Source organism: Clarias gariepinus, chromosome 23 (assembly GCF_024256425.1).
Source record: "Clarias gariepinus isolate MV-2021 ecotype Netherlands chromosome 23, CGAR_prim_01v2, whole genome shotgun sequence".
Taxonomy (NCBI): Eukaryota; Metazoa; Chordata; class Actinopteri; order Siluriformes; family Clariidae; genus Clarias; species Clarias gariepinus.
In genome coordinates this window covers 16,456,848-16,521,236 of record NC_071122.1, presented here as the reverse complement: position 1 = coordinate 16,521,236, position 64,389 = coordinate 16,456,848, and the positions used below count along the sequence as shown (strand labels likewise).

The following is a 64,389-nucleotide window of genomic DNA, read 5'->3' as shown; positions in this document are numbered from 1 at the left end:
TTGTATTACTGTTCCAATGTGTTGATATGTTTACATTTATTTTTCGTCACTTTTTCATGACAGAAAAAAAAATATTCTTTGGTTTTATTGGTTTTACACAGACACAGTTTTGTGCTCTCTTTCATAACTGTAAATACTGATCACAGATGGGTGGCAAATTAAACTAAAGCCAGTTAGTGCTTTTATGCTTCGAAGGTCATTTTGCTTGCATGGTTGGGTCCACTTGTCCTCTTAAACGGAGTGATTATAGAAAATCAATGCAAAGTTGTTCTGATTGACCACCTTTAGTCAGAGATTAGGGATTTCTTTAATAATGAAAGTGGTCGGTTCCAGAGTACATCTACCCGTTCCATAGTTTGCAATGACTTGAAATAATTTACATTCACTGGATTTTAAAGAGTTTCTAGAGTGATGATTTTACATCTGGGCAGTTGATGGTTAAGGGCCTTGCTCAAGGTCCCAACTTGGTTGGGTCTAGTAGGGTCAGTAGTCTAATGTTTTGACCACTGAGCTACCCCTACCCCTACTGCTCATAAGCACTGTCCACCACTGTCCATAATATTCAACCCTCCAATAGAGTTAAAATCTTTGCCAGTGCCCATTAAAGCCGTGTGGTGGCTTGTGGTACTCAAAGAATAAATGTTGTTGTTTTTTTTTCTTTTACTTTGTCACCCATCTGTAGATTTTTAACATCACACTTGGAAACTGAACATTAACAGTGTTCACAATATGGGGATTAGGCAGTGCTGAGTCTTCCAATGTCCAGCCAAAGGTCCCCTAGTTTCCACCAAAATCAGTGCGAGGACATCCACATTGTTAATGTATTACGTTAAATGTCATAAAGTCATATCATATATATATCATAAACTTAAAGTGTGTCTGTATATTAACTTTCTGACAAAAGTATCAATATATAATGAACTTAAGAGTTGTCAGAAGGCATGTTCACATCTAGCTGAGCTAAAAAAATAAATAAATTGACAGTTGACAGTAAATGCAACATTGTTATTTTTATTAATCAAATTGCTGTTCAGCTTCTGCATATGGGTTCGCTTTGAAACTAGGTTAGGACTGATTCTTTGTTTGTGAATACATTAGGCCTGTAATGGTTTATATCTTGTTTCTGTTAATATAAGCTATTTTGGACTGAACGCTCAGTTCAAACTAATATTTTTGGATTGAATATTTTCTTCGATTCATCTTACCTGATTTCTGGTCTGAAATAATGATGGAGGCCTGGTTATTTTCCCAAATTCTTCCATTCTTTTTGTGCATATTCACCCTGTCTACATCCAGTTGCTTGCACAAACGTATGGAAGGAATCTTGGTAGCTTAATGGCTTTCCTATTGTAGCATATTCCCTATCTACAGGGGACTTTTTTTTTTTTCTTGGTGTCCACATTACACATTACTGTGTGAAGCAAGATTTGTGTCACGTCAATTTTCACACTATCACAATACCTCAATCTCAGACTTGGATTTGCTTCTTCTGTGACATCTATTCATCTACCCTGCGTTCTAATACTGCATTTAACGCACCCTTATCAACTTTCACTCATGCACCCTAAGTGGTCACATGCAGCACTTGCAGTGGGCAGATGATCTTTCTGTGAGCACAATGTAATTAAAATGTTTCTTTGCGAGTTTTAGCTGAGTAAAATCATGTTAGTATCTAGTACTATTATGTAATACAACTCTGTTTGGTTGTAATTTTATTTATTTTATAGCTCTTGTTTCATTTTATGAATTTGTTTGAATGTTATTTTTTTGAATATCTAATTGCTCTTGTTTATTTTTTATGAAAAAATGTCTATATGCTTTATATGCCATTTTTGCAAGGCAACTGTATCATCAGAATTCAATAACTTTTTGGCACGTCCTTTCATTCTATAGTTAAGATATGACTCAAGTCTTTAGTCCTCTAAGGGGTCATCTGTCAGATTTACTGAGAAAATAAAACTGGAATAGACTTTAACATGGCCGTAGGGATTTCTACAAAATGAAAATGGTGAGAAAAAGTAGCCTCAAGTATGTTTAAAGCAGTATTGCTGGGCATCCTTGGTTCAGCTTTCTATAAGAACTAATATACCAAATATTCTCCCTTTCTTTTTTCTTTATATCAATATCACCTGAGTAAAGGTGCAGCCTGTTGACTTGCATGCATTTACCAAAAGAAAGCACATGAATTATTGTGGCAGTGATGTCTCTAAGGCTTTGACCCACAGATAAAACATTTAGATTAATTGCATATTATGTAAGTCAATGAACTCTAAACTTGATAGGAGACTCTACTGTACATGCAAATGAGCATTAAGTGTGTCTATTATTCCCTATTTTGAACTTTGGACTCATATCTTAAAAGACAATTTTACTGCTGTCATAAACTCTTTTGCTTGTCCATATGGAAGAGAGAATGAAACAGTGTACTGGCCAATATATATATTTCATATGATTTTTCCTTTTTTTTTGTATATTTTTGGTTTATCTGTGTACTGATTTTCTGGCAAAATATTCAGCATACTACTAAATTAAAGAAAATTGTGTTTTAAATTTTGAGTGTCAAAGAGCTAAAACTATAGATATGTGTATTTTGAAACCAATCATATGTTTCAACACTTAAAGAAATCTCTTTAAACTTAGATTAATCCAAAACAGCACATTTTCTTTGTATCTTCTTATATTTCTTCTTATTATTTTAAACTTCAGTAATAACTTACAGTTATTCTGATCACATTTGGGGTGAATTCTGGAAATCTTTGTAACATTAAGCATAAGTTTAAATTACATCCTGAATGGGACTCCGGTCTCTTATTATTATTATTATTATTATTATTATACATCACATCTTCTAAGTTATCTGCAAAACCACTCAATGATATATTGCTTCTACATGCAGGGTAATGTTGTCTTATGTAAACGTAGAAAGAAAAAAAAGACATATAACCATAATCACCATGTACTGTATGCGTGTGTGTATGAAGAGTCACTGCAAGTTAATCTGCTAGAAAACAAATCATTTGTTTATAGTAAAGCTGTCATTTTCTCTACTTTTGGTGTCTATCCTAATGTTTAAGTAAACTAATGATGCCATATTTTTGCTTTAGTATTATAAGGTACTGTCTGACATTTTGGTAAAAAATGCCCATAACCATTGGGGGGTTCTATGTTGCATTGTAGTGTTTTATTATTATTGTTATGTAATGTTTAAAAAGTTAACAGTTATATCTGTAAAATCACGAATATCTGGTGTATTATAAGAGGCTAAAAAAAAAACAGTTCTTATTATTAGGGGGTGCCTTAAGGTGCCCCTGCTACTGTTATTGCACATCTTTATTAATATTAATAGGGGAGCCCTTGTGAAGCGGCTCAATCTATCTTTCCCCCTGGGAAAGGTGTGTTATTGCTTTTCAGCTGACGGTTTTCCCAAAATTCCTGTTTTTCCAAATCAGGAATAGGTGGCCGCATTGCCCTTACTTTGGCATGCACCCCTATGAAATTTCTATCAAAATGTTGGGAAAGCAAAGGAATGATCTCACTGTTTTTGACTTATGAGAATCTATTTGGTAACTGAGCCAAATCTTTTTGCTCACCTCATTCCTAGCTTGCTCATTCTGGTCTAAAAGCAAGACGTACTGTATTTCACAAAATTAAAAAAAATAATAATAATTTTTAACTTCACTACTTTGGTAAAAAAAATCATGTGAATCAAAAATAAAGCCCCTCTCGAAAGTCACTGCAAAAATCACTCCATAGACTATAATGGGGTTTCTGTAAGATACATACATTTTGATTCAGCAAAAAACAACCACTGTGTCTCTTGCAGTGAAGCACATGCAATTTTTCGCTCACCCCCCACAAAACCTGGGTCTCCTGCCTTGTTTAAACTTTAACTGGTGAAGATGGGTCAAACCTTTTAGGAACTATCAAATTTAAAAGCTGACAAAAACTGTCTAATTTTCAGGGGAAAAAACACTTTTTCGACTAATTTGGAAAAAGAAATTTTTTAAATACATGTAACTTGACATCCCATAATTGTAAAGCCACGTAAAATTAAATAAATAAAATTAAAACCAAAGCTTGAGCACCTTCAGTATATCTGAGATAAGTAACAGTAGCATGTGAATGGCGTTTCCTAGACGTTAAGGCCTCTTATATTCTCCATGTTCTCTGTCAGTAGGGAGGTGGAGCAGCAGAAAATGGCCCAAGCCATTCATCAACATCTCTCTCTCTCTCTCTTCCTCTTTTTCACACACACGCACACAGTCCTGTGAATCACAATCTCAGCTAGTATACAAACTAGGATCGTTGTAGCCATTTGACTGCAACAAGCTGTCTGCATTTTTTGCATTTTGCCCCGGAACAGCAGTGCACCTGTGCGCTCCGTCTTCACAATTACTCCACGAATCTTCTCTACTTTGTTTTGTGACAGTATGCCACATAGGAAAGATATCAGTGTAGTGAGAAGCAAGGATCAGATATATTACAATACAGTAACTTGAGAGAGACATTACAGACATTAGACTGCTACATATTTTATAATATGATTTTTAAACATGCAATTTGCTGGAATTTCCAGTCTCCAGAATGTTATGTACATTCCTGTTTGAACCAACAGGGAAACGTTCATTAGCTGCTGGTGAGGTAAACATCAGGTTCTACCCTGGACCCCAGAATTAGGAGGTCAATATTTACATTTGAAAATGGAGCCTTCCAGCCTGATTATGCTGTTTCAGCTAACATCCTTGCCTTGGTGAAAAGCTCTGTAAACAGAGGGAGTCTTGACATTTTAGGCAATTGAAATTGGACTTGGAAACCAGATATGGCAACAAGATGACCAAGTCCTCAGAGATGCTTATTAATCAGTCATAGTGAGATGGGACTAACTGGAAAAACACCATGCCCTTATTGATCGTATTGAGGAAACAAATAAAAAAAAATACCACTATGGGACGTATAAATTCCCCCTTTGCCCCAAAGGCACTCAGTGGCTGCCAGCTGTAATGTGTCTGTGTTAATACCCTCAAAGATTCCCGCTGTGTGTGAAACCCTAATCACAGCCTGTTTGTCATCAGCATTGCCTCCTTCTCCTGTACCAAATGACTACTGTCATGTTTTGATGCCACCCCATCATCATGCCAGATAATGATACATGTTATGCAGTCCAATATAAACACAATATATCATCTTTTAAAGTTCAGTCTCTGAAATCGCTGCTTACTTGCTGAGCAACAATACTTATCAAACCTCAACCACAGGTTGCACAGGCATAATCAAACATCATATTTATACAGATGATGCCACACCAAAACAGATAGCTTTTAGAGTAACACAAGAAGAAAGAGTTGAAATACAATCATCTCTCATCATCTATATCCTGCATACAGGGTCACGGGGGGCCTGGAACATATCCATCTGCCAATCCATCGCAGGGCACACACACATATACAAACAATCGCATTGACACATGAGCAACTTGGAAACACCAATTAGCCTAATCTGCATGTCTTTGGACTGTGAGAGGAAACCAGAGTACCTGGAGGAAACCCACCATGCATGGGGAAAACATACAAACTCCACAGATGGGAATCGAACCCAGAACCTGAAGATGCAAGGCAACAGTGCTAAGCACTAAGCCACCATGCCACTGGCTAAAATACAAAAAATGTATAACTTGCTGGAAAAACAACTGTTTATTATTTGGAAAAACTATAGTCCTTGGGCTGTACTCGATGTTTTTTTTGTGCAAGATTTGACTAGTTTACAGTACAATGACAATCAAACACTCCCTTGATGATGCCATGGATGCTCTGTCAGGTTTTGCACAGTTTTCCACAATAGAGCTTTAGTAGGGTTAATGGAAAATTTAAAAATAAAACAGCGTTTAAAACCAACCAAGAGTGACTTTAGCACTTTAAAGTAATGCCAATAGGACTCACAAATGTTCAAGCCACATGTAATGGAAATGATACATGATTCGAGGCGTCCTTTTAAAAACCATTACAGCTCACACAGTTTAACATACATATCAAAGACACCAATTTGAGTCTGACCTCGTCTGTTTGGCATCCAGAACCAGCCCATATCAATCTCTATCTAATGGCATGGTAGATTGATAGTGATTTAAAGAAGCCTTACTGATCAGTTAGCTAAATTACTTTTTCATAAGCCAAGTAAATGGGATGATGAGTCTTAAGCAAGTCGCTTTGGCTTACAGAGCAAGTGCAGTACCATTCTACAGCTTTTATTCCATTCTTTACTGTGCATAGTTGAAATGCCTGATAATTCCCTTTTACCAAGCCACACATCATTCTCATCTAATCTACAGTCAGCCTTTAGATCAGCTACATGAAACAGAGACTTTACCCATAACCAGCAAAAATTATACCAAAAATGTGACAACCATACTTCCTATCCCCATCACACTGAGCATGGTATTGTCTCCACTTAATTTTTCCAAAAACGCCTGGTGAGGACGAAGTTGAAGCAAGATGCACAAAGAGGTTAATAAGAATGTCTTAACAATGGCATTGACCAGTTGTCATCGGGATGTGACTGTGTTATTGCTCCTCACAACCTCTTTAGGTTTGTGCTATGACCATGGTAGTTCCACATGCCACATTGAAGAAGACTGCATTAATTTTATATTACATTCTTCTGGAACTAACCACGTTACTTGCAGGGCTGGACTGGGACAAAAAATCGGCCCGGGCATTTTGACTAGAGACCGGCCCACTAGGTATTATTGGCAAAGCCATAAAGCCTTTGAATGAAAACAAACGCTGTTCTGACAGCGATGTACACTGTCCTGTTGGTATATATGTATCAATCTAATAAACTTAAACCTACACCATCCTCCCTATTCTGGTATTCTAAACAGTACTTAGCGGAAAACAAAAGACTGCTTGGTCGAGTTAACCTCCTGAACTACTGTATCTACAACACATGGTGGAAACCTGAAATTAAGCCAGAGAAGACTAGAGGTGAGACATGATCTATAATGAGTATTAAAATTAATAAATTAGAGATTTAGTGATATTTTCATAAACTATTTATTTACCACATCAACAAACAGCATGGCAGCACAAATTTTTTTTTAAACATGGCAACCTTTATAAAGTGAAAGAAGACAGAGAAAGAAAGTTGAGAAAGAATAACACTTAATTGAATTTTTGATGCCATTTTACACACAGTACATGGCACAAGAACTGACAACACAGCAAAACACAAAGATCACGATCGCTGGAGTGTCATCCAGAGACCTGGGCTGCAACAACCAGCTAAATCGTAACACAAATGCACAGAAATCAATTATTTTTCTACAATAATTAAATAGATTCAACATCTTTCTTAGACATAATTTCAGACTGCACACATGGTAAGCTTACTGGACTTACAGAGACTTAATATTTTTAGACTTAATATTTACTATAAATGATAATGGATTTCTATACATTTAACACCAAATGACCACTTTGGTTGTAAGATTCAGATAATCATTTAAAAGCTAGACATTTAAAATGAGAATAAGAAAGAGAAGTATTTCTTTGTGCCCCCCTTTCCTTGTTAATGCCCTACCTGCCCCCCTGGCAAAACTTTGCTAGACCCCCCCCCCCCCTGCACAGTTACCAGCTGTCAGCTATGTAGAAAAGGATCCTGGTGTTATTTGTCTCTCAGAAACAGTTCATAACTTCCCTTCAACTCATTCATGTCACCTAAAAGGTAAACCTGTTTCTCCATCACCTGTTCATCTCCTGGTTTCACCTTTATGTTTCTCTCTCACATATCCAAACCGATCATGACTAGCAGCTTTTATGGCTGTGGCTCCAGCAAACAGCTGATAAACCGATCAGCTGATCAACAGGAGAAGGAGGGGGAGAGAATGAGAGAAGCCGAGGCAGCTGCGCAGCGTAAAGACACAGGATAACTCCAGCTTTGTGTGTGTTTTTTTTGTTTTTTTGTTTGTTTGTTTGTTTGTTTTTTCATTCCAGCTAAAATACAGGACAAATCACGCTCCTTTTCACCTCAATACGTAACGCGTAATATTACCTTATCAATAATTCACTCTCAGTAACATCATAGCACCAGCATAGAAACTCTGTCATCATGCTAACTAGTACACAGTAGGAGTTATTGTAACTGACTGTAAAAAGTTAGCAAGCACAACGAAAATAAGCTACACCTACTTTTTTTATGGTTTTACTTGGTTTTACTTAGACTACCTCAGGTTCAGTTCTGCCACTTGGGCCGGCAGCCGCCTCGGGTCTCTCCTCCTCCTGCCTCCCCTTTCACTCTTCAACCTGCGGCTGCTGGCCTCCATCACTTGCTAATTCTACTGAAGTGGAAGCTCCACTATAGCCACCAAACAACTGTGATATTTTAGCACATTTGGCATCATCTGCCTGAAGGGCTAGTTTCTTTTTAGCGCTAATTTTTTCGGCTCCTTCTGCTGCTTTGCGTTTTTTGTTCTCCATTTTTGTTCAGCAATGATATGTGATTGCTGAGCCGTTGCAAGGGGGCCCAGAGTCGATGATGACCAATTGGCCAATCCGCCACCTTTAATAGTTTATAACGTTACAAAAAAAAATAAAAAATGGTATGCCCTATGGCCAGTCCAGCCATGGTTACTTGCATGCATGCAGCAGGCTATCAGTACATCTATGTCACGCTCAGTGAATTCAGTATAAATACTGGTCACAATTCCTCATATCACTTCGAGATGAAAAGCACTGCACATGTTGCAGTGTCTAAACCAGACCCAGTGAAAACATAATGCATGTGATAAGCGCCTGGTAAAAAAAAAAACATGGTGCAATCTGATCTGAATAAGTAATGACTTGGTTCGATTTCATTGGACCTGGTGAATGCACAATCACGTGTGTGATAGGAAATTAGTGACAACATGATAGAGAACCTGACAGGGATGCAGCTAGGAGGTAATATGAACTTGATAAACGCACATTTTTCCATTTTGACCCTGTTACTGCTGTGTTATTCAATATAGGACACAATGGGAACTTCATAGTCTTCCTCACAGTGTGACAGAGGCCTACAGTACTTTAGGATCTACAGTAATCATCAATCCTACCTGAATTTTTGATTGCACACACATATATAAACCCACCAATTATACTGTACAAATGAAATCAACACATTCTGTCTGGTTAATAGGTTTAAATTTTTGCATTAAATCTATTTACTGAATTGGTTAATAATGCTCTGAAACCTTAACAATGCTCTTCCACAACTTTTTGCCCCAACATACACAGCCATATTTAATATACACACAATGTAATGAGAATTCACAGGATTGGACTAAACAGCTGTCATAACACTTAAAATTGAATAATGTTTTAGTTTGCCAGGGAGCATAAAGATTGGACTTTGGAGCAATGGAAAAGGTTCGTGTAGTCTGATGAGTTTAAATTGACACTAGTCCAGAGCGAATGGTCAGATTGGAAGCACATGAAAGATACCCATCATGCATAGTGCCAATGTACAAGCTTCTGGAAGCAGTGTTATGATTTTGCATTGCATCAGTTGGTCTAGTCTAAGCTCAGCAAAGTTACTTGGCAACAAAAATGAAGTCAGTTGATGACCTGAATGTACTAAATGACTAGTTCATTAAATCAGTAGAGTTTTTCTTCCCTGATGGTACAGGCATATTCCATGATTCAAATTATGAATGAGTGGTTCTGGGAGCATAAGGAATAATTTTCATGCACGAATTAGCCACCACATTGTATGCTGCAATCAAAGCTATGAGTAATTGAATAAAATCTAGACTGTGCAGCACATTTTACATCATACAGTACTTCTACAGTATAAGGATGTTTTATCCATAAGTTTATAGATGAGACAAGAGATAATCTATGTTTGTTAACTAACCAAATTTCTGTTTTATTAAATACTAAGAAACCCACTCTGGTTCCCAGTGACATTCAGTAACTACCAATTAATATCATTTCTCTCTTTTCTATCTAAAAATTGTCTACAAACTGACAGACAACTGTCTGCTTTATATCAGTCTCTCACAGCACCTTCAAGATCCGACCCTGTACTTCAGAAAAGCACATTCCATATAGACTTTCCTTCTGGCTGTCACTGAGAAGCTACATGCTGTTAGATCATCTGTCCTCATACTCCTCAAAATGTTCAGAAGCGTTTGACACAGGCAACCACAACAATCTCTTGTTCATCCTCATGTGTCTTGAAATCTGTGGCATAGAATGATAATGGCTTGCATCCTTCCTTGATGTTTGGTCATATGAGGTGACATGGATGAGAGACACACACCTGCTCCATGCCACACCACCAGCTAATGCTGACATGGTGGCCTCCCAAGAGACAATTATGTCAAAGAATGATCAAGCAGCCTCCCATGAGACACCCAAGCCAGACATAGCCTTGTAGATCCAGTCTGCCTTGCCCTGTGGCTTTGCAGAGGATTGCCCATTGGCCATCCTCTCTACCAACAAAGAGAACATCTGTTAACATCTGTTGGCACAACACCATATGCATACAGAGTTCCATAATTAAAACTGTAAAACATAACCAGACAGATGTATTTCATCTCTCTTGTACACAAAAAGTTCATGTGTCGCTTAAGGGTTGTAGCACTCTGGTTAATTTTCATTCAAAAAGATTACTGTGGAGTGCCACAATGGATGTGTCACAATTTATGCATGACACATCCGTACACTGCAGTGTCCCAAGGATTAACAGTAATGTATTTTAATATTGCCTCCACACGTCCAAATTGCAGAATGGTTATTTTTACAGAAAAGATCTTGGACATTGAGCAGCACATACTGTACCTTGTCATGCTTATACTGCCAATGCAATTGGCACCCAGTCAAGGGTGTACTCCTGGGATAGGCTCCAGATGACCCTGTATACAAGATAAAGCCCATTTCCCACCATGGCTTGGTAAACATTATAAATAAATATTGTTATGTTACAACATTGTTTTGGTGTCATTTGTTAATCATTATCGCAATGACATGTAGTCAACATTGGTCCAATGTCAATATATCAAAGTAATTCTTACCTTCAAAAACACTCTATTACCAATGATATCCAACATCTGTAACGTTGTCACAATGTTGTGACATTGTATAAATTCTTGCTGGGGACTGTGGCCCATTGCATTAGGGGTTATGAGCGTTTAATCCTAGGTGGGCAGAGGGAGCTCTTCAGACCATTGATACCTTGCCTGGTCGTCCATGACCCCTGCAAAGCTGGAGTGCCAAATACAGCACAGGACTATAATTTCCAATAATCATTTAGCTTGCATGATCATGACACTGATGTCACATGACTATTTGCACCTACTGTATTTGATTTAAATTTTTGTTTAATAATCACTAATGTTTTAGCCATACTTTCGCATCTGTAGTGCATAATGTCATTGCACAGTGTTACTGTATATGCATGCCAATCTCATGTAGTTTGCTTTTGGCATCCTTATTTGCACATCACTTAAAATAAATAAAAGTAAAGTAAATAAAAAGAATTACACACTTGCAACTCTCTTTTACCAACCAAAGTGCAGGTAGCTTGTAAAGTTAAACACTTGGTCATGCTGAAAGTTGAGCTACAGTATTGTTAATTCCAGGAACACTGTGTGTAAGGCAGCCTTATACCCTGGTGTGTGTGTGTGTGTGTGTGTGTGTCTTTTGGTCTAAAAGATTTTTATAGGTTTTTACAAAAAAAAAATGTAAAGCAGATGCTGCTCTTTGTCCCTTTTTATCTCTACGTCTCTTTGTCATGTTCTCTTGCTCCATTGGGTGCAATTAAAATAAACATGGACAGATGTTCCTGACACAAACTCCTGCCAGGTGCTGCATTACAACTTGTCCTGCTCCCCTGTCCTAATCTAACAGAGTGCTCCTGCATCTCCTGATGCATTCTAATCCATTCCTTAATTCATTTCCATTCTCCTTTCCAGCTAAAGGGACAGCATTCAGAGACAAAAGGCCAAAAATTGGCCCTTTGTTCCCCAGTAAATATGATTTATCACATGCATCCTGTCCCATTTCATTTTGTAAATGCAGGACACTGGCAGGTGACCTAAAGGTTTTTAGGAGAATAGAGTGAGCCAAGTGGTCAATGACATTAATAATGATAAAGCCTTTTTAAGGATGTTTGTCTGGTCTAAAAGTCTTTTTCGAGAACAATGTAGGCTTGGTTTGAGCATTTGCATTGTGAAAAACATCAATATTAGCTTTTAAGTATAGAACTATGGAAGAGTTTCCAAGGTTTAATGACATTCCTCCTATCTCTATATTGATTACTATATGGCAAAGGAACATTTTTCATATGCTACGAGTGCATTAATCGCCTCTGCTAACTGCAAATGACATCACTTGGCCATTTTATGACCATAATAAAAAATGTCATAATTTAAAAATGCCAATATGATCATTATCTGAAAGCATGCATGAGATGTAGCACTACTGGACCTGTTACATTAGCCACGTTTCAGTTTAAGATTTATGCTGGTGACTTTTGCTGGTCAATTTTTATCATTTATACAGTATAGATCGCAATATCTTTATTCAAAATCTAATGAAAAAAGTGTACTTTGCAATTCATTACAAGTTATTCATTGAATATGATTGTTGTTAATGCATAAGATTATTTTGCGAATGTAACTACTTACCTAGTAGTTGAAAAATGACATATTCAATGTGATACACTAACACTTTATTGCCTGATTGCTCAGAAATTTGGTTTGTATTTGAGGTATATGTTAGTTCCATACAATACACACACACATGGTCAATGGTGACCATTGTATTTATTCCCATTGGTATGACCGTGGTAGGACCTCCGGTCAACATTCACATGCACGTCAACATTCACATTCCCGACGTGGGAATCTGAGACCTGGAGATGCAAGACGTACACATTATAGATATTATATAACAACTTGTCAAATTATTTTTCAAAAAAAAAAGTTACAATCCTGACAAATTAAGCAATGTAAAATCTGAATTGATAAAGAGATGATAAAAGAAGATATATATTTTCTCTGGATGTGGTTTAGGCTCTTTACACCTTTTCACAGATGGTAAAAGTGACATGTTGTTATCAGTTGCCTTAGCTAATTACAGTCTTTGTTTATTATGCTCCTCTTGAAATGCTTATTCTTATACCAGTTACCAAGCTTTTATATCATAAAGAAAAAAATATTTAAATAAAAGAACCTTAGAATATAGCTAAGATCCACTTGCTTAGACCAAATAATTTCCTCCTGAGAAAATTAATGCTACTACACTTTATTGCATAAATCATCTGCATGTATTGACCATGATAATGTATTTGGATGATTCTATCTGTTTGGTTGTTTCAGAATGAATGTCTACTGTTTAAGAAAGATACTCACTCACTCATTCATTGTCTATACCACTTTATTGGGTATACAGGGTCGGGGGACCTGGAGCCTATTGCAGGATGCTTGTGGCCCCAGGTGTGGTATACCCTGAACAGGATGCCAATCCATCGCACGGCAAACACACATACTCATACTCATTGACAATTGGGAAAAACCAATTAGCCTAATCTGCATGCAGTTGGACTGTGGGAGGACACCAGAGTACCTGCAGGTGAGAACCAAACTCCATGCACACAGACCCAGAGGCGGGGACAGAACCCTGAACCTGGAGGTGCAAGGCGACAATGCTACGTAACTGCCACCGTGCTGCCCATCAAGGAAGACAACTCCTTCATACTGTATTCCAAGTATTTCTACTGTATTTTTGGTATTTTTGCTAAGGTCATTATTATTATACTACCTATTGATTCCAGGTACTGTTCAGCTCCTGTTTCCTGATCCAGGAGGGATACCAGACATACAACATCAGAGTACCTAATACTGAATTGATTTGGGCGAGTAGTGCTCAGTTTTTTTGTTTTCATTTCTTGGGCTGGGTGTTTTATTGCTTCTACCCCATCGATCAGCTTCTTTTGGATGGGTTGACAGAGCTGCATCTTTATTGGCGAGCCGGTTTTAAATCCTTTTAAATTCTCCAAATGAATAAAGTAAAGTGAGGAGCTGCCAACTTAAGAAAAAGCTTTGCAAAACAGTTCTGTTGGCTGCCATCCTTATTTGCAATAGACAGACATAGATATTGCATGATGATATAAGAAGAAAAAGATTATTATTATTATTATTATTATTATTATTATTATTATTATTATTATTATTATTATTTCTAAAATATTTCATTTTATTAACTATATTATGCTAGTAGAAAATCAAAAAACTATTTATATTTAAAATTTGATTAATATTTAATATTTTGATGTTTAAAGAATTGTTTTTAAAAAAGGCTGTTTACTAAATCTGTCAGAGTAAAAAAACTGTAGCCAGCTGAAACATTAATCACCGAAGTAATTATCCGGTCAAAGGCTCTTAAGTTTGTTTAAATCAATCAAAGTCATTACATAAAAGGGGAGAGAGTTTTTCCTTCACTTTGTAAAACTCTACTGTAATACTGTACTGTACTGTAATAGTTTTGTACACTTCTCTATTATGTGTAGAACATTTGCAGCTCAAGGTTATGTTCTTACAGTATATATTCTGAATTAGTTTGGCTGTTTTTTAGTGATATTGGAAGGCCTTTTTATGTACTGTATGGATACGAGTGCAATTGTGAGATGAAAGGCTAAAGGAAATTTTAAAAGGCTGATTTAGTTGCATCAGTATGACTAGTACATTTTCCACATAATAACGAGTGAAAGCTACAACAATAGCATTACAACCTAATTAAAATATTGTTTCTCTGGTTAACTCATATTCAAGTTATTTACTTTTAACAATGGTCATTGTCGCAAAGAAAATTAAGCAAATGAGTATGAAATGTGTAAGAAAATATGTATAAATCAATATGATCAAATTAAATTTCATTAAAATGACATCATAAATGTTTTCTGCGCTTGTATCGACTCGGTCCTGAGCTCTTTTTGAAGCTATAGGTTACCTTTAAAGGGCCTACTTTATGCTTATACTTTATACCTTTTATGGTGTAATGAGTCTTTTTTTAATGCTAATGATTGGAATTAGTCAAGAAGGTTGTATGGCTTATTTGAAAATTTTTAAAGTTTGATCAATTGTTCATTAAATTGTACATTACACACACTAGAACAGCTACTGACTATGAAGATCTGAATTTACTACTGTTTTCGCTCAAAAAGTGAATATAGGAGTTCACCCTTTTGTATATTTCCTTATTGTATTATTAATATTTTTTATTATTCTTAATTATGATTCTGTAGAAAGAATAAGGAATTTTGTAACATAACTACTCTTTATTAATTAGTTGCTACATGGTAGTTATATTGTTTTTCACTGTATTAACAAATGCCTGGATAAATGCCCAAATATATACCTAGATAAACATAAACATCAACATTCACAAGCTGCTGTTATTATATTGTAACGGTAAGGCAATGACCATTTATTTTATACGGCAGGTTTATGAATCATTCATTAAATTATCCAAGTGATAGCAACTACTCACAAAATGTTACTGCATATATAGATAATCTATGTAATGTGCTTATTGGTGTGCTTAACTAAACACTGCTTGTTCTTAACCCTCAATTCCTTGACATAGTGCAGTATTGATCTGACTAATATATCCATGACAGCAAGCATTTGTGAATTTGTGCTTGGATTTGTGCCTTTGTCTGTGTGTTTTTGTGTCCATTGTGCATGTGTGTGTTTGTCACCATACATTTTAAATAAGAATGGAAAGCTATAGGATGCAATGCTCCCAAATAAATTCTACAGTATACATAAGATGTATGGTAATTCTACACACAAAGACATACTTTTGATAAATAGTAATAATGCCACTAGCAGATCCTTCAACATTTAAGAGATCATTGCATGCAAATCAGTTTGCCCATGCACCTTTCAGAGTTTAACCAGGTCTGAGTGCCATTTGTCACACACTGTCCATTATTCAAGAGAGGAAAAAAAACAAAACAAAGAGTCCCAGTGTGTAATCATATTACCCTTCATTTGTCACAGGGGGTTGGCCTGAACATCAGGCATCACTTTGCACTTAAAAGCTCCACCATCCATTGCTGAGTCGGCTCTCAATAATTAATGAGACTTAAGGCATTCTGACAAGCTCAGGGGCAACCAAAATCCTATAGGGTACAAAGAGCCCTGAGGATCCCGACTTCCTGTGTACTAGCCACAACATGCATCCATCCCAGACAGTTTTAACTCCAAATACCCCCTGGGCAAGTCTAAGACCACATAAGAGTGAGTTTTAATAAAACATTCCAGTGGGCACAACTGGCAAATGCAACTGAGCACCAATTAGCTCATGTCTGCACTCCCATCCCTTACTCTCCTCTACTCCTCCATCCATATATCTTTTAAATTGCAACACCATGAACCAGCATCTGACCTCAACAGCTGGATTAACTCACAAAGCACTTCACAACAAGAGCTACCGTAGGATTTCATTTAAAATCCCTTAAAATCATAGTATGTAAACCTTCAAAGATGAATGGACAAATAATTGTATGTTTATTCTTTTTAGAGGAAGTTTAAAACCATGTACATTTCATACATTAGAGGACTATCTATAATGTATATGTATAATGTATAAATCAGTCTGAGAAAAATTTCTGCGTGTTTGTCTGTCTGTAGTACAGTATGTATGTCTATCCAGACAGATTTTGTCATACTGTAGCATCATGCAAAACTAGCTGTACAGAATTTAATCAAACTTTGGCAGTACTTGCATATTTGCCTGAAGTTCAACCTGCATAAATGAAATTTAAATGTTGAAAATATAGATATTAATTACTGTAGAAAAGCTAAACTGAATATTTTCCTGGGATTAGTTCATACTTTTAATGCTGAAATAACAGCGCTAAAGCGGTATAAGTGAATTGTAGCAGATGGAGTCTTTTTAAGACCAAACTTAACCTTTATCTGATCTACTTTTTCAATTTCTCATCTGTGATTTACTCTGCGATTACCGAGCAGTCAGTGTATTTGGCTGACGACGAAAAAAGTTGGCACACCTTAGCATAAACGAGGCGTAAGCTACTTAACCTTACAATTTTTTTATTTCTTTGTATTATTAAGTTAGGCAAAGAGTCCTGCCATACAAGAAGACTGGCAGAAATGTACATTATCCATGTGAAAATGAAAAAAAAAAAAAGTTAATTAACCCGTGATAGACAGCGATGTTGTAGTGATACTACTTTGAGAAATGCCAGGGAGCTCAGTTGAAAAAAAGGATTTTCTGTCATTCCACCGAGAACAATCTTTACCATTTAATAAGTAGAAAATATCTTTGTCTTTATCCTGACAAAGCTTTGAACTTGAATTTAAACAATAATGAATATTTTACCTCATTATTGATTTGAGCTGAAAGACTGAGACAAAAAGAAAAGTAGACAAGAAGAGAAAAAGAAGGAGCAATGTGTAAAGCAGACTTAATCCACATTTTGTGAGTCTTATTTCACAACCAGCACCACATCTTTTGACCCTGGACATGTTGGGGTTCGTCATATGGATAATCATTGTGCCATATTGGCACGTCTCCTTCATCTGTAGCACTCACAGCATGCCATTAGACTAAAGGAAGCATCTTCCGTTATAATTGAGCTTCTTCCTGTCAGAGGATGAGATAAGGTCCTCAGCATGTGGCCTGTTCTGGGTCAAACTTGAAACGCAGGGGGTTGAGTCAAGGTCACAGACAGCTGGACACAAAGCAGTGTCAGAAAGCTACAAAGCAGTGTCACCTCTCAGCCTCTGATGTCTTCTGGAAATGTCAGCATCACCAGGAACACTGGAGCAAGAGATTGTAGGGATCTTCCCCTTGTGTCTGGATGGATCAGTGCTTCTTTCTCATGTTCTCTATATCTAGATAATGGGGCTTAATGGATCTTGTCCCTTGGGGCCCATGCACTAAGATAAGAGCAGGGGTAAGTGGGGAGGATTGAGGGATTGGGTGCCTCATCTGTTTTGGGTTTGCTTTCATATCATTAAATATCTCCCCCTCTGTTTCTTATAAATTTAATGCATTTTAAATAGACAGGTCAAAATGGAAATATTAATCAGACTCAAATTACATATGCAGCCATCTGCACACCATGATAATATACTTGTTCTGCTGGCATGCTTAATGAAGTTAAGGGTATTTTACATAGAAGATACATTGAATAAAACCTCTGTTGGACATGAATGTGCAGTCAATTTTGTCTAGTCAAACTACATTAAGATGAAGTCAGTGCAAATGGGTTTTATAAAAGTGTTTATTAACATAGGTACAGTAGATGTTGGCCGAATTCTCAAGCAAACTCAAGTGTTAACCTCTGGATTCGTTTGTTTGCAATTTTAGACACTGATTAAAAAGAAAGAAAGAAAAAAATCACCAAAATGCTTATTTTAATCACAGAAAAGCATCTATTGAAAAGTTACCACTTTGTCCTTCAAATCTTTATGTGGGTTTGCTCGAACCCTTCTTGCTGCCTTTGCCCACATGACAGCCAGACAGCCCAGACAGTTTAGTCATTACTTACATTTTTTTTTCTTCTGGTTGACCTAGTACAGGTGTGACGCTGACTCCTTAACACCCATCATCTGCTCCTGCCTAGCAGCACAGTGGTGGGCCATCACCTGATGTCCCATAGGCAGATGGGTCTAGTACTGAATGTGTGCTTGTCTGGGCATTTTCATCTGATGCTTTTTAAAAGATACATATGCTAAAATGCAGCTGAAGTGCTGAGCTGCATTTTATTCTGAAATCTATTCTTTATTTCATTCCACATCTGTGTAAGCAGTTTTTATTGTTGATAGTATGTACTGCAACCACAGATCTCAGGCTCGAATAAATTGAAGTAGTGGATTGATATTAGAACTGTAGCAAAATCTTGATATATGTAGTGGAATACAAGAGGTCACTTACAGTAACTGAATTAAAATCTTCATAATTATACTAGTAAACCAGGTCCCTTCTAACAGAGAAATTGTGTGATTCCGAGAAATTATAACATTTAAGTGGAATATTTTTACCTAAAAATCCTCAAGGGCAAATTTTAATGTCTTAGTTAAAATAGAAAAAAAAATGTTAAGTTTAAATTTCAAATGAAATCTTATTTTTAATAGACACCAGTCAGTTAGTAATATATATATATATATATTTTTTAAAAATAATTTTATAGATTTATATATACAATTACAAGTGCATTACAATGTATACTATATTTGCGAAACAGAATCTTGTTTCAGTTTAATAAAACAGTTACTTTTCAGAAAAGGAAGGAATTTTCATTTAACAATTCTGAACAATTAGAGATGCAAAGACTATTCCATTGGAACAACAATACCAGAAGTAAGTAAGGGTTGTCTACCAATGTTTTTTTTCACAATAATTCCTATATCCTTGTCCATGGTAATGTCAGGCGCAGTGCAGGCGGAGACCAACATCAGTCTATCGCTCTGTTCATGCAATCATCCACAATGTAGGGCAAGTCAACAGAGACAGTCTATTTACTGGCATGTTTTTGAGCAGTGGGAAGAAACTGGAGGCAGGTATGAGGAGAACACCAGTCAGTAACTTAATCTTAGGATTAAACTGAAGCTGTGAGGCAGCAATGCTACTTACAGTACTTTCCCCACTGTGCTATACACTGTGATTTATGTTTATGTATGATAAAGTATACAGCACTAATACACTACTCAGACAGCTGACTATATATATATATATATATATATATATATATATATATATATATATATATATATATATATATATATATACTACGCAATATTTATTTATTCTTATTTTTTTAAAAATATTTACATACAGATGGCAAAGCTGACTGAAAGCATTAGCCAGCCAGATAAAAACCTACACCATATTACACAAAATACTTGTTAAACTGTTACAAATCTGAGCACACTACATTTTGCTATATTGACTTTTAGAAAGATGAACCTGGTTACCATTTCACCCATCAAACTAACATAATCAGACGGTGCCACAAGGGACATCTCAGAAAAAGGACAGGTCCCCTCTCGAGGCCTTTACCCAGATGCCAGCTGTCAATTGTAAAGTGAATTTGTTCCTCGGTCAACCCACCGTCCTGACTCCTATTCCCCAGAGGTGTGAGGCATCTTTAGAGCTGGGCATAGACACCGCCAGAAGCATCTACGCAGTCTCCATCTAAATGCTAATTGCCCTCCTGCCCCATAAATTGAAGGGAAACAGAAAAAAAAACAGGCTCTGCTGACCAGACAGCTTATGCATAAAAGTGCATTTTAAAATTCAAGTTTGAGTATTTAGCCCTAGGATGTAGGGGCTAGAGCACAATCTTATATTTAAATTAGCATGAGCTCATTTTCTCATTCTCACCACTTAAACATGGTGTTTTCAAAGGTGTTTTTACATTGACATTGACCGAGCTACACGCTTCTGAATTGTTGATGTGCGTAACAAATTGCCACTCTTTGTTTTTCATTAGCTCCATATAAATTTCAATAATTCAGTTTGTCCAGCAGAGCTTACCATGCACATCATAGAGAACAGTGACTATGTGTGGATGAACTGTAACTGCGGCAGCACTGAACTACAGGGTCATCAGTAAGAAAGACAGCAGCGGGAAAACAGACAAAACACTCAGGTTACCCAGGGCTTTTAGACATCATTAAAAATCACCACTATTGATCTCATTTATGCAACAGATGGAGCCTCCTTCAGGAAGACAGTCAGCTCAGCTACAGTAAGTGTGGTTAATGTAGCAGCCTCAACTTACTGACTGATATTAGCGTGACCATTTGGCTAATTAATGCATTATAACAGGGAATAATGATTATAAATTTACTTGTACTGTGAAACTAGTTACAACAGTTATTATGCTGGATATACAGTATGCCATCAATATTTTACTTAAACCAACATCTATCCTTAGTAAAGCTCATCACAGGTGAGATCAAACAATTAAAAAGAACTAAATAGCGAGCTAGCAAATTAAAACAACTAAGTTATATATATATATATATATATATATATATATATATATATATATATATATATATATATATATATTACATTTTTAATGTTAAATGGCTATTCTGGTTAACAGCTACTGTATATTACATGGTATTTAATTGATTTAATGCAATAATGGCAACAAAGAAAATATGTGTTTTAGAAATAAAAAAATGTGATTTAGTATGAGAGGGATACTGTACACACACACACACACACATGCAAAATGTCCTAGCATCTGCTATGTAGATGCACATCCCTGACCTATGACAGCACTAACATGATATGTTGAGAATTGAATGGCCAAAATGAAAATTAATATGACATCAGGGAGAAGAATGAACAGTCAGTCTGACACTCAGATACATGATCACAACACACCAACCAGGGATTCTGTCGACCCCAGGGAACATGGATTTGGAAAAAAAAATCTATTAATTAATTACTATATAGTAATTAAATGTTCCCATATAGTAACATTGTTGCATTGCAAGAAAAGCAGGAACTCCCCGGAATTTGTGACAGATAAATTGAATTTTAAACACTGGTATTCAGAGCATGTAACCAATATAACCCGAGCACCATTTAATATACTCTCCCCTATGATTTCATTCTGAGGCTGCAGGGTCAATTAACAACATCCTTTCTCTTCATGAGGGCTAAGTACCTTTCAAGGTGTGTGTGTGTGTGTGTGTATGTGTGTGTGCGTGCGTGTTGTTCTCCCTTTGTTGCTTTGTTGCTTTTAGTTTCTGTTCAACTGTGCATTAATGCAATATCCAATCAGCCAATCACATGGAAGCAGCTCAATTCATTTCAGCATTTAAGTGACTTTGAACGTGACATGATTGTTGGGGCCAGTGAGGCTGGTCTGAGTAATTCTGAAATTGCATTTTTTACACACAACCATCTCTAAGAATGTGAAAGAATTAAGAAAATATCTAGTGAATGGCAGTTCTCTGCATGGTGCTGTTGATGTCAGAGATCACAGGAGAATGGCCAGACTGGTTTGAGCTGATAGAAAGGCAACAGTAACTGAAATAAGACCTCATTACAACTGAGGTATGCTGAAGAGCATCTCTGCCCCCTTAACACATCAAACCTTAAAGCAGATGGGCTACAGCAGCAGAAGACCACACCGGGTGCCACACCTAAGAAAAGGAAACTGAGGGTACAGTGTGCATAGGGTCACCAAATTTTGGAGAATAGAAGATTGGGGGGAAAAGTTGCCTAGTCTGATGAGTCTTGATTTCGTCTAGAACATTCGAATGGTAGGATCATAATTTGCCATAAACAACATGAAATTGTATCAATGCATTGTATCAATGGCTAAGGCTGCTGCTGGTGGTGTAATGGTGTTGCAGATATTTTCATGGCACATATTCGCCCATTTGTACCAAGTGAGCATCATTTAAATACCACAGCTTACCTGTGTATTGTTGCAAAATGAAAATAATGAAAATAATGAAAATAATCTCAAACTGGTTTCTTGAACATGATAATGAGATCATTGTACTCAAATGGCCTCCACAGTCACCAGATCTCAATCCAATAGAGCCCCTTTGGGATGTGGTGGAACAGGAGATTCAGATTATTTATGTGCAGCTGACAAAACTACAGGAACTGTGTGATGCTATCAGCCCACTATGGACCAGAATCTGTATAAAAGGTTTCCAGCGCCTTGTTGAATCTATGCCATTAAAAGGGCACAAGGCACAAGGCAGGGTACACCCTGGACAGGGTGCCAATCCATCGCAGGGCACACACACATACTCATTCACACACTACCGTCAATTTGGAAACTCCAATTAGCCTAACCTGCATACCTTTGGACTGTGGGATGAAACCAAAGTACTTGGAGGAAACCCACCAAGCACGGGGAGAACATGCAAACGCCATGCACACAGAGACAGGATTCAAACCCGGACCATGGAGGTGCAAGGAGACAGTGCTAACCACTACACCACTGTGCCGCCATAATTTGTTCTCCTGCTACTCAAAAGACTTTCATTAACATTTCCAGATATCTGTAAATACACAACCATGTCACCACATTCAAGAAAACTTTAAATGAAATTTCGGTTATGTAATTTCATAACCTTAAAGTCATATAAATTAATCTGAAGGTTAAAGAACTACAGAAGGTAATAGACATATAAATATTTTTTGACACATCATCACTTTTAATACAGTCAGAGCATATCAGGTTAAAAAACAATGTGGTTTAGATAGAAATCTAAAATAAGAATATCTTCTAGAAATACCAATAGATTAAATGTAAACATTTTGCTGGCATTTTTGGGTTCACTTGTACCCTTATAGGAAAGGATGCTGCATTTATAGCCTTATAATTCATGTATATCCTGATCTAAGTAATGATGCTTTAGAAAGTAAACTCTACCACAATTATCGAAACACCAAATTATGCTATATCTTTTGGGAAAATAATGCTTCATACTTTCATATAGGGTACAAGGTGGGGTACACCTAGATGCCAATTCATTGCAGGGCACACACTCATTCACACACTACGGGCAATTTGGGAAACCCACCAAACACGGAAAGCAAATGCAAACTCCATGCACACAGGAGGCGGGAATCGAACCTGAACCATGGTGGTGGTGTACAAAAGTACAAAATGCAATGTGCAATTTCATGTTGCATGTTAACAGTGATAATAAGTTGATCTAAGTGCCATCCATTTCAGTTCACAGGGGCTTGTCCTTGTCCGTACTACAATAGCTTGCAGTAGCTTACATCCAGGTCCAGGCAATGTGTGTGTGTGTGTGTGTGTGTGTGCTTTTAATCAAACGTGTGCAAATTTCTATTGGAAAGGAGTGAAATGGGGGGTTGGGAGAAGATTGTACACTCCACCCCCACCACAAGACAATACGGTGAGTCCTGCAACCAAAAAAAACAGGGGGGGGGGTGTATTCTTATAGGTAGTAGATATTTTCATTTGTATTGTATTGTTCAAAGAGAGAGAGAGAGAGAGAGAGAGAAAGAGGGGAGGAGCTGATGATGTGTGATGAGAAGGTGGATTGGCGCAGGGAGAGGAAAGAAGGAGGGATAATGCTTTAGGATATGAAAGGCAGTAACATAGAGCAGGAGAGGAAGCATCATCAGAAACGAGACATTGAAAAATCTGTGAGGAAAATCGCAGCAGCCGCCGTTGATCCAGTGCTGATTGGGATCACAGGGCGGTTGATGCGCGCGGCGTCGTTCTCCTGTTCTGCGCAAATACCGCCGGAGTCTCTACAGCATCAGCAGGAGGAAAATCGCCACCCTCATCGCGTTGATCAAGGTAAGACTACAACCAACGCAAGATATGATGACTAGAATCTGTTTAAGTTCCATCTTTACACGTCGGTCTTTCCGTTCGGACGCGGCGCGCTGATTTAATGGTGTGGGGTTAAATAGAGAAACGTCCCACATCCGGCTACTTACGCAATAGCTGTTTTGTTCTTCTGCCATAAAACGTAATCGAATCAACTAAGTCGAATTCTAGCTTGTATCACCTGGTTCGTATAATACAGATGTAGCCCAGAGATGGTGGTCTGGTGTATGTTGTGTACGCGGGATGTTGGATGGTGGATGTTGTCCGCAGCGGGTGATGAGACTTTGACGCTTCGCTTCAGGTGTTCAGGAGATCTGACAAAGTATCTACCAACACAGGTGCACTGGATAATAACTTCCTTTTTCATGGTAAAAAATAAATTAAATAATATCGACTTGTTTAACCTAAATATTACCAACATGTTTTGCCAGGCAGTTAAAAAAAATAATCCAATTGAATTAATTATTTTATTAAGTCCCAATAAAAAGCCTGCCTTATTAAGAAGGCACTAATAAAGCCTGAAATATGTTTAAATCGTCAAGAAATAATATTCAGCCAAAACACAGTATACAGTAATACAAAAGATAGTGTGTTCGCCAAGGAAGACGTTTATGTGACATGGAAGTGACCAATCTTACTTCCATACAAAAATTTTACTTTATTCATTTGGAGAGATGATTTTAAAGGTGCCACAAAAATGTCAATTTTCAGCTGTCCCGCTTCAAACAATAATAATCTATCATGCAAATTTATCATATTTCTTTGAGTATTGATTCCAAAATTGGTGTAAGCTTCTCAAAGCATATGAACTGTAAAACAGTTGCTTGCATTAAAATATTCTGCGTAACATTAAGCATATCCCCCCCCCAAAAAAAAAATCTGTAGTGTCTGTAACCGTGTTACATTCACATTGCAATATCTTAACAATTTAGCATTTTAGAAGAATACACTTTTTCAGGTTTATGTTTTGTCTCTAAATTGGTCAAGTTTAATCTGAATTATAATTAAAATCATTGAAAGATTTGAGTAAAAAAAGTTACTGACACTACATAAAAGAGCATAAAATTGTGTTTAGCAAATGTGTTTCTTTTTATCTGATAAAAATATAATTGTGTTTGCATATTTCCAAAAAAAACAAAAAAACAAGCAAGGATCGGGAGATAAGAAGCATTAGGTATTATGAAAAATTGAGTTACTGTATATGATCCTAGGTGAGGCACTTTTTAGCACCAATATCATAATTTGAAAATTAACCTTCTGTTGGTGCCTTTATAAGATCCTGGGCTCAGTTTTCTTAAACCATTTAACTCATATAATTTTGTAAGCTCGCATTTAAGAGTGATCTTTGTGCTGGGATACTTTTTGAAAATATAAGCACCTATATAAGAAATTTGCATAGATTTAAACAAAAATCATGATGAGATATAAAATGTTTTAATTAATAGAAGTAAAGTTGCTTTACATTGTACAAACACTGTGCCTAATTATAATCTTTCACTTTTTTTCAAACTATGCTGTAGTGTGCATGATGTTTGGCCGATGTATGCACAAAAATGTCTTAAATTTTATATTATATTCTATATACACAATCATAAATGGGTTGAATTAAACTTTGCACACGTCATGCAAAATGTAGGTGATATTAATTAAAGAATCAGAATTATTAGTTAACATTCCATAACACTTAAAAAATATTATTAAAATGAATGCTAAATTTTATGCACTCTGCACCATTTTTTTTTTTTTTTTACCATTATTGTGAAGATGAGATAATAGCCAAAAGATTCAGTCCTGACAACTTAGTTCAACTACCAATAAATCAAAGAGATTAGTATCCTCTGAGAGTTAGTTATGAGCAATTTCATATAAAGGTCAACCTTACCATGGGGAAAAATCGAAGTGTCCTTTCCAAACCATACTAATACACTTAAAATCCTACATTTGCTCATATTGGCTAAACTTATACATGTAAATTGAACAGTAAAATTTAATACTGAGCACAATTTTTTTTAAACTACAAAGCAAAAGGGAGTAAAAAATTTATATTAAGTATTATGTCAAATGCTTCATCTTAAATCAGCATGCTCTTTATATAGTTTGTAGAGGACTGATTCGAACACATCTTATCCATAATGTGAAAATGTCCATCCATACGGCCAGTTTATTCCAAATCATTTATTCCAAACATTTTCAAATCTACAGTTTTTGTCTTCATTCACACCTCTTTCATAGTACGAGTGTAATGCTGTTCTGCAGTTGTCTTTAAAATTCACAGAGTTTGTAGAAAATCTATACTTTCCATGAAACATTTGTCCTTTTTAATGTCACATCTTCAACACTAATAAAATGATGGATATTTTCAACAGGTAAATAATTCTATGAATTTTGAGAATTTGTTTTTTTTTGGCCAAAGGGATTACATGAAAAAATTATACAGATTGATTCACTGATACTAGGCTTGCCCATGTTCTGAGGCTTTTTGTTTCCCTAAATGTCACATCCATAACGCTGGAACGGCCCTGATAATAATCAGATGATGAGAATGCCTTACTTACACTATAATAAGTAGTCACCAGCGATAGTGACAATGGCTTCTTCAGTACAAAATAATGACCCATTTGTTTGGAATTTGGAATGGACATTGAATATAACATGTTAAATTTAGTGGCCATCATAAGAAAGATCCATCCATCCCATCCATCTATTAACCTCTGTAGTCCAACTAGTGACCGCGGAGGGCAATGGTGACCATTTTTCCAAAGAGGTTAATTTCCCGCCAATTTAAAAAACCAGTTAGCATAATCTGCATGTCTTTGAACTGTGGGAGAAAAAAGAAAGGAAACTTACCAACCACAGAGAGAACATGCAACTCCCTGCACACAGATCCCAAGGCAGGAATCGAACCCGGACCCTGGAGGCGCAAGGGGACAGTGCTAACCACTAAGCCACGTGCTTCCTTAAAAAAGATAGACATTATCAATTGGGCAATGTATACTTATGTCTTTCATAACTCCTGGAGTAGGTGTAAAGGACCTCTTGTGTATTGTACATTCTTGTAAAGCTACCTCATGCATCAAAACAATGAGGACAATGAGGATGACTCTCAAATAACACAACACAGATTTAACACTGTAAAGCTTTTCTCTTAATTAGAGGTTCGATGGTGTGGAACTATAGCAGTATAATATGACAAGGAAATCTAAAATAGTGCTATTAGGGTCATGGATGCCTGATTTATATGAAGGTTTGTTACACGGCAGCAAATCCTTATTTACTTTACTATTAATTTCCTGCTAATTTACCGAATCTAATTTAGAGCAATTGGACAATAAGTGAAGAGAATGTGTATTTGAGTTAGACAGCATGTTAAAATCTAGAAGCCACATTTCCCAGGAGAGTGTATGTCCCGGGGCTGTTTGAGGAGTCAGAGGACAGTGAAGGCATTGAGCGAGAGCCTAGTAGTGGTGGCAGAAAGAAGTTAAAGTGGCGGCAATAGCAACTTGCAAGTAAATTAAAGTTCAGTGAAGCAGCATTGGAAAGCATAAAGCAGAATGCTAATGCTGTGCTGAATCTGGCCTGACATCATAACCAGCAGCCTAGGCATCTGCTAAGGTGTTCAACCAGAACTGAAAATGAATAGAGGAAAGAAAGGAGGAGGAGACAGAACCGGGAAAAAAATGCGTCCCTTTAGAATCTGCATTGAGAATAATTAAATTAAGATCTGATTTTCCCTAAAATTATCAATGACCTGTAAATTTGTATGAAATACCTAATGTAACTATAACCTACTGTAATAGTATGAGAATGAGGGCATGCATCTGCCTTGCCTCATGAAATTCTGTATATTCTTATACTGTTATTATTCATTTGCATTTTTGTTATAAAGCACAAATATCAAAATATTGTGTAAAAATTGTTTTCATTAGATCAGTGTGAATTCAGTAAGATTTATGGTTTGAATGCTAATATTGCAGATATCCTATATATGTCCAAATATGTCCAAATATCATATCCAAATATGTACACACTTTTCCATATGGTGAATATTTAGAGGCAAGGCCTGATTGCATTTCTCTCAGCTATTTTCAATGTTTCTCCTGTCAGTATAAGGTCAAATTGAATACTTGAAGGATAGGTTTGGTCAATGCATGCAGAAATATAACAGGAAGAAATATTGGCTTGTCAGTCATACCTTTCATAAAAAAAAAATCCTAATAAATACAATGAATATGAAACAAGTGTCAGTGTCACCAATATTCCAGTCAATGAGCACACAAATACATTGTCTTTACTTTCGTTAAGTGCTGTTTATATATATCTTACTTGTCATTCTTATTGATTATTCTCTCTTTGATTCTCTCACGACCTTGCTTTGGCAAAACCTGGAGTGGTGTGTGTATACTGGGGAAAGGGAGGGGGTTGGGGGTAGTGGTCACTGTGATTAAGTAGAGGCCCTTTAGTGTGACCACATCATACAGTTTGGTTTCACTAAGGTACACCAGCTGCAATTTTCAAATTTCTACAAAGCTGCTAGTTTTTGGCCCATAATCTGTTAACTACTAATATCCCTATCTCACCTACGCGCGCAGTAGCCGAAGGTTTGGTTCATCATGATTCACCGCGGATTTTGACGCTGTGAGTACGTTTCCATCTTTCCGCGCGTCAGTTGTCACATAGGTGAGATAGGGGTATAACAGCAGGAAGAACAGAGGGGGGCGGGTTATCGGGGCCGGGGCTTGTAGGACGAATTTTCACACAAACACACACACACTAATGGATTGGGAATGACCGCTTTCTGGCTCACGGATTACATAAATTGTCTAAATAACGGATTACATTTTTGAAAAAAATAACTAAGGGTTAGTCCACACGAAGCCGGTGCGTTCCCTATCCGATCATTTTTTTTTCGTAAACACGGCGTTGTCTCAAGAAATATCTGCGTACACACGAAACCACTGAAAACGGTGTAGTATATATGCCAGACCAGTATGGGGCGCTGTAATTCTGCCATAGAGATACACTATACACGGAGAAGAAGACTTTGACCATGCGCATAACCTTGCGCGCTGTATACGAACCAAGATGGTGTTGTCCATTATCGTTTGTTGCTCATAACAGTTGCATAGAAGCAATAGATTTTGCTGTAATAAAGCTAGTAGGCTTTGTAGCAACACGAACACAATCATGTAGTCCGCCATTATTGTTGGCGTTGTTGCTGTTACGTGTGACGCAGCCGACACGTGATGTGATGACATCATCGTTTCACAAAATATACGGATTGGCCGTACACACGAAACCGCAAGGGTGTCGTTTTCAGATTTATCCACTTTGGGACCCGGTTTAAAAAAATAGCGGTTTCAGTCTCCTAAAACGTCGGATCCGTGTGGACGAAACGCCAAAAATTAAATACGATAAAAAATTTATACGTATACAGCGAAAAGCATCTCCGTGTGGACAGGCCTAAGTAACTGAGTACTTAAATGGCGGACTTAATGGGTTAGATTACTCGTTACATCAAAAAAGTAATCCGAGTACTCTAACGCATTACTTTGTAACACGTTACACCCAACACTGCTGAACACAGGGACTCCGGCAGCTGTATCCTGTATGCACTGTGCATACATTTTTTTATTTTATAGTTTTTATGTTACTTCCATCAGGCAGTCAATGCACATTTCTAGCTTTTTCAAAAGCTCATTTCTAAGCTGCTTATTTGCCTGCCTAGCTTAAGAGCTGACGAAAGCAGGAGTAGCACTTTGAAATGAAAGGAGTCTTGCCTTTGAAATGCATGTGGTAGGGTAATCAGAGTTTTATGGTGGTGCTGTATTGGTAACATGCAAAAAACCTAAATCAATCTCTTTTGCTGAGTAGTGGTATGTGTGTGCATTGCACTTTATATTTAGATATTGAAGGTATGAAGGCAGTTCTCATGTATAATCCTACCGGTACCCCTGACCATATAAAGCGTAGACAACGGCTTCCCACACATATATATATATATATATATATATATATATATATATATATATATATATATATCATGCCTCTTCTACAGAAAGCCATTGCCCATTACTTGTGTGTTGTATCATTATCTCTATGCTTAATTTCCTTGCATAAATATTAATGCATCATCGCTCCCAAACGATGCAAAGCCAGTGGTAGCGGCAGGTCAAAGCATCTAAAAGAAAACTATAGTATGTAAGAAATAGTGTACGGAAAAGAATGTTTTATTGTAGACAACCTTGCGTGCCAGAGAAAAAGAATTTGCCAAAATTAATTAATTATTAATTTGTTTAACTGGGCCAGGAGTTGAGAGAGCAAAATTGGCTGTGCTTTCATCGGGAGTGCAGTAAAGGGGTTCTCAGATGAAGGGGTTTGCTGCTTCTAGCAAGGATGATTTCATAAGCCAATAAGCAACAAGAGACTCGGTGGAACGGTGTTAAAATACTGTAGTTTATTGGATAAAAACTTAAATGAAACTAGCAAATTAATTCTCTGTACTCACTTTTGCCTAAATTAGTGCTAGATTTACCTTGTCTCTAAATTTTGTGACTTTTGAGAGCCCTTTAGGTAAACTAAAAGGGGACATGGGTGGGGGGAAAAAATTGGAAGAAAAAAATTGCAAGGCCAAAACAAAAAAATGCAAGGCAAAAAAATAATAATTGGTAGGCAAAAAAAAAAAAAAAAATGTGAGGCAAAAAAAAAAGGTAGGAAAATGTTTTTTTCCGAAAAGTTCGCGAGATATCGCAAAATGTTTGCGCCTAAAGACTGGCTGCCAACCGCTAAAAAAATAAAAGAAGAAGAAAAAGAAGCATACGGGGAAAGATAATCCTCGGATATTGTTAAACAGGCATGGAGAAAATTACTGAGTAGAATTATGAATAGCTGAGTTTTACATTCAGCTTAGCCTAAAATATAAATATAAAGTCAGTATGTACTCGAGTAGCGAGTAACTGGCCAACTAGTTAGTAACGGTCACTGCTATAACTAACAAGTCTAAAAAGTCTATAAAACAGGATTTTTAGGTAACATTTATACATACTGCAAATTTATTTTGAAATGTTGTCATCTTTACTGTTAATGCTAACATAATCTAACCTGACATGATACTGTAGGTTAGGGAAAAAAATGTGAGTGCAGTCATGCTTATTCAGAATTTTTGAAGGGTATGCTTTTAATCTAAGCTCAAAGACACGCCCACTTAGCCTAGTCGGCACACAGACTCTTTCTACTCAAGGACATAACTTTATTATCTTCTTGGTTTGTACTGTATAATGGTTGGAGTGGGAATAAGCTGGAGCTTAAAAGAACTGCAGTGATGTGGAACTGAATTAGATTATGGGTTACTGGGAGCACATTTTATCCAGCTACTAAGAAATGACCCTGTCTCCATCCTCTAAACTATGACCTCAGACGGTACTGCTGAGTCATTTACAGCACTAAATTATTCAGCCACAGATGTTAATCTAAGGTTCAACCTAAGAGTGCTTTCTTATTTAACCCTGATTCACCAGAGTGGTTGTTTTCATCATTCACTCAGTGTCTAATTATAAATGGTCACTAATAAATATGTTTGACTACTAGGAGTGTAATGTCACGCATATTCATGCTGTACCAATCGATACAAGATGTTTGGATTGGTGTGTTATGATTTTCAAAATGTTCCTAATCAATTGTACATGTTCCATGTTTACATTTTTGTATACACAAACAGATTAGCCATAACATTACAACGCATGGTATTATGCCCAGAATTGTGTTGGCTTCCCTTGTGCCACAAGAAGGTCTGGTTCCTCATGACATTAGTCCACAAGACCTCTGTGCTGTGGGAAATGGTAACAGCATGTTGGCAGCAGATCCTTTTGGTGCTGTGGGTCGCAGGGTGGGGCATCTGATGGGTGCTTTATGGGATTGAGATCTGGGGAGTTCAGGTCGGTACCCTCAGGCTCTTTGCTGGCTGGGACCCGGCGCGCTCGACTGTGGTGAACTGGATCTAATTTTGTCTTTCTGTTGTATCTTGGTCAGCACTGACATTTTTTCAGCAATTTGTGCTGCATTAGCTTTTTTATGAGCTCAGGCCAGACATTAAGGGCTTTGGTCTCAGTGGGCATGGGTGATTCTTGGGTGCTTATGACGCTGTCACCAGTTTACTGGTTTATAATTGCTAATCAGTGGTAACATATTAATATTGTGGAATATGCATATAAAAATTTATTTCTAGTATAATAATAAATAAACCATCCAACAGTGGACCAAGACAAAGCAAAAACATTGGCTTTTTAACTGAAAAATGTCTTCTACAGTGCTTCTCCATGTTCATGTTTTCTAAGGCAGTTAACTCAGGGATGTTGTAGGCAGGTAACTCAGATGAGTGATGTAGATTTCTTTCTCATACAGCAAACTATATAGACAGTGTTTTAAATTTAAACAATAAAACAATATGCCCAGAATCAAGCCAATACTCATATGACCTCACTCTGTAAATGGGGATGGAGTTGATAAAAATGGTGGTTCATGGTGATATTTCATATTATGAAAGCAGAGGTGGGTAGATTAGCCAAAAAATTTACTTAAGTAAGAGTAGCTGTACTTCAAAATAATATTACTTAAGTAGAAGTAAAAAGAAGTCATCCAAAATATTACTCAAGTAAGTAAAAAAGTATTCTGTGAAAAGACTACTCAAGTACTAAGTAACTGAATAACTGTTTCAATATACGCTGACGTGTTGGCTAATAGAGAAAACACAGCAGTATGAAGCTGTTCTTTTATTAGGCGAGCATGCATAAAAATGTACAACACGTGTTGGCGATTAATTCTGTACCTAAATATTCTTATATACTGTTAAAGTAACATTTTATGTACAATTAAAGTTAACATACAGTATAATCACACAAACATGAAAAAAGTAGCAGCATGGATTTATGGGTGTTCTGCAAAATTAGAGAAAGATGCAGAAACTTTTGTTTGTGCATGCGCTAAGTGAGCGCATGTAGGATTTATTCACAGGTAGGATGAATTTATAGAAATTTAAAGACCTACATTATGCCGCCTGACCAGATTTTTCAAACGGAGTCATGTGATTATTGTTGCTGCATCTGATTGGTGAAACAGTCATGCGGTAGATCTACCGCCTGCATGTTTACAATAAATGGTTAGAAAAGTAACGAGTCGAGTGTAGCCGAATGTAGCGGAGTAAGAGTAGCGTTTCTTCTTCACAAATCTACTTAAGTAAAAGTAAAAAGTATGGTGCAGTAAAACTACTCATAGAAGTATTTTTTTCCCAAAGAGTTGCTGAAGTAAATGTAACTCGTTACTACCCACCTCTGCATGAAAGACATGATCCCCATTTACACTTTTGAGAAATAAGGTGTTCACTAAATCGTGCAAATATAGTAACAGTGCCATTTATAGCAAATAAGCAAAATAATGTGATTTTTTATTTTATTTTATTAAATATTTAGTGTTTAAAAGAATAATTCTTTGAATAGTTTGCTATACAGTAGTGCTGGTACTGTTCTTGTATAACTTAGTTCACTACGTGTTTTAAGAAAGAAAGTTATGTGCTTTTATGTGCATCCCTGACTGTATGCGTTCAGGAAAATGGCCGGTTACAAATTTGTACATGTTTACAAGGCAAATTAATAACACTTTAATGTCCTGAAAACGTACCCGACATGACTTCAAAACCAATACCCTTACATCCCATTGACCATATTAATTTATAAACAGGGTGGGTCCAGAGAAGAGGACAGCATTTTCAGAGGTCACCAAGCGTCTGCAGGAAAAAGAGGCGAGGTTAGCTTTGTGATGTGCAGTAGCTCCAGCTGAGATCTGAGTCCAGAGGTAAATAATGAGGAGAGTTTGAAGTGGCTGGAGGGTTCTTTATCTTTACTGTGAAGTAATTAGGACAGATGAGGCTTTGTTTACATCTGGTGAGAAGATGCAAGCTGTAAAACAGAGGATCATTGTCTTCCAGGCATACACAGATACTGTGATTTTACTGAGGACACTCACTGTTCCCAGTGAAGTCACTGATCATGCTTATCTCTGACTTCCTGGGTGCAAGTGTCCATAGCTCCAGTGTCATTCTACACTCAACACAGGGGATTTGTAAAGGAAACAAAGGAGTAGCTTACCGCTTATTTCACTCCGATTATAAGGAAATTTATGAGGAAATTATGAGGAAATGTAAAAATGATAAAATCTGTGATTTTACATTCTCCTCTGTGAGGCATTAGTTTAGAGTCATAGTTGGGTTATAATTCATCGCAGGGCACACACATACTGTAGACTATGGGCAAATTTTTGGAAAGCCAATTATCCAACTTGTGAACTGTGGGAGGAAACACACCAATCATGGGGAGAACATATAAACTCCATGTACACAGAGGGAGGAATTAAACCTGGCTGGGAATCGAACACAGACCCTGGAGGTGCAAGGCTAAACCACTAAGTGACCGTGCCACCCATTTGCAGCCTGTTAAACAAATCAGTTACAGGTTGACATAGTCCTGTAACAGGTTGACATAGTCCCATAATCTTTTTCATTTAATAATTTCTTGCACATTTGAAGACATGGGGGCCAGTTCCGCAGGTCAGACACAGACCATCTTAAGCACCATATGCACAACAAGAAGGAGAAACCATTATGTGGATAATTCAAGCCAAGAAAAGTGGCTCACAGATAGTGAGAAGCTTAACAGATATATATATATATATTTTTTTCTTTAAAATCAATCTTAATAAATTTCATACATACTATACAAGCGTAATGGTCCTTCTTGCACTAAATACTTATAACCCAAACATTGATAAAAATTTTGTCTTAGATGTATATTTTTACATCTTCTGCATTAGTGTCTCAGTAAAATATGTTGTTAGAGAAATGATCCTGGACACCATCTGATATTTTATCCAAAGTGAAAGTAATGTGTAAAAGAACACTGTCAGGCTCTCCAAGATGCTTGAAGTAATCAGTTAATTTTCTTGTCTAACAGTCTGGTGCAGTTTTAAAGCCGAAGCAGCCAGGCCAAATGATTATGTTTACGTGTATGGTTGCTTCAATTTTTTTAAAGCATTTTAATTTTATAGAATATTTTTTAAATGTCATAAAGACCATTGCACTGTAAATAAAAGCTGACGAAGAAAAACAATTAGCTGCTAACACAATTTCACTGCTGATCTACTTTAATTTACCTTTTTGCCACAGCATTTACTTAATTACAAAATAACAGCATGGACAGCTACTATTGTGCTGCTGCAACGTAAGTTTCCAATTAATTACTTTCAGTATTATACTCTGTAAGACTTAAATTTTACAATCTCAGCTCTATTTGACCCGCTGGAAACCCATGAATCACAATACTAAATGAAATCCAGTACATTTAACCTTGACTAGTTTACTAGTTTCTGTTTTCCATGAAGTCAGCTCAAAATGGTACTCGGTGACCTCGGCTTCTTTACTGCTTAATAACAGCTCCAAAGCACCTCTTTCATACTGAATTCTGCTTGTTGTTGTATAAAAGAAGATTAGACATCCACTGTCTGGGCCATTTAAATTAATTATATGGGATGTTGTCTGTTAATTTGTCTGTGTATCAAGTTAGTCTGCCTCCATGGACTGGCCTAATGGTGCCTCTTTTCCCTATGGAGATAAAGTAAAAAGAATCTGCTGGGGAGAAGAAATGCAAATGTTTTCATGGTCTATTATCTACTGGATAATGGGTGAAATCTACGACAACAGGTTAAACAGTCTATTAGGATTATATCAGAACATGACAATCTGCACTGTTCATTTCAATCCAGTCTGAAAGTTTCAAGGCTGCTTTGTGCTCCTCCTTTAACAGAATGGCATGATGCCATACATTTAGCCTAACTGCATATGCTGTAATGAAGGCACAGGTTTGCTGATTTTGTTTATTGTATAATTTAATTTATGGATGAAAATAGCAAAAGAAAATTTTGGTCAGCCAGTAGTGATAACCCATAACTCAAAATGCACAGAGCCCCTCCCCTTACAGAACACAGAGGAGCGATATATAAATACTCATAAACTAATATCTACATTGTAATAAGCAAAAACGGATAGTTATGTGGGTTTATAAAACATGGAGAAGTGAGTATTGTCAAGAAATTGAATCAAGGATGTAAGCAAGGCAATAAAGGAATGTTTATTTTAGGTTGCAAAGTGGCTTAGTGATTAGTACTGCTGCATTGCACCTGGGGTTTAAATCTCATCTCTGGTCTTATGTGTGAAGTCTGCATGTTCTCCCCATACTCAGGGTACTCAAGCTTCCTCCCGTAGTTCAAAAACATGCACAGTAGGTTGACTATTGTTTTCAAATTGCCTGGATTGTGTAATTGGGTAAATGAGTGTATATGCGCTTGTGCCGTGCAAGGGGCACCCCATTAACGTGAACCCTGCAGTAGTTCTCTAGGATAGGCTCCAGTCCCCCTACAATCCTACACAGAATGGTGGTATAGATGAGGAATTAACGAACTCTTTTATTTACAATAAATACCTGAAACAGGACAAGTCTATAAACATGGTTTTAGGCAAAACTAGACATAGCTCATACTTCATATTGGAGATCATCTGATTGACCTCAGGAGAGTGCTGGGCTTTGGAGATCACCATTTACCATGATTAGTGAGCTTGGCTTGGAGCTGAGCCATGCTATCGTTTTTTTGTCCCAGCAGACGCCTTTCATTAAAGTAGTGCATTTTTACAAAAAATACAATAAAATAAATCCTGGCTGATGCACATAGCATTCAAAGCTTCAGATACACTCCACTACATGACTAAATTGACCCTGAGAAACAAGGAGCTACCCCCAGAGACACACCAGCCCAGTAAGGAGTTAAAGCATTAAATACTGTAGATCCACTGGTATGCCCAGCCTGGCATTGTGCATCTTTTCCCTAGTGCTTTCTATATCTTGATTTAAGAAGTGTAGGATGTACAGGCAAGTATATTTAGTATTTAAACAAAATGAAGCAAAATAGGACTGGGATATGAAATCATATGTAAAATAATTGTACAATAATGTATGCGGTTACATAATCAAATAACAAGTAACATAAATATAGTACAAGTGATGCTGGAAACATAGGGCAATATCAGAGTTTTTAAAAACCAAAAAGTAAATCGGGAGTCATAAAAAAGTAAAATAGAAAGTTAGAAATGTCATCATACTATTGCTGTTTATAAATTTAATCGCAGTAACATAAGCGTTTCTTATTGCAAACCTAAACTTCTGAAAACATCTGCTGCTGTCAAAAATTACTGTAACATAACCCAAGAAAAGGTATTGTCTGAAAAGCCACTGAGCAGACGGCATTAAAGGTCATGTATCCTTATAGGGATACCAACACAAACAAATGGCTATGGGAGAACTCAAACTCACAGAACACATTTTCAGTTGAGTTCACAACAGGTCACTCAATACAGAAGAAACAACTTTTTTTTCTTCATGGCTTTTAGCATCACTATTTTAAAGACATATTTGCGGTAAAACCGAGCGAAATGGCTGCTATGATTAATCCAACCATCAAGACTCTTTTGTGCACTTGTGCCCACTGCTGTCTTCAAATGCAACCTGAGTACCCATTTTTGCAGGTAATAAAAAACAACGCTGATTCGACTGTTTCAATTAAAGGGCAAAATGTAAGTGCCTTCAGCCTTTCAGCAGTTTCAGAACCTTTATCCTAATATTAACACAGCATGATTTACACGTTCACTGACAGCTGGGTGTGTAAGGGGAAGATAACACAAGAGGGAAATACACACTTTATAGTTCCTGGTTTGGGCATAACATCCATAAAGACATTTGTAATAAGTCTTTTGGGTTATTCATTTTCTTTACTTGTGCTGATTTCCAAACACATGACAACAGTGGCAGGGAACCTGTTTTTCAAAACACAGTAAAAAAAAAGACATAACGGAAATAAAACGAGGTAACTTTGGAAGTTTCTCTTAAAATACTAAGCATTTTTTGGTTTGTTTTAAGATTTTGGTTCTGTGCATGGGATCTACTTGGTATTGATATCATCAGTACAACCAACTGGCATCCTTATTCTAATTTTATACCGTTATCTTTAGAGAATCTCCCATTACATCCAAGCTACAACTTTTGCTTTAAAAACTCTCTCCGAATATGAGATTGGTGGGAGAGCAGTGTATCACTGGATAAATAATTGACCACTTGTACATTGTACAGTATTCTCTGAGCTCCTGCTGTCAGATACACATTAGAAGACACCAGTTGTGGGGAAAAGAACAACCTCCAGAGCAGATACAAGATTGACATGAGGTACATTTGAACATATGATCTTATTTAGCAAAGGATATGCCATTACCCTTTAATATCCTTTAAACTCTGAAATGGTAAACTCCTTTCAGCAGCAATCATATTGTGAGCCATGTCTGTTCCGGGATTTTTTTTCTTTCTTATTTTGTCTCTCATAGTTTAAGTATACCTACTGTATGATGAAAATTACAGGCCTCTCTCATCTTTTTAAGTGGGAGAACTTGCGCAATTAGTGGCTGACTAAATACTTTTTTGCCCCACTGTATCAGTCACTTTTTCAGCATGACTTTTTCTATGTTGATGTTGTTGTACAGGAGCCGTCTCTCACCTGGGTGTGGTCTCACTGGAAGGATGAGGATCCTATTGTTTTTGCTAGTGCTCTTCTCGCTGGCTTTGAGCTATGCTGTGGGTAAGTACACCTCCCGCTGTCCTCTTTGCCTTAGCTTTTCTTTCTTTTTTTATCTGAAACCATCATCTCCATCTTCTTTTTGTTGTAGTCTCGTATCACACAGCTTTCAAGCCCAATCCGAAATATACAAACTCAGGGTGATGGGCAAAAATGTGATTAGTGCATTTGTGATTTTAGAAGTAATCTTGGAGTAAGGCCAGAGTTGATATTAATTATTCATTGTGTTATTTTAGGTCACTGAGCAGAAACGATTAAATGTTCTTGAGAGTTTTTGCTTCTCAGGGTTGAAATAATTTAAGCATTAAATGTTAATAACAATGGGGAGTTGGCTTTACCACAAATAATCCCTAACAGTAGGGGAACGTGATTGAACAACCATACAAGCATTGCATCACTAGTTACAACTGTATAAGCTTGCGGCTATATTTAGCAAGTATTGCATTTGGTAATGCTCCTGTAAATATATAGCGTACTGAGAAGGGCTACTGTTTCTTACTTATTTTGTTCAATATGTCTATAATCTGTGTGTTTGTTGGTGGAGTCTAACCACAGAGTTAATGTAGAGGGAGTTGCAGCAGGCTGTCAGTGATGCGTGTGGATGTAAAACCTGGTTTCTTGAGGACTGCCATGAGCTGTAGCTGTAAACACAGACATGAGCATAAGCAATATTCCCTAATGGAGACTGCAAAATGGAGAAAACTCACCCTTGCCTCTTCTACCTCCATCTTCCCATCCCCTTATCCACCTGCTCACAGATCTTTTACACATCTCATTGTTCCAGATTCTAATTGTGCCTTAAAAACATTTACAACCGGACCAAAGATTGGGGGTTACTTAGAAATTTCCATGATTTTTTTTCAAAATTGTAATGTTACAGCATCCAGTTCACAGATTATATAACACAATACAAGCAAACAATGTGTAGAAGAATAATATGATTAGAATGATTAATTAAAATAAAAATGTCACTATAAGAAATTAGATAAAAATTTATTTAAATAAACTAAAAACTAAAATAAACTATTAGACATTGTTTACAATAGTGCAGGGATGTGGGCTATCTAATAACTACACCATAAAATGCAGGTTTTGAAGAAAATGACAATAAAGAAGAACAAGCATTTATTTTCCTCAGATATTATAAAAAAGAAATTTCAGTCAGACCACAACACAGGAGTGGAGAGGGTTTTAGGTGCTCATACGGGAACACAGCCCAGAGCCACCGGTCACATTTTTAAAAATTAAAATTAATTTATCCATCCATCTTCAACCACTTATTCAAAGTCTGGTCGCAGGGGTAGCAGTTCCAGCAGGGAACCCCAACCTACCTTTCCCCCGCCACCTCAGCTAACTCTGACTGGGGAATCTCTCCAACGTGCCAAGAACACCTCCCTAGAAGCGTCCTGGTGACATCCTTACTAGATGCCCGAACCACCTCAGCTGACTACTTTCCATGCAAAGGAGTAGAGGCTTTATTCTGCGCTTCTCATGGATGACTGAGCTTCTCGTCCTATCTCTAAGAGAAAAGCCAGCTACTCTTCTGAGAAATCCCATTTCGGCTGTCCTTTCGGTCATGACCCAACGCTCATAGGTGAGCCCTTAGGTGAGGGTTGGAATGAAGATCGACTGATAGATTGCGCGCTTTTGGCTCAACTCTCTTTTCGTCACAACAGTGCGGTAAATCAACTGCAATTGATTCCGCCCCCGCTGCTCCAGTTCTCCAGCCAACCTCACGGTCCAATGAGCCCCAGAGATACTTAAACTCCTTCACTTGGGGTAATGACTCCCTTACCTGGAGTAGACAATCCATCGGTTTCCTGCTGAGAACCATGGCCACAGATTTCACAGGTGACAGTGCACAGCCCTGGCGGAGGCAAACCTTCACAGGAAACAAGTCTTTTCCGAAGGACTCCTTTTTTCAGTTGGACAGCTTCCCTAACCACAGGTGTCCACCACGCCGTTCGAGGGTTACCACCCCTTGAGGCACCCAAAACCTTAGACCACAGTTCACAGCTGCAGCTTTAGCAATAAAAGCTTTGAACATTGACCACTCTGATTTAGTGTCCCCTACAGGAATGCTGGAAAAGCTCCACTGGAGTTGAAGGCCTCTTGGACAAGGGCCTCCCCTAGACTCATGCCACCTGACCCAATGTACCACCAGACGGTGATCAGTTGACAGTTCCGCCTCTGTCTTTACCCGATTGTCCAAGACATATGGCCTCAGGTCAGATGATACGATCATGAAATCAATCAATGACCTTCTACCTAAGGTGCTCTGGTACCAAGTACACTTATGAGCATCCCTATGCTCGAACATGGTATTTGTTATGGACAATCCTTGACAAGCACAGAAATCCAATAACAAAACACCACTCAGGTTTAGAACAGGGAGGTCGTTCCTCCCAATCACGCCCCTCCAAGTATCTTAGTCATTGCCCCCATGTACAAGTCCCCCAGCAAGACGATTAAATCCCCTACTGGGGCCCGATGCAGTACTCCATTCAGAATCTCCAAGAAAGTTAAATACTCTGAAATGCTGTTTGGAGCCTAAGCACAGACAACAGTGAGAGTCCCCCCTCCCTGCCATGGTCCTCAGGCACAGAGAGGTAACGATCTCATCTACTGGGGTAAACTTCAACGTCATGGCACTCAGCTGGGGACTCAGGAGTATCCCCACACCCTCCTGGTGCCACACACCCTGGGCAACTTCGGAGAAGAACAAAGTTCAGGAGTATGAATCCAGAGCCGAGGCTGTGCGTCGAGGTAAGCCCCACCAGATCTAACTGATAACGCTCAACCTCCTGCATAAGCTCCAGCTCCTTCCCCCACAGATACAGTAAGTGACGTTCCACGTCCCCAAAGCCAGCTTCTGCCACCTGGGTCTGGTTCGTCGAGGCCCTCGATCTTTACTTCTACCCAAATAACAGGGCACCCAACCCCATCAGTTTCTCTCACAGGTGGTGGGTCCACGAGATGGGGGAAGACAGGTGTCCACGTCTTTCGGGCTATGCCCAGCCGGGCCCTGTGGCACCCCTGGCCACCAGGCGCTTGCTGACAGGCCTTCTGTCCAGACCTGGATTTAGACATGGGCCTTGGGCTTCCTTCGGGCAGGGTCACTTTTCTCCCACCTCTTTTACTACTGTTTTTTTTTTTAATAAAAACATTAATTTATTAAAATATATATTGCTGTAAATAGTATTATAAAATATATTTAAGTAATATTTTAGCTTGTAATGACAATTAATTTTTTGTATTTTTGAGTACAGTACAATGATGGCCAAAAGTATTAGGACAATATACAGTATGCCATGTGTTACAGTTCTCCCTTTGCACAAAACAAGCTGTTTGACTAATTAGTTGTAGCCTATCTGACTGAAGAGTTAATTACTGCTAATTACAATAGATTTAGCTGGCTTAGTTAATAGATGGAATAAATATGTGGCAGGACTTTTACTTTCTGAAACCAAAGTGTTCACTTTTACGGAAACATGACTAAAACTAATGAATTCTCAAGTGAATTTTGAGGTTCTGTGGCAAATTTATGTACATGATCTTCAGGAAGCATTTAAGCAGGCGTGGATTGAACAAGTGACACCAGAGTACTGCGGAGGTCTTTACTGTCCAGACAGATTCAGGAGGTTTGGAAGAATAAAGGACTTCACACTAAATATTTTTTGTGTTTGGCTATTTTATTGCATAATATAAATTATTCTTATTATCTTGGTTGTCATTATTTAAAAATAATAATAATACTAATTTTAAATAAAAATGTAATCTAAATTTTTTTTCAATACTTCTTGTCCACACGTCATGTGATTGAAGTGTTGAGGATTCTACATTTTTACTGGCACCAAAAAGTAACTGGACAACTGTGTTCGATGGCCAATTATGGCTTAGATGTTTTTTTCAAGAATAAAGAAGATGAAAGGTCTTATGTTGATTCCAGGCATTGATTTTGCATTTGGTAGCGGTTCATGAAATTTCAGTATGCCATTGAAAATGGTACTGATGCAAATGAAGGTAGCGATTATTTCGCTAAAATGAAAGAGACCTAGCAGAGAGATAGCAGAAACCTTAGCAGTAGCCCAATCAACACTTTGGCACATTGTTACAAAAAAAAAGAGCATAAAAAAGGGAATGCATTGGCTAGGTTAGTAACACTAATAGGACTTTTTGGTATGAAAAACCTCTTCATAATATCTATCCCAGTTCAGAGCACTCTCACAGAGGTAGACTTCTAGGGCAAGAGCTTTTAGTTATTTCTGGTCAGGTGTAGACTAGGAACAAAAAAGGAGTCCAAAAGTTACCAACAAGCAGCCCCCAATTTGACACACCAAATTTAAACTGGCAAATTGTGTGTTATTTAACAAAAATGTGGTCTGTTAGTTTATACTGTTCATGTTAGGCTAATATAAAATGAATATAACTGCTTCCCCATGCTTATGTGTAAAGCAAGCAAAAACATCAATTGATGAAAACTAATTGGACTTAATAGATGTATAATTTTGCATAACAGTCAATAGCACAGAAATTAAAATTAGAACCAGCACACTCTGTCTATAGGATCATACTATAAAAAAGCTATGTAAACACTGCACAAAACATATCTACAGTATGCTTTGATGCTTTGATTACTGGTTATCATGCACTCACAAGACAATAAGTGAGAGTGAGAGTAAGAGTAAGTAACACACACACACACACACACATTTTGCTGTTTTTCCTTTCTTCCTGTCTTCCTGTCAGTTTGTTAAAAAGACTGTCTGACATGAGCATCAAATATTGTTTTATTCATTCAATTTATTATGAATAGTCCAACCTTGACATACTGTATTCTTGCCTGATCATACGAATTATGTATTATTGTCTCATTTACTTAACTGTAACATAACATTCAGTAGTGCACCTCTAATTGGACATTGCCCTCTCCTCCTTTGTCCATGCATTCTTGGAAAGTTTACCTGTTGCTTTAAATTGTAGGTGATGTTTTCTTGCTGGGCTGTGTAACAAACATTATATACCTACCATCTTATAATGCGAAAAAGACTTAATGAGTAGTCTAGAAAATAAAATATAAAATTGACATGTTTATTTTACCCATATACAGTTAAGGCTGTTAATTTAGTGGACACTTCTAAACATATGCGCACTCCGGCTGAGTGGTTAAACCTTGGAAATGGTCAAACCTGCAGCAGGGCTTTAGCGTTAAAACCACAAGGTTATCAAAAACATGCATGGCACGTGCCCCTTGCTCACTCCTGTGTAATATTTCTGACATGTCACCACTGGCCTCATCTTTTTCCTGAAGTCTGCTTAAATAATTATTTTTATCATGGTACGCTTTGCAGCATCAGCCAGTAAATTCCTTTTCCATTTTTCATCCACCATTGGACCAGGACCTTCCAGGTAGGAATAAACCTGGACAAAATTCACACAAGGAAACCATGCATTATAAATATCCCAAGCTCAGGATCCAACCCAGGGAACATGGAGGCCTGAGGCAACACCACTTCACGGTGCACCGGAACGTCACTCTGAATTTCTTTTCCAGTGCTGAATTATGTCTAAAGTGCTTGTTGGAGACCAATGCAGCTGTAACAAAATGCTTAGATTAGGGACCATTTCACTTTTCAATGTTTAAAGTGTAAACATGCATTAAGGCTGAGATGAATAAAACATGTACTTTGTTTATGTGCTCATATTAGGCCGGGATGTGTGTGTTTCGGGTCATGACAGTGGGCCAGTGTTTGAAGAGCAGCCATCCAGTCTGATTTACCCAGAGGGGCTGCCTGAGGGCAAAGTGACCCTGAATTGCCAGGCAAGAGCCAGTCCTGCAGCCTCCTACAGGTAACACAGCTTTCATTCATGACATAGCTCCATCATATCAAGTATCAAATAAAAGATAAAACTATACTAATCAACAATGTAATTTTCTTTAACCTTGTTTAAGTTTTTGTGTGTGGTTCTTCTCAGGTGGCGTGTTAACGGCACAGATGTGGTAATAGGAGAAGACTCTCACTACACTCTGGTAGCAGGGAACTTGGTGATCAATAATCCCCAACATGGCCAAGATGCTGGATCATACCAGTGCCTTGCCTTCAATCGCTGTGGCACCATCATTAGTCGAGCAGCTAACCTAAAATTTGGCTGTGAGTTTGTATCAGATTTTTTCTCTTTAAGGGTAATTTGTTTTTTTTTCGGACAGTATTCTAATGTTTCTATGTAAAATTCTACAACAGACCTATCTAAGTCCCCATTAAAGTGCTTTTTAATCACACGATCAACCTTTACAATCCTTTTTTCTTAAAGCATATTAGCCTCATATAAAGTTATGAATTCCCTTATGACAGCTTAATCCTATTTAAATATTTTTTTACTACCTTTTTACTACCTACTACATTTATAACCTTGGAAGAGGTATGATATTTAGATTCTTCATTACCATACAATTCTTTACAAACCCAATACAATTCTCAACCCAACCACCCAATTTATCATATTAAACCAACTACCCTTTAGACCTGCAGTATCTACAGTACATGTCCAGGGAATTTCTAATCATCTCTTAACTACGTATTCAGATTTGTTTTAGTTTAATCACAGTTCAAGCCAACCAAATTTAAAAAACATATAAAATAAAATGATTATTATTTTCTCTGCAAAACCATTAATAAAACTTTATTACGATCCAACAAGTTGTCAGTCCGATGTCGTCTCAGCTTTGTTTACTCTCTGTTCTAGATCTCCATGATTTCCCTTCAGAAAGCAGGAGTCCTCAGACGGTTTATGAGGGAGTTGGGACTTTCCTGGCTTGCCAACCTCCAGCTCACTACCCAGGTAAGTTGCAGAAAAAAAAAAGGTTTTGGGCATTCTCCAAGGTGAAGAGACTTAAATGAAATGTTATTTTGTCTTCTTTCCTTCTAGCTCTCTCCTATCGCTGGCTCCTTAATGACTTCCCGAACTTTGTCCAGCCAGACAAGGGACGGTGGTTCGTGTCTCAGGTGACAGGGAACTTGTACCTAGCTAATGCCAGAACCAATGACACAGGCAACTACTTCTGCCTCACCACCATTAACATGGACATCACCACTAAGAGTACATTCAGCAAAGCCATCCAGCTCACAGTGCAGCCTGACGGTTAGTACTACTTCTCTGTGTCTGTAATGATATTACATTATACTCTAACCAAAATGTATTTTAATCATGTTAAGGTAAAAACCCAAATTCTATAAATTGGGCTGAGATAATTTTTTTTACTGCATGAACATTTCTATCATTGATTGTTGTTGATGATTGGTTGCTCTCTTGAACATTCCCAGTAATAAGAGTATGAATGTCATCCTGCTTTGATAATTTATTATAATCTATTATGTTAGATGCCGCTAGTCTTGTTGCTGTACGTGTGTGTAATGTACTCTGGGTGTAGTAATAGTGAATGGTGGTGAGATTGATTTTCAGGAAACACACATGTGCAAAAAGCATTGTACTGTGTGGTTAAACCCACTATTAATTGATTATGGATTGGATTATTCAGACTGATGACTGAATACAGAAGGGTTATGGACTCTCATCACTTATTTCTATGTTTAAAAAAACAATAATGGTAAAGAAAGTGCACATATTATTGGACACAGATGCCAGGAAATGTGACATCACACCAGATCTTTACTAATGTAAAATCTATAACAATGGTATATTCTATGTGGAAACTTTTGCGCTTTTGTTGGTGTAACTTAATATTGATCTTTGCTAGTGTGTAGGACATGCCTAATTATCAATTCCGCACTTGACATCAGGCTTTTTTCATAGAACTTCTTTTAATATATTTATTTAAACCCTATAATAAAGAATGCATTCTATCTTAAAAGAACTTTAATCTATGCGGTTTGTAGATGTATGTTGTTAATCATTAAAATGCATGTAATGCATGTGAGTTAGATTGATTCACCCTGTGAAGATGCTTATGGATTTTGAACATGATTAACAGTAAAGCTCAGTCAAATTACTGGACTGCAGGAAGAGAAAACACTCTCACTATACTGTACACTCTAATTACAACTGTATCGCTCCCTTGAGTTAACAATCCCTAGTTTGACTCTCTATGGCCATCTATGCAACTTCCACGCTTTGTTCTCTAGCATTTCACCAGGCTGATGATTTATGTTCTTTATGATAATATGTGTTTGTCCAAAAAGCTATGCCATCAGTCAAGAAAAAAAATCCTTTAATGGAAAAACCTGGTCATTCACTATACTCATGTATCAGCTGACCTCATTTTTTGGACCATATAACGTTGTTGAACTTAGACCTGACAACTGAAGCAACCATAGATCATAACACTGACCCCACGTGCTTGTACAGTAGGCACTATTCTTTATGTTCACTAGCAAATTGAAACCATTTTTAAGGATCTAGCCTCACTGATATATAGTTTTCCTAAGGCTACACAGGTGTTTAGTTTATGTCCCTTGAGTTCTCTTCCAGTTTTTGTCTGGGAATGCTTTTACTTTCACTATTAAACATAGCTGTTCTACTGTTTTTATTTTTTAAACAATTAGATTTTACTAAGAGTTTAAGTGATCTTCCATCACGCTCATTCAAAATGTTTTTCCGTTTTTTGCTTATTATGAGTTTAATAATAAAGATTAAGAACAGTTTGGTGCGAACATGTTTTTTTGTTTCTATTTGGACAAGTAATTTGGTTACCATTCCAGTAAATCTCTCCATAAGCCAAATGTCAGGCCCTAAACTCAATGTTAAGCACATTACAATCTACCATGTTTAAAGACTTTACGAAAGTGAACACCTAGTCTGATGTTAATGCACATTGTGTTTCCCTCATGTGCAATTCCATGATTTATTTATTTGCAAACCTAAGAATGATTAATTGAAAATATCATATTTTTAAGACTGGAAAAAATTATCTAGATTCATATAAACAGTACTTTATAACTCTTGAACCTACTGAGCTGGTGTTAAAATATGATATTTTTAGAAATAACAATTTGTGCATATTTTATTAATTCTTTAGGGTTAAAATTATTGTCAGTAATTTTTCATGTATTAATCTTTTCCCAAAACTGCATTCCAAATAATACATTGATGTTAACATAAAAGTAAATAATTGTATTATATTTTTTTCTTAATTAAATAAAAACATTAAAATAAAGATGAAAATTACAATAATTGCAATCGGAATTGGTATATATATATATATATATATATATATATATATATATATATATATATTTTTTTTTTTTTTTTTTTTTTTTTTTATTCCTGTGATGATGTGAGGAACTTTTTTTTGTTTTGTTTTGTTTTTTTAGACTTTTTGCTGTTGCTTTCTTCTTTTCAGGCTCCTGAATTTGGAGGAGAGATGATTTAAAGTGTTTTATTACATTATGATCTGCCATCTTCAGCTTTATTCAATTATTTGTTCAATGAAATTTTCAGCTAACCCCAGGAAGTCAGCTCCCAACATCCGTGTGCGTTTTCCCTCTGAGACATATGCCTTGGCAGGTCTCACAACACAGCTGGAGTGTTTTGCCTACGGCAAGTAAGTAGCTTTGACTCACATACAGTACATCTCTGACTGATTTACGTCCTCTCCTGTAAACATTATGTTCATAAACCAGATTTAAAGCACATTATAATAATAATAATTTTGTCTATTTATTTATCTACCTCTCTTTAAGTCCTACACCTAAACTGCGCTGGAGGAAAGTGGATGGAGTTTTACCCTCCAAGGTTGGATCAAGTGCAGAAAGCCCCATCCTGACCATTCCTGACCTAAGCTTTGATGATGAGGGCATGTATGAATGTGAGGCTTACAGCTCAGAGGGACGGGATACGTACCAGGGTCGCATCTTGGTCCAAGGTAGATCCTTAAATCATCCTACACTTTGGTATTGGTATGTAAGATTGCTGTTAGCAGTAAGTAAATAATACAGACTATTTATCAAGCTAGACATTTATGTGAATTAATATTAGTACAGTTCATGTGTTATTATATATAAGTGTTTGAGTGTTTGTATAGAAATGAAGTTCATACAGGAGAGATGAGCAATTATATCAATCTCTGTGTGTGTGTGTGTGTGTGTGTGTGTGTGTGTGTGTGTGTGTGTGTAGCCCAACCAGAGTGGCTTCAGGTGATGAGTGATTCTGAGGTGGAAATCAGCTCACAGCTACACTGGAGTTGTGTGGCAGCAGGAAAACCAAGACCTTTAATACGCTGGTTTCGCAATGGACTACCTCTCAGCACACAGGTTAGTTACAGTAAAACATATACTGTATCTGTACATTAAATTTACCTTCGGTTTGTAACTCCTATATAGTAGGTTTTAATAAAGTCGGAGCATTTCATTTAGATCATAGGGATCGTATTCATATAAATATTCATATTCATATAAAGCTTGATACTGATAGAAGGCGAGGCAAGGCACATTGCAATGATCGAGTAGGTGCACATGGTGTGATCAGTTCAGTTATGTACACTGGAAAAAAGTATAGCAAAGCTTTGAATGTCAATATAAGCATTTTAAAATGAGCATAATAAGATTCCAGAAGCCAATGGAGCTGGATTGGATTAGATTTGCATAATATTTCTTGATGCAGAATTCTGAATAATATGTAACCACTGTAAGTGCTTTCTGGGAATGGTGACAAGAGCATTGCCCAGGACCTCAGTGTTCGTCTGAGAGACAACGAGGCAACCTTGCGATGTTACGCAGATGAAAAAAGGCTGAGTGAGAGATACTGTTAATGTGGAAATTAATATTCTTAACCTATTGAAACATAAAGAGTGGTCAGGTACTGTGAATTTTTTAATGAAATAGATTTTCAGTTCAGTTTTCATTTTTATATTCATTTATATATTCTTTTGTATTTTAAGTTTTAAGAGTTTTCTGTCTATTAATTAAAAATGTTTGTTCTGACTTTTATTCATAAGGAATATTGCATATGAAAATTCTTTATCAAATGCATAATATACATTTCTCTACTTTTCTCTTGAAAAAGTTAAAAATTATACTTTAATTATATGCCAAATAGTTCTTTGACTGCATTTAGCAAAATGAAAAAGGGCATTGCATCTGTCTTTGCCTGGGGCATCCCATTCTCTAAAACCGCCCTTGCCCACTGGTATAGCCATCTTTACAGTTATTTCCTTCAGCATTGCATTTATCAATATTTTTTTTACATAAAGAAAAAGATTTTCAGAACGGGAGTAGTTTTACAGTATGTACTTTGTTACTGTGATGCAACACGAATAACACTGTTAATGCAGCATGTGGTGCAGCTTCGTCCATCCCTGATCACTGGTCAGCGAGACAGCAGGTTGCAGGTGCAGTGTTGTTCCCTTTGAGAACCTGCTGTCTTTATCCTCTGATTAAACCGCCCAGTGATGAGACACAGTCAGGATGACACTTTTGGTGTTTTTTTTTGGCTGATTTGCCCTAAAACAGACAGATTTTTTAAACTTAGATGAGTAGCAGCAACTCCACTCCATGCATGCGCGGCTAGCGGTAGCCACATAAGTGTTAACTGTGTTTTCATATTGGCTTTGTGACAATGCTGTAACCTCACGTTTCAGGACATGTTGCTGAAGCTGATGCGTGTCCATCTCAAAGCCTCCTATTTGTTACCTAGGCAACCTCAGTTCCACTGCATTGCTTCCAAGCTGAGAAGCTAAAAAATCATGTTCCATTTGCAATACGTTTTCCACATTGGTTGTGAGAATATTATGGCAGTTGATAATACAGCAAACTTTTACCATGTTTTTAAGGTGTATAATATACACACCACTGCAGTGTTATCAACCACCACTATAACACTACAGTAGCTTCCGTGTCCTGAAGTCCCAAAATGCTTCGCTTTTTGACGTCACAAATGACGATTTCCTGCTTTTGTGCAGGACCGTGTGGCGGTGAACGGTGGTCACCTAAAAATCAGCAACTTGGCACTGGAAGATTCTGGGATGTACCAATGTGTGGCTGAGAACAAACATGGCACCATCTACTTTAATGCAGAACTCAGAGTTCAAGGTGAGCAGAAGATCTTTAAATGGGTTACCAGGTCAAGGATAGGGTTATAGGGTCAATATTCTTATTTTATATTATATTCTGTATTATTCCAATCTCTGTATTAAACTCTAAAATCATGATACTGATAAATAATGTATATTATTATGTATTGTCGATTTTAATGAATCAGTATTTAGTTCATGAACAGTTCTTTTTGTCAAGGTCTTATTTAATTACGTACATAAATGAAGAATATCTGTGATTGTAGTATCATATGCAGTTATAACATAATATAGGTAACATAGTTAACTTGTTTATATAGAAATTTGATTTGTTAGCTCATTTTATGCAACTATTAAATTCAATAATAAAGCATAAGTATATGCAAAGTATAATACATAAGTTTGTGGCCTGTGTGTATGATAAGTACAGAATTGGACAGAATACATGATTTTTATCATAACCACAGGCCACATATGTATTATACATATTATACTTCATATAATGTTTGCATTAAAAAAAAGTTTCTTTTAGGCTTGCATTGCCCTAAGGTAAATTATATGCATATGTAAAACATTCAGCTCCTAAATAGAAAAAAAAATAGACGTGTCAATTCTGAACCCATACAGTTTAAGGTTATAATATTAACAAATGTGATAAACATTAATCAGCATGTACTTTCTGACCTCTTGCTGTGTCTATTACGAATCCATACCTCTACGCTTGTCGTAGATGGATTTGTGATCATAAACTTCCCTAGAACCTTTCTCCTCCCGTTTCTCATACTGTGTCATGCATACTGTACCTCTCCTTCTCCTCTTGTCTTTTCTCCCTTTCCACCTCTCTCTGTTGTTCTGTCCTGTTCATCTGTCCTGGTTCCCAGTCCAGGCTCCAGATTTTAGGCTGAACCCAGTAAGAAAGCTGGTCCCAGCTGCTCGTGGAGGTCAGGTGAAGATGGAATGTAAACCACGTGCTGCTCCTAAACCCACGCTCTTCTGGAGCCGTGGCACTGAGCTCCTCACCAACAGCACCAGGTAGCGTGAAATAATCTCACACATTCTCTCATCTGTCATTCAAGGAGAAAAACAATTGTGAAAAGCAATACCATGATGAATCTTCATGCAGGGTTACAGTCACGCCAGACGGAGTTCTGTGGATCTATAACATCAGCCGTGCAGATGAAGGAAAGTACACTTGCTTTGCTGAGAATTACCTGGGCAAAGCCAACAGCACTGGGCATCTGTCAGTCAGAGGTACTGTACACCACCTTCATCTGTTCAGCATGACCCATTTAATGTTCTTTGCTAAATGCCTAATAAACAACTTTTCCAACATAAAACCTTAAACCTGATGTAAAATATGATTTAAAAAAATGATGAACGAAATAATAAATAAATAAAAAAAGGTAATCAAAATATACATGTTGGCTCCAGTTGCCAGGAAATGCTCCTTTTCTATAAACATTTTGCCTGAGATTTTGCGTCCCCTAGTGGGCAAAGTTCCCATTTGGTGTGACGTCATACAAGCAGGTCAAAACAAGTTATGTAAAAAAAATGTACACATATGTCAATTTTACACATATGGTCTCCAGAGTTGTGCTACAGAAAATTGTTCATCCTATTATTCAGAGACTGCAGGTTTGATGTAGCAGTGATTCACAGTCTAGGAGCAGATTGTCTGTTTTCTCAGTGGGGAATGGGGTGGCACATTTGCACACTCACATTAATCATAGCAGCACTAACCAGTCATGAGCATCTGCAAGCTCATGCAGATCGTGATTTCCTGTGAGCGTGTTATGCAGCCCCCTAACAGTGCATGAGCAGCAGTTTGAACAGATCTAGTCATTTGATGTCACGTATCTCGGACCATGCATGTGATATCCTTTGCCCTCCGTGGTTGCTAGCTGTCATAATTTTAGGTGAATATTATTTGTACAAAAAATGCTTTTCATTCAGTAACCTGGAGCAAAAGTGTAGTCTCGGAGAAAATTTAAAAGTAATTTAATATGCCATGTTATATTATGAATCTACTGTTACAATAAACAAAATCTACAAAAATCTTGACCATTGTCCACCAGATTTAAAAAAAATAGATTAGAATCAGGTAGGAAAATTGCATTTAAAACTAAAATTAGTTATTAAAAGTAATAAGTCATTTTTGTAAGTATAAAGCAAACAAAAAATATATATTTTGGCTTTTTATTCACATCAGTACAGACCCTCATCTCTGCACAAGATCTTTAAGCAAATACAAGGGACTTGTGTCTTGTTCCACATTATATTATTAATCTGAGAAATAAATCTAAGATATATTGAGTAGCCTTCAAATACATTTTACAAAATTTTTTATTGCGTTTGCGGACTTCTATTCTGAATCACAAAGCTAAAGTTTACATTTTGCTATGATAATTTAGCACTCATTTACCTATTAAATAGTTAATAAATAAAAGTTTTATTCCTTATTCCAAACAGATGCAACCAAAATTACACTGGCGCCGTCGAATGCTGACATCAACCAGGGGGATAACGTCACCCTACAGTGTCACGCATCCCACGATCCCACCATGGACCTCACTTTCACATGGTCCCTCAATGGGGTCCCATTAGACCTGGAGACGCCAAATACACAGTACCATCGTGTGGATGGGGTAACTGCTTTATTAACATGCTGACTTTCACCCTGATCATGAAAACCAGTCACAATGGACTAAAAAATATGTTTGTTTGTTTTTATTCTAATTTGCTAAGATACTCCCGTTTTGAGGACAGTTACTGTGATTATCTCTTGATGTGATTTTGGCTTTTTGATTATTTGTAAAATATGCAAAACTGTGTCACAGTGGGGTTGTGATAAACAGTTGAAATTTGGCGTTTTAATGTTTAGTGGTACTTCAGCATACAAATTTAATCTGTTTTTGGAGGCGAGTTCTTAAATCAAAATTTCGTAGTGTGAAACGCATTTTCCTACTAATAATAATGTAAATGCAGATAATCCGATCCATCCACCCATAAATGCTACCAACATTACCAATTTTCAATGCTATAATTATATTTTTTTCATATGAAAACAATCAAAACATTTATAAAAGACATGTAAATGAAGTAAAATGTTAAATAAATGTACATTAAACCTTTATAATTCCTCCTGGTGCTATACATATACTTGTACACACACGCTACGGGCAATTTTGGAACGCTAATTAGTAACCTGCATATCTGTGCATGACTGTGGGAGGAAACCGGAGTATCCGGAGGGAACCCACTAAGCACGGGGAGAACATGCAAACTCTATGCACACAGAGACGGGAATCAAACCCGGACCCTGGAGGTGCAAGGCGACAGTGCTAACCACTACACCACCGTGATGCCCCTGGTGCAAACAATGTATGCTAAAAAAATAAATTTTAAATACTAGTTTTTAAGGGGAAAATTCAAAAGGCAGGGTGTCCGTATGTTGGGGTACCAATGTATTTTCATGGGATATGCTTCATAGTATTCTTACTGTGAAACAGTATTAAATATAAAAAGCTGCGGCAAAACATTTCTTAAATGTTTAAGAAAAGACAAATTTTTATTTCCTCTCTTATTATGCTCTGCAGAAAGAAACCATCGGTGACCTGGTTATTATGAACACCCAGCTGAGCCATGCAGGTATCTACACCTGTTCAGCACAGACAGTTGTAGACAGTGCAGTGGCGAGTGCCAGGCTGGTCGTTAGGGGTAAGTGTGTGTTTGTTTGTGTATCTGAATAAGAATAAAGAATATAAGTGATATTAAATATGATATTAAATCCGACTGCCTGATATTGTATAGGTCATTTACTGCCATGATTGAATATCAAGATATTTGCAACAATTTTCAAAGTCATCCTCCATGATTCAGGCTTGTTTGTCCAGCTTTGAAGGCCAAACCAACACCTTGAACTTTTGTCATTTTCTCTGAACCATTCTTGAACACTTTTAGTTTTTCAGTGTTGCATGACACAATATCCTTCTGAAATAAGCCACAGGCAATAGGCAATAAAGGGGTGTACAGTACATGATCTGTAGCTACTGTATAGGCAGTTGGTATGTGTCAATGTAACGTCCACACGAATTCCAGGACCCAAGGTTTCCCAGCAGAACATCACACAAAGCATTACAATGCCTCTACCAGCTTGTCTTCTTCTGTTAGTAAACCACAAAGCTCAGAAAAGCTCTTAGAAATATCTAACCCAAGCTGTGAATATCTGCTGGAACATGTGAGAAAAAAAGAAACTCTAACAGTACACCATATACTATTTCTATTATGTATTTGTTATCTCTACATACTGTATCTTTATGTATATATATATATATATATATATATATATATGAGAGAGAGAGAGAGAGAGAGAATGTATGTATGTACAACTTTAGCAATATGTGTGTGTTTTCTAACTCCAGGCCCGCCAGGCCCTCCTGGAGGTTTGGTGGTTAAGAATGTAAATGAAACATCACTAGAGCTAAGATGGAGTCGTGGCTATGACAACCATAGCCCTATTGGGAAATATGTCATCATGGGCCGCTCTGAGCACTCACATGACTGGAGAAGAATGAGGACAGGTAAGACAGACCACCTGCAACATTTCACAATAGTAGTATTGGTATGGACATAATTGGTATTTTTGGGGTCAACATACTCTTTTTTGCACTCGTATGAGAATGAAGGTTTGAAAACATTCATTCAACATTTTGCACACTATATTTGTTTGAATAGCTTCTAGCATTAATTATGACACACATTTACCATGACATTGTTTTAACAGCCTTATGCAAAAACTTATTAAATACAAACATTTATTTGCATCCAGAGTTGCACTATTTTTGACCAATATCTTGAATTGATAATCAACCCACTCCTTTAAGTTTTCTTTAGCACATCTCAAGGTGGTGACCAATTCATGTAAGAAAATTATTTCTTGTGCTCCAAGAATCACTCTTTCACAATTTGAATCTTGGCAACCTGGAATATGCCCGTGCCATCTGTAAAGAGAAAAAATCCATAGATGTGATTACCTGGTCATTGTGTACATTGAGATAGATCATACCTCTACCTCCAGAGGCTTTTCCAGTAAGCTCTATGCATGATGGATGCATCAATCCATGTGCTTCCCGTCTTACCCTGATGGATGTTATACATATTAAGCCACCCATGCAAGTAAAGGAGCCATGAAAATATTAACTAGGCATGAGCAGAAAAAAAAACTGTTTTACTCTTAAACACATAAGCAACATGGTCACATTCGCATAGTAAGTTAAAATTGTGCCTGCACAAAATTCAGGAACAGAATATTTAAAGCCACTTCTTGTTGGCCTGAGTTTGTGGTTTTGAATTTAAGATTGAGTAACACTAAAGGCTACATACACATTACCAGCCTGAAGTGACTCCAGACTGTGATGTGACACAGATCTGATGTTTAGGACTGTCAGAACATGCAAATCAGATGTTTTTCAGTTCTGATCTGACACACTTTCATTTATGGTCCTAGATCAAATTCCAATCTGGTATGCTACCATGAGAATGGGGAGATCAGAATTCACATGATTTTTTGCCTCTGTATATGCATGTACTCCCCTTGCTTCCTGGGCTTACACTGTGTAGTCTGGTTTTCTCCACTTACAGTAATTGGCATTCCCAAATTGCCTATGGTGTGTAAATGTGTGTATAAATGTTAACTGGTGCTCCCACCACGATCGTTTTGAATAAATTCATTGGTCACCACTGGCCTCCACAGCCCCTAGTTGGACTACAAAGGTTTCGAAATGGATGGATGGATGGTTAGCCTAACAGTAATCAGGTATCTTTTTATTATAAATTGTCCACGTAGAACCCACTAATATTGAGGGCAATGCTGAATCTGCACGTGTGATTGACTTACGACCCTGGATGGACTACCAGTTCCAGGTCATTGCCAGCAACATTCTGGGTAGCGGTGAACCCAGCATGCCTTCACAAACTATTCGCACCAAACAGGCAGGTCAGAGAAACTCTCTAAATCCAAAATATGTGCTTTTTCACTGAATATCCGTGTATATTATTCATATTGTTTAAATGTAAAATAGTCAGATGAATTTGATATTTAATAATAAATTATGCAAGTAAAGTAAAGTAACACTGAACACAATTAAAAGATATGGCCTGAAATCAATAGAAAATAAAGTGATGATAAGTGTGTAGTATATGACTGGTAAAATAAGTTTTCTGTGTGTGGTTGTGTCTCAGCACCAACTGTTGCACCCAGTGGTCTGGGTGGAGGAGGAGGAAACCACAATGAGCTCATTATCACATGGACAGTTAGTTGACACTTCTTTACATATTTTCTATTATGAGTATTAATTATGTTTCTTTAAAAAAAAAAAAAATCCTAATAAATTGCATTGCTATATTTTTCTTTTCTCAATATGACCTAGCCTATGGCCAGGGAATATCAGAATGGTGATGGCTTTGGCTACATCTTGGCATTTAAGAACTTGGAGGCAATAACATGGATGGTGGTTCGTGTTCCTAATGTGGAGTCTTCACGTTATGTCTACAGTAACCAGAGTCTCACGCCATACTGCCCCTTTGAAGTTAAAATCAAAGCCTACAATAGAAAGGGCGAAGGCCCTTTCAGTCAAATAGCCATAGTGCACTCGGCTGAAGAGGGTAAGGCATGTGTACTTAAAACATGAATGTGGCTGTAAAAGAAATTCAGTTTTTACAATTGTACTGCCCTGAGTCATTGTTTATAGCTATTCTACTTCTCATTATATTTAACACTGATTAACTAAGGAGGACTTAATACTTAATACCGAAAAGTGTCTTACCAAAGTAATTCAAGGTCATTAAACTAAAGAGTTTTGTTTCCTTTAGAGCCCATAGTGTCTCCTCGCAAGATCAATGCCTCAGCGTTAACCGCCTTTGAGATCCAAGTCTCTTGGGAACCCATCCAGCATTTAAGCAGCAATGGAGTACTGCGTGGCTATGAGGTTTACTTCCTTATACTTCATATTCAATCATCACTGTCTAATAAACTGTATCATTATCAGATAACTCTATAAATAATGGGGAAACCAGGTTACATCATATGATATAAAACAGGATTACAGTGTTGATTTGGAAATTAAGAAGTAAAAGCACCTATTTGACTTATGTCTTGAATTAAGGCTAGCTCAATGGCTCATGTATAATATGGTCAATTTAGAAGAAAGAAAGCAAGAAAGAAGTAACGCATAGGAGGGAAGTGAAGAGATTAAAGAACATTAGCTCCTTTTGATTACATTAAAACAGCATAAACAATTCTGTTTCAGTGTAAAAGCTGAAATCTACATCCACCTACCTATGTTGAGTCAGACTTGTTGAGTCAGACCTAACCGATCTTTTATCTGTTTGTAGATCCGGTACTGGCGGCAGCATGAGAGGGAAGCTGCAGCAGACCGTGTGCGAACAGCAGGGCTGGAGAATACAGCCCGGGTGACTGGATTAAGACCCAACACACTTTATCATGTCACTGTTCTTGCCTACAACAGTGCTGGCACTGGGCCGGCCTCTCCACGCACCACTGTAATCACCAAGAAACCCCGTAAGAGTCTTTAGAATTACTTAAGGGGGCCTGGATCCAATGATAAATCTTTTAAAATCTAACACCTTGAATTAGCTTTCCTTTAAAAGTCTTTTTATTTTTAGCCCCTAATCGTCCACCAGGGAATGTTTCATGGAAGACGGAAGGTGCATGGGTAACAGTGAGATGGGATCATGTTAAATCTATGGAGAATGAGTCTGCAGTGCAGGGCTACAAAGTAAGTAGCACACAGTGGTATGTATAGTACTTTGTAAACTGGTTTCACAGATATGATTTTGAATAGAAACAATTAGACCTTAATACAGTATTGTTAATCAATGCCATTAAAATGTCTTTGGTAAATTAAAATAAATAGCTGAAAAATTGCTTTTATACTAAACTCAATTAATCTAAATTAGTTTAAAACTAGCTGTAATTATATAATTATAGGTGGGAAAATGTGGATTAATTAGATAAGTGCAGGTTGTCTCTAAAATGTGGAATAGATCATGAAAAACAGCAGAACGGAACATATAAAAATAGCTTAAAGTTTAAAAAGATAAGTCAAATATCAAACCTAGGATACTAAATATGATCAGATTGTAGAAGAGCAGATTCAGTGCTATTATCGAATGGGTTTCTTTCTTGCCTTAAAAATTTAAATTATACTTTATCACTTAGGCTGATAGTTATTTTAAATATTTCACCTACTGTAGGATGCACAAAAACTTCAGATTTGTGTATCCTAAGAACATGTTTTGTTTAGCAATTGCATTAAAACCACTGATTAAAAAGGATATTCAATTTAATTTTATTTATATAGCACTTTTAACAGTGGTTATCAGTGTTGGGTGTAACGCCTTACATAGTAACACGTTAGAGTACTTGGATTACTTTTTTAATGTAACGAGTAACCTAACGCGTTATGTCCACCATTTAAGTACTCAGTTATTTAGTTACTTTTTCAAAAATGTAATCTGCTATTCAAACAATTTATGCAATCCATGAGCCAGACAGCAGTCATTCCCAATCCGTTATTGTGTGAGTGTGAAGGTCTTCCTACAAGCCCTGCCCCTGATAACCGGCCTCCCTCTGTTATTCCTGCTGTTATACCCCTATCTCACCTATGCGGCTTATGAACCGATGCGCGGAAAGATGGAAACCTAATCACAGCACCAAATCTTACGGTAAATCATGATGAACCGGACTTGGTGAAATAGGGATATTAGTAGTTAACAGATTATTGGCCAAACTTTGCTGAGCGATGATGGCAGAATAATTATAAAGGTCTTGACTAAAACAACATGCATGAGGAATCAAAAAGGAGTTTAAATTTTTTGGAATGGAAAAGTACTCTAACTAGTTACTTTTATCAGAAAGTAACACTTATTGTAACAGATTACTTTTTAATGACAGTAATTTTGTAATGTAATTAGTTACTTTAAAACGTAACGTCCCCCAACACTGGTGGTCATTGTCACAAAGCAGCTTTTCAGAATCAAAAGAAAATTACAGAAATTGTCCCTGATGAGCAAGCCAAGGGCAATGGTGGCATGCAAAAACTCCTTGAGATGGCAATAGGAAGAAACCTTAACAGGAACCAAACTCAACAGGGAACCCATCCTCATTTCAGGTAGCAGGAATTGTTTTGCAGTCATACTGCGTGTTACAGTAGGCGAGGTGGAGAGGTGAGAAGTGTTTAAGTAAATATAGTCCAGTTATTGAAGGCTAAGGTACAAATCTGCAGGAATTTCCAGTCCTGAACTATTGAGTGACTGCAGTTACAAGTCTTGAGAGAACTACTGTTTGCATTAGCTGAGGGCAGGACCATCTTCATGGTAAAGTGGAACCATCCTTGGTCGTCACATGTATCCCAAGCAGACCGCACGGGGCCTCCATGCTACGAGATCTTCAACCAGAAACCCCAGCACATGGATGAGTCAGACAGGTCAAGAAATGGCTAAATAGATGTCAATTAATCTACCTATTTATATTCCCCTTGTTTTTATAGGTTCTATACAAACATGAGGGTCAATCAGCTCTAAAGGTGTTAGACAAAGGCAAGACATCAATTACTCTTCCATTACCCAAAGATAATGGCTATGTGGTCCTGGAAATCCGATCTTGGGGAGAGGGAGGTGACGGGGCAGCTCACGAGATCATTGTGTCTCGAGATTCAGGTAGGTTGCCTGTTGTTATCAGAATAATAGAATTTACATGCTCAGTAGTCTTCAACCTTAAAATTTTAACTGAGAATAAAAAAAAAGACTTAATATTTGTTTTTTTACAGGAACTGGAATGATGGTTCAGAAAAACAGTGTGGGAATCCCAAGATCCTTCAGCACATTATTTTTGCTCTGGCTTGCTGTGGTTCTCAATATGACTGGATTATCAGTGCTATGATTGGCCAGTACAAAAGTCCTTTCTCAATAATAGTAAACAAATATTGACTGGTTACTCCCCAGGTGGTGTGGAAGTATAGGCAGTGAGGTCTCCGATGCGGGAGGTTGGGGAGGTTGGGGGAGGGTTAGTGCCTGAGGTTTTAGTAATAAATATGACAAGCAGTTTTTGTTTTACTCTTTTGTACAAACAAATGATTTTTAAAAAACAGTTTTAAAAACTTGCGTTTGAAACCTTGCATTGTGGGGAAAAAAAATAGATTACTTGATTTCTTGGAATTGGTCAGTGACATTACATCTGGTACTGTGTTTTCAGTTTTAGTCATCATTATAAATAAGTGATAAAAGGCGCAGATTTTAACAGGTCAAGATCAATATATCTTTTGATGTACATACAGTGGGCTTCATTTGTCAGTTTTTCAGTAAAGTTGTGTGTAAATATTTTCATATGTCAAACCAGACTAAATGAGTTTCGTAAGAAGACAGAAAATGGCGAACTAGGGATTATACAACACTTGCTTGAGGCATACCCGATCACACATCAGGCCCCTTAGTACCTAAGAGTATTGCAAAGCATTAAAAGGAGGTGCTGTAAAATGTACAGTATCTTGCAGTCCATCCTCTTTTCATTACTGCAGCATCCTTGACTGGTTTTATTTATCTAAATTTAAGGATTTATACTGATTTGTAATTATTTTTTTTCATATCCAGTATTATTTTTTTATGCCTTTAGTAGTAAGAATTTGGGTTTTACAAAATTTATAACATATGTTTGTAATGCATGTACATTGATCAGCCATAACAGCACTGCCTGGTGAATTGAATAACGTTGATTATAAATGATTGGCTTGTAATCCGGTGAGAGGATCATGGGCAACAAAGGCTAGCTTGTCTAGTCCAATCCCATAGAAATGCGGTCCATGATAGGAAGGTATGAGAGCACACAAGTGCATCAGAGGCTTAGCAGGTAAAGAGTTCAGGGCTGGTAAATTGAAACAAACAGCACCCAAAGGATCCACCATATCATATGCCCAGAGGTCCTGTGGAGGTCATGTGCCCTGGTGGAACAAGAGGAACCTAAAATTTAGATGGTTTAAATAATAATGGTTTTATAGTTATGGCTGATCAGTGTATATGCTTTAAAACCAATAAGCTGAGATTTCAAACACTGAGGAGCATGAGTAGGATACAGATTTTCTTGTGGAAAGTAAAGGTCTTAATGAATGCCAAATGTATTGTATAAATGCTCCTATAAAAAATTCACAAATAAATCCATTCATATTCAACTTGATAAATGAGTTTCAATGTCAGGTTATGCTCATCTTTGTATTCAGACTCATTATCTTAATCACCATGTAGAAACAAAGCTCTTTTTATAAGTTGTTGGCATTGTTTGACAGCATCTGACAACAGGCTGTATTTAATGTAGGATTTGTTTACATTTTATTTTGCTCACAGATTATATACAGTGTTTACTATCAACAGCATCCCCTCATTGTTACAATGTACACCCAAGTGTGTGAATGTAATATGCTTGTGTGACTATTTTAGGATAATGGTTGCCATAGACACAATGGTTAAACAAAATAATACCTGATAATAAAGGCGGTATAGCTTGTGAGGTTATCTTAACCTGGGTTATTTAGTTATCAAAGTCATTATTATCGTTTTTTTCTTTATCAAGTGTTATGTAAAAGAATAATCAATAACCAGAAATTAATTGTTTGCCAGAAATCAAGTAAAAAGTCCATGGAGGCGGATTTTTATACAGTGTGTTAAAGTGCACTCTGGCTAATTACCTATGTGTGGTAATATTTATGGCAGTATTTTTCTTTTTATGGCCAGGGTGATTCACTTAAAAGAGGGGTAGAATATTCTGTAATAACTCTCGCTATAATTAAGCACTCTCAACCACCCAAACAACAACAAAAAAGGCTACATACCGAACCTTGATGTTTGTGTAATCAATTATACTACATGCAATGCTGGAAGTGATCTCTGTTTTCTGACACATTTCTACGGAGTGCTCCGCTACCTTTTCGGTTCAGCTCAGGAACGTCCTGGCGTGGTCGCAGCTCCATATACAGAGGAGCACATTGTGCATTATTTCGTTCAGATTGCTTTATCCTAGCAAGAGTTATTACACAATATTCTGGGCCTCTTTTGAGTGAATCACGCTGTATGTGCTGTTTACACTTGTACATGCACAGCCTAAAAAAGATTTACCGCAAAATCCTCTTTTTTGTTACCAACCAATATATGGATCAGCACTATTCCCTGTATAGTGTTACTACTGTATATACTATATACTAGAATAGAGCATAATTTGTATTCTCGAAGTGTGTGAGTCTTATCTGAACCATCCAGATCATAAATATAGTACTTAATACCTTCAGCCATGTCATTTGAAACATCAAAAAGCAAATGTTTTTCATTGTGTCATGTTGTCAAGTTTTAGTTTTAGTTTGCCCTTTTTTTTTTACATTTGGTAAGGATATGGGCTACAGATACACTTATACAGTGGTACAGTGGTACAATTTACAATTAAACAAAGCTTAATATATCTTTCTGAGTTTGAAAAATAAATATAAATTTAATTTAAGTGATTAAATCGAAAAATTGTACATTATTCTTCTGTGTCATGTTTATCACAACCACTCTGTTTGATCATATGAATTCAAACACACATTTTTCATATATTTTTTTAAACTTGACTTGCACTTAAAATATTCAAATAGTATTAGCCACAAATAAATAGATGCATTGCAAAAGCACTATAGGATTTCAACAAACACAGATATGTGTTCGTAACACTGCTCACCACTCTTTTAAAAAGTGTTTTGTTTATTCTGGTATTCCACTTTCTAAATAATGTATCATTAGTAAATGCTGCAAAAAATATTCTTCCTGTTGTAAATAACATTCTTTTAATTTATAGCTACATGATTAATGAGACACAAGGGACCAAGTGCTTAAGGTACTTAAAAATAAATAAATAATCTTTTCAAATCTCTTGCGAAAATTTCTTAAATTAAATGTGCAGTAAGCGTCATGTGGTTTATTTATTTATTATTGCCATAATTTTTTCTTGTTAACCTGACATCCGCTCACTGCATCTACAAAAATCCTGAAAAGCATGACATGAAACATTGTTTAACAAAATCCTCAATTAAGGGGTTAGCTACTACATTTAGTTCGACATGAGGTTAGAGTGAAATGACTGTATATTGTAAAAGTCAGATTGACCCTGTCAAATGTGAAATAAATGAGCCTTTCATCAAGTGGAACTTGTAAATATTCTTAAATAAACACCCTCTGATTCAATGCAA

General features: G+C 37.0%; 1 protein-coding gene across 1 annotated transcript; it reads left to right on the top strand.

Annotated features, from left to right (window-relative positions):
* The first annotated feature begins 24,091 nt into the window (after positions 1–24,091).
* cntn2 (contactin 2) lies at positions 24,092–63,651 on the top strand. Its single transcript, XM_053484335.1, has 23 exons — positions 24,092–24,330; positions 38,987–39,081; positions 44,787–44,928; positions 45,055–45,230; positions 45,823–45,918; positions 46,006–46,218; positions 48,535–48,637; positions 48,777–48,958; positions 49,210–49,346; positions 50,993–51,122; positions 51,985–52,135; positions 52,227–52,354; positions 53,573–53,748; positions 54,700–54,820; positions 55,525–55,683; positions 56,949–57,098; positions 57,344–57,414; positions 57,532–57,766; positions 57,974–58,089; positions 58,496–58,682; positions 58,787–58,899; positions 60,673–60,841; positions 60,952–63,651. The coding sequence occupies exons 2-23, from the start codon at positions 39,024–39,026 to the stop codon at positions 61,062–61,064; spliced, it is 3,126 nt and encodes a 1,041-aa protein (XP_053340310.1). The 5' UTR covers positions 24,092–24,330; positions 38,987–39,023; the 3' UTR covers positions 61,065–63,651.
* Positions 63,652–64,389: the final 738 nt, after the last annotated feature.

What these genes read in the sequence shown, in the direction of transcription:
- cntn2 (XM_053484335.1), top strand. Translation starts at nt 39,024, where the DNA reads ATGAGGATCCTATTGTTTTTGCTAGTGCTCTTCTCGCTGGCTTTGAGC. An exon ending in GGCTTTGAGCTATGCTGTGG is followed by an intron (nt 39,082 to 44,786) that starts GTAAGTACACCT and finishes TGCTCATATTAG; the next exon opens with GCCGGGATGTGTGTGTTTCG. An exon ending in TGGGCATCTGTCAGTCAGAG is followed by an intron (nt 52,355 to 53,572) that starts GTACTGTACACC and finishes TATTCCAAACAG; the next exon opens with ATGCAACCAAAATTACACTG.